Here is a 72,089-nt window from a genome sequence, read left to right as displayed (position 1 = left end):
TGAGAGAGAGAGAGAGAGAGAGAGAGAGAGAGAGAGAGAGAGAGAGAGAGAGAGAGAGAGAGAGAGAGAGAGAGAGAGAGAGAGAGAGAGAGAGAGAGAGAGAGAGAGAGAGAGAGAGAGAGAGAGAGAGAGAGAGAGAGAGAGAGAGAGAGAGAGAGAGAGAGAGAGAGAGAGAGAGAGAGAGAGAGAGAGAGAGAGAGAGAGAGAGAGAGAGAGAGAGAGAGAGAGAGAGAGAGAGAGAGAGAGAGAGAGAGAGAGAGAGAGAGAGAGAGAGAGAGAGAGAGAGAGAGAGAGAGAGAGAGAGGGTCCATATATACAGTTATAACTATAAGTGCATATGTGTATGAAGAATTGAAGTTAGATTCAAAACTTTAATCTCCTCTGATATGATATATGGGATGTGTGGTCCAATGTACTATATATGTGTAAGAACTAAGAAGATAGACATATAATTAAAATATGTTTTATCTTTTTATATTTTTGACATATTTTCTAATTTTTGATATATATAAAACAAATAATGTTGTGACAACACTATGATGCACGGAAACTTCTGTACAAATGTGTTATTTGCGCTTTGGACACGTTTCGGGGCCGTTTTTCTAATTACTTAGAAGTTTTGAGGGCGTTTCTGATAGTAATGGAAAAAAATGTATTCGAAACGCAAAAACATGTTTGTATAATAATGAAAAAATATAATTGCATTTCCACCCAAAAGAAAATCTAGAACCTCTTTCACAAAAAAGAGTTGGAATTGTGCTTGAAAATCTTATTTCTCTTTAATTCTCACTTCTAGTGGTGTTCTAATATTTTTTATAAATGCCAATTCTACAGTGAAACAAATTTATCTGCACCAGCTATAATTTGTTGAATGATAATACGCATTGAAACTTGTAAATTATTAATAATTTGTAGATACAATGTAATTGACGTTAAGCATAAATGTAAGGTTATATCATCTTTTAGAATTTATGGACACGCCCCTATATTTTTAATATTTTTATGCTTTCCCATGTTTTCATATCCATTTTTTCACAAAAATAGGATTTTTCCCGTGTTCGTTTCCCCATTTCGCCATGTCCGCGTCCCAATGTCATTTTTTTGTACCTTACTATTGACGGAGAAAACTCGAAAACTTACCAACACACTCAAATAAGACATCGTCCGAGATTGAGAATATTCGAAAGCTGGAGATAAGTCATAGATATTTTTTTCCTGAAAAAGAAAATTCAAAACCCAACCATTTCGATGTATACGAAAACAATTCGATATTCTAAACATTTCAAATCCGAAATTCAAAACTTTTACAAACTAACATAATATAATTTATGAATTATTTATTAAGTTCTCGACTAAACAATATATAAATATACTTGAAAATATTAATCCCTAAGGTAAATGGTATTAATCTCTCCCCCACAATATGGGGAGCATGGGGTTCGAACTTTGCTCGAACCTCCCCGTTACATCACATATACCAACAACAACATGTTGTCACAAACTTCAGAAAGAAAAAAAAGTCCCGAAAACGAAAAAACGTAAACCCTAACTACTAGTTCCTAAAGCACTACCTCAATTCCAAACCACTATTATATCGAGCTTTTTTCCTCGGATGATAATCAGTGTTGTAAGTTGTCGAACCAACCCCCGGCGGGGGAACAAAGTTGTTGCCCCTGCTGCTTGAGTGACCATGTTGAATATTTTTCCCCTCTACGTTTTCTCCGTAAATATTCGGCAACTGAGGGGCGAAATTCCCCGTATTCTGCGCATGCATGCCAAAGTTATGGCCCTGATGTTGTCGAAAATGGTAAGTAGCAGAAACCGCCCGATGATCGTTTGGCATGTAATATGGATTTTGCTTGCTGCCCGGATTCCGGATATTTTGCATGCTGCCTGGATTCGGAATATTTTGCATGCTGCCCGGATTCGGAATATTTTGCATGCTGCCCAGATTCGGAATATTTTGCATGCTGCCCGGATTCCAATTATTTTGCATGCTGCCCGGAATTCCATTGTTTTGCATGATGCCCGGAATTCCCATTGTTTTGCATGCTGCCCGGATTCCAATTATTTTGCATGATGCCCGGATTTCCATTGTTTTGCATGCTCTCCGGAATTCCATTGTTTTGCATGCTGTCAAAATTCCGCTTATTTGGCATGCTCCGATTAAAAGTAGAGCTCAAATCACCGCCAAAAGAATAAAAACGAGACCCGCCGTAAATATCGTGACAAGGCACCTGCTGAGAATTAAAATCAGGGCTGTTGGGAAATTGCAGCCAATCAAGGTACAAGTCAACGGCATCTGAAAATACTAGTTCGAATTCCGGAAATTGATATTCTTCGGAAGACACATCGAACTTGGCAATGAATAGTTTGGGATCGAAACGATCGTCCTCGTTTAGAGGTGCCGCCACATCACCGCTAGTATTATCACCGCGCAAATCCAAGGCAGCTACTTCTTCGGGTTGTGGCTGCTCGTCTTTTTTATCGTTAGCTTCTTCAACAACAACAACTTCTTGCACAACAGCTTCCTTATTCGCACGACGAGCTTTACTCTTTTCCTTGACCGGATTGTCGGCCGGTTCACCCGTTTTTTCGTACACACGGCACAGCACAAAATCGTCCAACTGCAAACGAAAAAAAAACAAAATTAAATAAATAATTTTAAACATATCTAGTGAAGAAAATTAAATAAAATAAAAAATGAAATAAAACCCTCATGTCAAGTTTGTCGGTCCTAGGTCGAGCTCGAGAGGGTTCGTTAGATCGGTACTCGTGCATGATCCAATTAGTCTTGGTGCCAGCTGGCGGTTTTCCTTCGAAGAAGACTAGCGATTTCTTGTAACCAACAATTTCGCCGTTGGAAGAACAAATAGATTTATCGGAACCAGTTGCTTTCCAATAACCGGTGCCTGCAGATCGACTAGGGCGGGACCCGTTTTTGTACTTTCGGTCCCTCGGCGTAAAATAATACCACTCATTTTCTCCAAGTTTAGGATAGATAGCTATCCAAAAATAAAAAAATAAAAAGAAGGGAAAAAAATAGATATAATTAAATTTGCATGTGTTAAGTTAAATTCTTTAAGAATATTTCAGATATGTTCTTCACACATATAAAGTATCTATACAAGATATTATGTGAATGAATGAACTCAATACCCACAGAATCTAAAATCTCAACTAAATAATACAAAATAATAATAATAAAAATAATAATAATAACTCAACACATGCTAAATTTTCAATGATATATTGACTGTATTTATAAATCTCCATTTAAAAAAAAATCAAATTTGTTGAATCTAAAATCTAAATCCTCAACCAAAAAAAATAAAAAATAAAAAATAAATATGAATTTTAACATGTGTTAAATCTTCATCTTCAATGACAAATCCGACTCTATTTTTACACACGTGTGAAACCTTAGTAACTCATCATGTAGAATCCACACAAAGAAAAAAAAAACAAGACTCTAAATTTTGAATTTAAAAAAAACAAAAAAAAAAAAAAAGAAAACAGTAGAACATTTCAACATGTATTAAATATATCAAGAGTATATCGATTCTGCACATCGACGGATACTACGAAAAACAGTTGAAAAACCCTAAAAAAAAACACATCTAAATTTTCAACTTAAAAAAAAAAAGAAAAAAAGGAAAACAGTAAGTACATTTCAGCACGTGTTAAATATTATCGATTTTTGCAATTCGTCACACAAACGGATACTACAAAAAACAGTTGAAAACCCCTAAAAAAAAACCCTAAAAACAAAAAACACTAAAAAAGAGAGAAACAAACCTCCCAGTGTCTGATGATTGGCCTGGTAAAGATTGACGTTGCTGATTTCCGGTACGGGGATATACTCGTCTCGGATCCGCTTCAGCAGATAATCGACAATCAGCTCTGTGTCTTTCGGCGCGAACCGGTATCCAGGCGGGTAGGGTTTCGTTGCGTAATTACCATGCGGCCGCATCGGAATCACTACTTGAGTACTGTTAGTTTCAGCTGGGGATAATTCCGCCGCTGGAATATTCTGCTGCTGGTCATTCTCCATTGTTGTTGTATATATATGGAGCTGAGGGTTTAGTAGTTAAGAGCCGTGGTGGAGTTGAAAATAGTCCTATTAGGGTTTTATAGAGAGAGAATGAGTTAGAGAGAGAGAGTTAGAGAGCGAGATGTATTTGAATTAGTTTGAATCTCTTTGATTGTTATCTGATAGAGGGAGTTTGTTGTGATTCAGAATTCTATTTGGATTTGGATGAGGTTTCTACGTAAATTGAAATATCGTTTACTTTTATAAATAAATTATTAAATAAATACTTGAAAAGTTTATAACATCTTAGATGCACTATTACGATGCCGATACGCATCTCAAATATGTCTATATTGTGACACTTATAATCGTCTCCATAGGTCTTATTTATATGACAATTAATGTCGTCTGTAAATGTAGATATAATGACCGCTTTGTTTGCCTCAATAAACTTAATTAGGTGACAAGCTAATATTCAATTTAATAATAGTTTTACAATTCACATATCCTTTACAGCTCAATATTATAAAATTATCAGATTATTAGTTTGGATAATAAATATCATAAATAACAACATAAATAATGTATTCACATCATATAAGAAACAATTGTTGTACATGTAGACGCATAAAATTAATTAATTGGTTAATTAAATTAGCCAATTAAATTGTGTCTAAATTAAATTATACCTTGTCTTGCAAGGCAAGCCATGGGGATAATTATTAATTAATTATTGACCAATAGGATAATTTCTACTCTTCCAAGTTATAAGAGATAAATATCAATTTAAAGAGAGCCAATCAAATCGCGCTACGTCATCAATGTAGACCTTTTAAACTCGTGTCTACAGGGGGGTGAATGCGACCTTTTTAACCAAGTTCGATGTGTCTACAGGGGGGTGAATGCGACCTTTTTGATAGTACAGGGGTGCAAACTGTATTTTACCCAATAATTAAAATAGAGAATTTATGCGAAGTATGATACCACTAAATATAACATACAACGGATTAATCGTAAAAACATCGAATTTAATATCCACAATCAAATACTTGCGAACTCCCTTCATAAATGTGAAATATACTTATATAAACAATATTATAAGGAAAAAAAAGAAAAAAAAAAGTAAATGATCTTCCCTATTATGATTGTATCTTACACAGATCCTTCGTACAATCAAGTCTAGCCTTCAACACAAACTAATTACATGTTTTAAAAGTTATGTACTCGAGATGAGTTAATACAACAGACTCTACAAGAGATATTGAAATAACTCTAGTATATCTTTCTTTTCTCTCAACATGCTCTCATTTTCTCTTTTAAAATCCGTGAAAAAAACTTGCTTTGTGGACATGCATGTATTTATAGACTTCAGAACACATCAACTACCTGCATGTATATGTTAAGCGCATAAACAAGCACTAAGATAATAGGTTAGTAAGTTCGGTGGTGTTTGCAAATGCTTTTATAAATAGATTATGAACTTTTTTCTGCATATAATTTGTTTTTAGGTGTTTGCAAAACAAGCTTTTGCTTTTGCTTCTCTTAAAATAAGTTGCTTTAAACTATAATTTAAAAAGCACCCATGTACCTGCGTTTTCTTAACCATAAGAAAATAATTGTTATTACTCAAATTATAGTGTCTAATCATATTATTGTTTTTCTTATGTTTTACAGGAGTAGTTAATCGTTTGAGCTAAAATTTCATTGAAACCTTACATATATATTTAGGAGTTGTTTGATTTGATTTTTATTTCTTCTGCTTGGTTTGCATACATAGATTTGTTCATCCTATGTTATGAAATGTTATTGTTGAATTCAATTTAAAAATGGCTTTGATAACTAGGGCGGTAAATAAAAGATTATTATAATCAATTTCATCATATTACATGTTATTGGCATGAATATAAGATATAAATATAATCTATGTACACCATATGTATGTGTTATCAGAGCTTGTACTTAATATTTTATTTATAATCAATTCTCATAGATGTAAAAACTTTGTTATGCACACAAGCAGTGCCAGAATTTTAAGTTCTCGAGGGTCTAATGCATTAAATTTTTTATAACGATGATAAAATGTTAATTATACACATTTTTTTTAAATCTCTACATAAAAAATAGAATTTCGAGAATTGTTGGAGGCCATGGCCCCTTCTGTCCATATGCTGGCTCTGCCACTAGTTATGCTTATTAGGATTGTAATTTATTGCGATGGCCGATTATAATTAAGTTAGTGTTCCGGTTGTAAACGTAATATTAACACTTGCTAAATTGGAAATTTACGATCTTTGAGATGCTACACCTGTTGAAATATACCTGGTAATTATTAATCATTGATATGGTGAAATAAATTCCCACTAACCTTACATACGAGTGTGTGTGATTGTGTGCAGATCAACGGTTAATAATCACCCGGTATATTTAACCTGATGTAGTATCAAACAAACCGGAATTTACTTCTTACAACATATAGGTGGAAGATGATGAAAATACAAATCAACTTTTTCTTTTTTTTTTCTTCTATTTTTTTTTTCTGATAATAATCTCCCAACCAATTTTTATCTCTGACATTTTTTTCTTTACATGCAATAAATTAATCATGTATCTATATTTATGAAATTCTATTCTTGTGTAGTAAACTCAACAAACATGCTTTGTGAAAAGAAAAACATTTGACTTATGGTTAAAACATAATTTATTTCAATTTGATCGGTAGTTTTACTCTTCCATAGTGTTAATATGTTTTACATTAATTATCCATAAATCTACATAATTAAATTGAGATTTTTAGGCAAGGAAAATAGAAATACAACATTGACAAAATTAATTACAGATAAAAAAAAACAGTTGAAATAAAAATATAATATTACATATCTCCTTGTTCATGTAATTAATTCATTCTAAATCTCTAATTGATATTATATTCAATGTATATACTTAGTCCATTTGTCACAACTCTAAACATGGCTTTATACTTTGGTCAATTCTTTAACCCTATTCTTAACTATAAATATTGGCTTCAATTATTTGAGAAAATGTGCCAATTTTAGCTTCAATATATCAATATGAAGAAGTTTTATGGGATAATTGTGTTACTCATATTGGCGGTTTTCCTTCGTAGAAGACTAGCGATTTCTTGTAACCAGCAAATTTGCCGTCGGAAGAACAAATAGATTTATCGGAACCGGTTGCTTTCCAATAACCGGTGCCTGCAGATCGACTAGGGCGGGACCCGTTTTTGTACTTTCGGTCTCTCGGTGTAAAATAATACCACTCATTTTGTTTAGGATAGATAGCTATCCAAAAATCAAAAAAATAAAAAGAAGGGAAAAAAAATAGATATAATTAAATTTGCATGTGTTAAGTTCAATCTTCAAGAATATTTCAGATGTGTTCTTCACACATATAAAGTATCTATACAAGATATTATGTGAATGAATGAACTCAATGCCCACATAATCTAAAATCTCAACCAAATAATACCAAATAATAATAATAATAAAATAATAATAACTCAACACATGTTAAATCTTCAATGATAGACTGTATTTTCAAATCTCAATTTAAAAAAAAAAATTCAAATTTGTTGAATCTAAAATCTAAAATCTCAACCAAAAAAATAAAAAATAAAAAATAAATATGAATTTTAACACGTGTTAAATCTTCATCTTCAATGATAAATCCGACTCTATTTTTACACACGTGTGAAACCATAGTAACTCATCATGTAGAATCCAGGTAAAGAAAAAAAAAACAAGACTCTAAATTTTTAATTTAAAAAAAAAGAAAAAAAAAGAAAACAGTAGAACATTTTAGCAAGTATTAAATATATCAAGAATTTATCGATTTTGCGTTTCGTTACACTGACGGATACTACGAAAAACAGTTGAAAAACCCTAAAAAAAAACATATCTAAATTTTCAACTTTAAAAAAGTAAAAGAAAAAAAGGAAACAAGTAAGTACATTTATGCACGTGTTAAATATATCAAGAATATATCGATTTTTGCGTTTCGTCACACAGACGGATACTACAAAAAACAGTTGAAAAACCTTAAAAAAAAATCCTAAAAAAAAAAACACTAAAAAATAGAGAAACAAACCTCCCAATGTCTGAGGATTGGCCTGGTAAAGATTGACGTCGCTGATTTCCGGTACGGGTATATGCTCGTCTCGAATCCGCTTCCTCAGATAATCGACAATCAGTTCTATGTCTTTCGGCGCGAACCGGTATCCAGGCGGGTAGGGTTTCGTTGCGTAGTTACCATGCGGCCGCATCGGAATCACTACATGAGTACTGTTAGTTTTAGCTGGGGATAATTCCGCCGCCGGAATATTCTTAATTGTTGTTGTAAACGTACTCTTAAAAACCACAATGTTTGTAAAAACCACAATTAACTTCATTCCATGTTTGTGAACTCTGTAAACATTGATTCATACATTCAAAACAATAAATGAACGATAAAAGATAGCATAACCACGAAACCAAACCAACAATCGAATCCGAAAACTTCAAACATGAAAATTACTGTAAAATAAAATCAAACTAAACCCTAACAACAAGCTTATTCTCTCCAGTTTCCTAAACAATAGAGTTTGTTCTGATTCGGAATTCTATTTGGATGAGACTTCTACGGTTAAATTGAAATATCGTTTACTTTTATAAATAAATAATTAAATAAATACTTGAAAAGTTTAAAAACTAAATAAAATGTGTAGAATTAAATATCTCTTTATATATAAAAGAAAGGTTTTGCCCCGAAACCCTAATCCTATTTTTGTGAAATATTTGCAACCTTAGGGTTATTTTTGTCCGTTTACTTGCAAGTCAATATATTTTGTTTTGTTTTTCTCCCGTCAGTTTTCTATATATTCCCAGTTGATTCTTCCATAAATATTTGTGAAATTCTTCCCACAACTCCGTGCTTCATCGATCATCTGTCTCTGCTCTAATATAATGGCCATAGAGATTTCCCTTCCGTTTGTTGATAATTTTTTTTTTGCATAATAACCCACCCCATATGTGGAAATCGTGTTATTTGATTGGTTTTTCCATAAGCACTATTGTTTCATATGGTTTTGCAGATTTTGATCTTATCCAGCCTTAAGCACGATGACTTTGTTCAGCTACCAGGTCTCTCTCTCTCTCTCTCTCTCTCTCTCTCTCTCTCTCTCTCTCTCTCTCTCTCTATATATATATATATATATATATATATATATATATATATATATATACTACTTACATATAATGATATATGTAAGTGGTTGTCAAGTAATTATATTTGCCTTTTCATGTGTTATGCTTCAGTACTTAACCAAATGATTATAATTCATTCGTTTTTATGTGAAAAGAAATTTGGAGTATCTTTATTTATTCTTTAAGATGTATAAGCATTTAATTGTGGAAAAATTAATCTGTTTCTTTTGGGTGCAGTAAATAATTGCGATGAAGAAGACATACGACATATATTATGAAGAGAGTACGTAGAACCGCAGTGAGTAGTTCTTTACTACATCCATATATTAATCAGGAATTGTCCTGGGAGGTGAAAGTACTCCAATTTTATGTCACTTTTTTTTTATAGATTTGTATTCCTTGATAAATTAATTATATCTGCAGATAGATACTATGCATAGAGTGGGTTAATCAAAGTTATTTGGAATTGCTAGGTATTTGACATGAATATTCTTAAGCAGCTGTGTTTTCATTCTTTCCCCAAAATAAAATTACCTTTTTGAAATATTTTCAAAAACTTTCCCCAAAAAGAATTCAAAATTTTCTCTCTCTAACAGACATGAGTTGACTGCTATAGTGAAAACTGTTTTCACTAAATTACAAACTAAAATCACTTCATCCTTCAAAATTTTCTTTCAAAATACCCTTTTCCAACACCCTTTAGACATGATTTGACTTGCTACAGTATAAATTGTCTCCTCTCAAAACACAAACAAACTTTATTTTATTTTCAAATTCTTCTCCCAAAACATCTTTCTCCAGAATAAAATTGAAATGGAAGCCCAAAAGCTTACCAAACACAGCCAATGAGTTTTATGTTCTGTATAACATATCTACATCACTTATCCCTGGGGTGGTTTTATTTTCCATGATTATTTTATTATTGAGTTATGAATATTCTTTCTAATATTTATTTTCTAACATAAGTTTCCTCAATATGGACTCATACAGTCATTTATTTTTTGTGTTATTTATCTTACGCAGTTTTATTTTGTGTTAAGTGCATATGATTCATACACTACGTTTTGTTACTATGAAAGATTGTGTAGAAGTTTGGACTGTGCTCGATAGTAACCAGGATTACGTTATGATCGATGTCCGAATAACTATTTGTTTATATAAGATTTGATGTGTTTTTCTTACTCTCATACAATGGTCTCAAATTCTATAGGTTTTACATTTTAATTGTTTTATGATTTTAATTGTCAGAAATGCAACTGAATCAGTTTGTTATTTCTACAATAATTGAAAGATTTCGGCAGTGAAAAAAATATTAAAAAATCTCGCACACAGTAAGATTTGCCAAAACAATACGCAATAGCACTTTACTTTGCTAATTTATTGTTTAATTTGCTAACTTATTGCCTTTTTTTTTTTTCCTAATAGTTTAAACGTGTTAACGATTTGTTAGACGACCCATACAATTTTGCCACAAAGAACATTTCAAGCACTTAGTCTATGAATCTTGCCGTTCTCCTCAGGTGTCTCTACACCTTTCAAGTTTTTGTGTTTTCACTAATACTCGATTTTCAGTACTTTTTCATGTTTTTATTTCCGAATTTCTTTATTACCGCAGTTTACACATTCTTTATTTTTGAATTTTCAAAATTTTCTGTTTCTTTATTTTTTATTTTTTTTAAACATTCTTTGTTATTCAATTGTGTAATTTTTATTTCTCTTACATCTTTGAAACTATTTTTTTTAATTATTAATTTTTCTTAACTCTATTTGTTATTCCCCTTTTTTTGTCAATGACGTCATTGTAAAAAAAAAATTAAACTTTTTATGTTTCTACGAAATCGGTGATGATATTTTTATAACTTTGTTTTCCTCTTCAAATCATACATGACTTTTCGCTTAATATTTTCTTCAAATATACTCATTTTAATGTCACGTGTTGAAGTTATTATTGTTTTTACTCTTTGCAATATCACCCCGTGCATCGCACAGGGATAAATACTAGTGGTTAGTAACAACTTAGATTCCACGGTATCTGGACCAAGAATCGGAGATTGTTTATAATATGTTAATAAGCGAATGCTTTATATACATTGGAAAAACGAGAGATTACAATTAAATCTCTACAAATTAATACAGTCGGGATTAACAAAATTCTATTTATTTAGGGAAATATTTTATTATCGAATTAATGATTTAGTAGGTTTTTACCGAGTCGGTATTAGAAGAAACTGTTATTTTAACGAGGTTATTAATTTATCGAGTATTAATATATCGAGTCGAGACTGGAAGAAACTGTTATTTTAACAAGGTTATCAATTTATCGAGTATTAATATATCGAACTTCTACTCTATTTAAATTTCATAACAATTTTCTTTGAGTTGGTTGTTTTCGGTTTGCCACTAAACAAATTCATTTCAAAATAAGGTCATATTAAATTCAACAGAAAATGTTAATGTTGAAATAGAACATACAAGTCAAATACAAACAAAAATGTATTGATTGCAAGAAATGTAAGAAAACAAAATTGAAAAAAATAATTAAAAGAATTTAGAAAATTTATAAAAATGAAAAATACGTAGGCATCTTATAAGAAATAATTTTTTAAACTTACACAATTTAGAAAAAAAAAATTGATAAAAACGTACAAAGTCATAGTAATACATGGATTTTTGTTCATCCTTCGCCGAGATAATATCTCGGGGTTTGTAGCGATAACTTGGTATATCTACTGTACGCCCATTCACTAAAATATGTCTATGGTTGATTAATTGACGGGTTGCGGGAATAGTCGAAGCCATACCCAACCGAAAAAGGTTGTTATCCAAACGCATTTCAAGTAATTGTAGTAAAACTTGACCTGTTGACCCCTTAGCTTCTACGGCGATATGAACGTATTAAGTAATTGTCGTTTTGTAAGACCATAGAAGATAAATAAATGATATATAAAAAGAGGAATAATCAATAGCCCCGAGTTCTTAGTAAATAATTAAAATAGAGAATTTATGCGAAGTATGATACCACTAAATATAACATACAACGGATTAATCGTAAAAAACATCGAATTTAATATCCACAAGTAAATACTTGCAAACTCCCTTCATAAATGTGAAATATACTTATATAAACAATATTATAAGGAAAAAAAAGAAAAAAAAAGTAAATGATCTTCCCTATTATGAATGTATCTTACACAGATCCTTCGTACAATCAAGTCTAGCCTTCAACACAAACTATTACAGGTTTTAAAAGTTATGTACTCGAGATGAGTTAATACATCAGACTCTACAAGAGATATTGAATTAACTCTAGTACATCTTTCTTTTCTCTCAACATGCTCTCATTTTCTCTTTTAAAATCCGTGAAGAAAACTTGCTTTGTGGACATGCATGTATTTATAGACTTCAGAACACATCAACTACCTGCATGTATATGTTAAGCGCATAAACAAGCACTAAGATAATAGGTTAGTGAGTTCGGTGGTGTTTGCAAATGCTTTTATAAATAGATTATGAACTTTTTTCTGCATATAATTTGTTTTTAGCTGTTTGCAAAATAAGCTTTTGCTTTTGCTTCTCTTAAAATAAGTTGCTTTAAACTATAATTTAAAAAGCACCCATGTACCTGCGTTTTCTTAACCATATGAAAATAATTGTTATTACTCAAATTATAGTGTCTAATCATATTATAGTTTTTCTTATGTTTTACAGGAGTAGTTAATCGTTTGAGCTAAAATTTCATTGAAACCTTACATATATATTTAGGAGTTGTTGGATTTGATTTTTATTTCTTCTGCTTGGTTTGCATACATATATTTGTTCATCCTATGTTATGAAATGTTATTGTTGAATTCAATTGAAAAATGGCTTTGATAACTAGGGCGGTAAATAAAAGATTATTATAATCAATTTCATCATATTACATGTCATTGGCATGAATATAAGATATAAATATAATCTATGTACACCATATGTATGCGTTATCAGAGCTTGTGCTTAATATTTTGTTTATAATCAATTCTCATAGATGTAAAAACTTTGTTATGCACACAAGCAGAGCCAGAATTTTAAGTTCTCAAGGGTTTAATGCATTAAATTTTTTATAAGGATGATAAAATGTTAATTATACACAATTTTTTAAAATCTCTACATAAAAAAATAGAATTTCGAGAATTGTTGGAGGCCATGGCCCCTTCTGTCCATATGTTGGCTCTGCCACTAGTTATGCTTATTAGGATCGTAATTTATTGCGATGGCCGATTATAATTAAGTTAGTGTTCCGGTTGTAAACGTAATATTAACACTTGCTAAATTGGAAATTTACGATCTTTGAGATGCTACACCTGTTGAAATATTCCGGGTAATTATTAATCATTGATATGGTGAAATAAATTCCCACTAACCTTACATACGAGTGTGTGTGTGATTGTGTGCAGATCAACGGTTAATAATCACCCGGTATATTTCACCGGATGTAGTATCAAACAAACCGGAATTTACTTCTTACAACATATAGGTGGAAGATGATGAAAATACAAATCAACTTTTTTTTTTTCTATTTTTTTTTCTGATAATAATCTCCCAACAAATTTTTATCTCTGACATTTTTTTCTTTACATGCAATAAATTAAACATGTATCTATATTTATGAAATTCTAATCTTCTGTAGTAAACTCAACAAACATGCTTTGTGAAAAGAAAAACATTTGACTTATGGTTAAAACATAATTTATTACAATTTGATCGGTAGTTTTACTCTTCCATAGTGTTAATATGTTTTACATTAATTATCCATAAATCTACATAATTAAATTGAGATTTTTAGACAAGGAAATTAGAAATACAACATTGACAAAATTAATTATAGATAAAAACAAACAGTTGAAATAAAAATATAATATTACATATCTCCTTGTTCATGTAATTAATTCATTCTAAATATCTAATTGATATTATATTCAATGTATATACTTAGTCCATTTGTCACAACTCTAAACATGGCTTTATACTTTGGTCAATTCTTTAACCCTATTCTTAACTATAAATATTGGCTTCAATTATTTGAGAAAATGTGCCAATTTTAGCTGCAATATATCAATATGAAGAAGTTTTATGGGATAGTTGTGTTAGTCGTATTGGCGGTTTTCCTTCGTAGAAGACTAGCGATTAATTCTTGTAACCAGCAATTTTGCCGTCGGAAGAACAAATAGATTTATCGGAACCGGTTGCTTTCCAATAACCGATGCTTGTAGATCGACTAGGGCGGGACCCGTTTTTGTACTTTCGGTCCCTCGGTGTAAAATAATACCACTCATTTTCTCCAAGTTTAGGTTAGATAGCTATCCAAAAATAAAAAAAATAAAAAGAAGGGAAAAAAATAGATATAATTAAATTTGCATGTGTTAAGTTAAATCTTCAAGAATATTTCAGATGTGTTCTTCACACATATAAAGTATCTATACAAGATATTATGTGAATGAATGAACTCAATACCCACATAATCTAAAATCTCAACCAAATAATACAAAATAATAATAATAATAAAATAATAATAACTCAACACATGTTAAATCTTCAATGATAGACTGTATTTTCAAATCTCAATTTTAAAAAAAAAATCAAATTTGTTGAATCTAAAATCTAAAATCTCAACCAAAAAAAAAATGAAAAATAAATATGAATTTTAACACGTGTTAAATCTTCATCTTCAATGATAAATTCGACTCTATTTTTACACACGTGTGAAACCATAGTAACTCATCATGTAGAATCCACGTTAAGAAAAACAACCAAGACTCTAAATTTTTAATTTTAAAAAAAAAAAAAAAAAACAGTAGAACATTTTAGCAAGTATTAAATATATCAAGAATATATCGATTCTGCGTTTCGTCACACTGACGGATACTACGAAAAACAGTTGAAATACCCTAAAAAAAAACACATCTAAATTTTCAACTTCAAAAAAGTAAAAGAAAAAAAGGAAAACAGTAAGTACATTTCAGCACGTGTTAAATATATCAAGAATATATCGATTTCTGCGTTTCGTCACACAGACGGATACTACAAAAAACAGTTGAAAAACCCTAAAAAAATCCTAAAGAAAAAACACTAAAAAAGAGAGAAACAAACCTCCCAGTGTCTGAGGATTGGCCTGGTAAAGATTGACGTCGCTGATTTTCGGTACGGGTTTATGCTCGTCTCGGATCCGCTTCCTCAGATAATCGACAATCAGCTCTATGTCTTTCGGCGCGAACCGGTATCCAGGCGGGTAGGGTTTCGTTGCGTAATTACCATGCGGCCGCATCGGAATCACTACTTGAGTACTGTTAGTTTCAGCTGGGGATAATTCCGCCGCCGGAATATTCTCAATTGTTGTTGTAAACGTACTCATAAAAACCACAATGTTTGTAAAAACCACAATTAACTTCATTCCATGTTTGTGAACTCTGTAAACATTGATTCATACATTCAAAACAATAAAGGAACGATAAAAGATAGCATAACCACGAAACCAAACCAACAATCGAATCCGAAAACTTCAAACATGAAAATTACTGTAAAATAAAATCAAACTAAACCCTTACAACAAGCTTATTCTCTCCAGTTTCCTAAACATTGGAGTTTGTTGTGATTCGGAATTCTATTTGGATGAGGCTTCTACGGTTAAATTGAAATATCGTTTACTTTTATAAATAAATAATTAAATAAATACTTGAAAAGTTTAAAAACTAAATAAAATGTGTAGAATTAAATACCTCTTTATATATAAAAGAAAGGTTTTGCCCCCGAAACCCTAATCCTATTTTTGTGAAATATTTGCAACCCTAGGGTTATTTTTGTCCGTTTACTTGCAAGTCAATATATTTTGTTTTGTTTTTCTCCCGTCAGTTTTCTATATATTCCCAGTTGATTCTTCCATAAATATTTGTGAAATTCTTCCCACAACTCCGTGCTTCATCGATCATCTGTCTCTGCTCTAATATAATGGCCATAGAGATTTCCCTTCCGTTTGTTGATAATTTTTTTTTTTGCATAATAACCCACCCCATATGTGGAAATCGTGTTATATGATTGGTTTGTCCATAAGCACTATTGTTTCATATGGTTTTGCACATTTTGATCTTATCCAGCCTTAAGCACGATGACTTTGTTTAGCTACCAGGTTTCTTGGCTGATGTTTTGTATATATATATATATATATATATATATATATATATATATATATATATATATATATATATATATATATATATACACACACACATATATACTACTTACATATAATGATATATGTAAGTAGTTGTTAAGTAATTATATTTGCCTTTTCATGTGTTATGCTTCAGTACTTAACCAAATGATTATAATTCATTCGTTTTTATGTGAAAAGAAATTTGGAGTATCTTTATTTATTCTTTAAGATGTATAAGCATTTAATTGTGGAGTTATTAATCTGTTTCTTTTGGGTGCATGAAATAATTGCGATGAAGAAGACATACGACATATATTATGAAGAGAGTACGTAGAACCGCAGTGAGTAGTTCTTTACTACATCCATATATTAATCAGGAATTGTCCTGGGAGGTGAAAGTTCTCCAATTTTATGTCACTTTTTTTTTTATAGATTTGTATTCCTTGATAAATTAATTATATCTTCAGATAGATACTATGCATAGAGTGGGTTCATCAAAGTTATTTGGAATTGCTAGGTATTTGACAGGAATATTCTTAAGCAGTTGTGTTTTCATTCTTTCCCTAAAATAAAATTACCTTTCTGAAATATTTTCAAAAACTTTCCCCAAAAAGAATTCAAAATTTTCTCTCTCTAACAGACATGATTTGACTGCTACAGTGAAAACTGTCTTCACTAAATTACAAACTAAAATCACTTTATCCTTCAAATTTTTCTTTCAAAATACCCTTTTCCAACACCCTTTAGACATGATTTGACTTGCTACAGTATAAATTGTCTCCTGTCAAAACATAAACAAACTTTCTTTTATTTTCAAATTCTTCTACCAAAACATCTTTCTCCAGAATAAAATGGAAATGGAAGCCCAAAAGCTTACCAAACACAGCCAAAGAGTTTTATGTTCTGTATAACATATCTACATCACTTATCCCTGGGGTGGTTTTATTTTCCATGATTATTTTATTATGAGTTATGAATATTCTTTATAATAATTATTTTCTAACATAAGTTTCCTCAATATGGTCTCATACAGTCATTTATTTTTTGTGTTATTTATCTTACGCAGTTTTATTTTGTGTTAAGTGCATATGATTCATACACTACGTTTTGTTACTATGAAAGATTGTGTAGAAGTTTAGAATGTGCTCGATAGAAACCAGGATTACGTTATGATCGATGTCCGAATAACTATTTGTTTATATAAGATTTGATGTGTTTTTCTTACTCTCATACAATGGTCTCAAATTCTATAGGTTTTACATTTTAATTGTTTTATGATTTTAATTGTCAGACATGCAACTGAATCAGTTTGTTATTTCTACAATAATTGAAAGATTTCGGCAGTGAAAAAAGTATTAAAAAATCTCGCACACAGTAAGATTTGCCCAAACAATACTCAATAGCACTTTACTTTGCTAATTTATTGTTTAATTTGCTAACTTATTGCCTTTTTTTTCCCTAATAGTTTAAACGTGTTAACGATTTGTCAGACGACCCATACAATTTTGCCACAAAGAACATTTCAAGCACTTAGTCTATGAATCTTGCCGTTCTCCTCAGGTGTCTCTACACCTTTCAAGTTTTCGTGTTTTCACTAATACTCGATTTTCAGTACTTTTTCATGTTTTCATTTCCGAATTTCTTTATTGCCGCAGTTTACACATTCTTTATTTTTTAATTTTCAAATTTCTCTATTTCTTTATTTTTAATTTTTTTTTCAACATTTTTTGATATTCAATTGTGTAATTTTTATTTCTCTTACATCTTTGTAACTAATTTTTTTTTAATTATTAATTTTTCATAACTCTATTTGTTATTCCTCTTTTTTTGTCAATGACGTCATTGTTAAAAAAAATTAAACTTTTTATGTTTCTACGAAATCGGTGATGATATTTTTGTAACTTTGTTTTCCTCTTCAAATCATACATGACTTTTCGCTTAATATTTTCTTCAAATATACTCATTTTAATGTCACGTGTTGAAGTTATTATTGTTTTTACTCTTTGCAATATCACCCCGTGCATCGCACGGGGAATACTAGTGGTTAGTAACAACTTAGATTCCACGGTATCTAGACCAAGAATCGGAGATTGTTTATAATATGTTAATAAGCGAATGCTTTATATACATTGGAAAAACGAGAGATTACAATTAAATCTCTACAAATTAATACAGTCGGGATTAACAGAATTCTATTTATTTAGTGAAATATTTAATTATCGAATTAATGATTTTGTAGGTTTTTACCGAGTCGGTATCAGAAGAAACTGTTATTTTAATGAGGTTATTAATTTATCGAGTATTAATATATCGAGTCGAGATTGGAAGAAACTGTTATTTTAACAAGATTATTAATTTATCGAGTATTAATATATCGAACTTCTACTGTATTTAAATTTCATAACAATGTTCTTTGAGTTGGTTGTTTTCGGTTTGCCACGAAACAAATTCATTTCAAAATAAGGTCATATTAAATTCAACAGAAAATGTTAATGGTGAAATAGAACATACAAGTCAAATACAAACAAAAATGTATTGATTGCAAGAAATCTAAGAAAACAAAATTGAAAACAATAATTAAAAGAATTTAGAAAATTTATAAAAATGAAAAATACGTAGGCATCTTATAAGAAATAATTTTTTAAACTTACACAATTTAGAAAAAAATAATTGATAAAAACGTACAAAGTCATAGTAATACATGGATTTTTGTTCATCCTTCGCCGAGATAATATCTCGGGGTTTGTAGCGATAACTTGGTATATCTACTGTACGCCCATTCACTAAAATATGTCTATGGTTGATTAATTGACGGGTTGCGGGAATAGTCGAAGCCATACCCAACCGAAAAAGGTTGTTATCCAAACGCATTTCAAGTAATTGTAGTAAAACTTGACCTGTTGACCCCTTAGCTTCTCCGGCGATATGAACGTATTAAGTAATTGTCGTTTTGTAAGACCATAGAAGATAAATAAATGATATATAAAAAGGGAATAACCAATAGCCCCGAGTTCTTAGTAAATAATTAAAATAGAGAATTTTTGCGAAGTATGATACCACTAAATATAACATACAACAGATTAATCGTAAAAACATCGAATTTAATATCCACAAGTAAATACTTGCGAACTCCCTTCATAAATGTGAAATATAATTATATAAACAATATTATAAGGAAAAAAAGAAAAAAAAAGTAAATGATCTTCCCTATTATGAATGTATCTTACACAGATCCTTCGTACAATCAAGTCTAGCCTTCAACACAAACTAATTACAGGTTTTAAAACTTATGTACTCGAGATGAGTTAATACAACAGACTCTACAAGAGATATTGAAATAACTCTAGTATATCTTTCTTTTCTCTCATCATGCTCTCATTTTCTCTTTTAAAATCCGTGAAAAAAACTTGCTTTGTGGACATGCATGTATTTATAGACTTCAGAACACATCAACTAACTGCATGTATATGTTAAGTGCATAAACAAGCACTAAGATAATAGGTTAGTGAGTTCGGTGGTGTTTTGCAAATGCTTTTATAAATAGATTATGAACTTTTTTCTGCATATAATCTGTTTTTAGGTGTTTGCAAAATAAGCTTTTGCTTTTGCTTCTCTTAAAATAAGTTGCTTTAAACTATAATTTAAAAAGCACCCAGGTACCTGCGTTTTCTTAACCATATGAAAATAATTGTTATTACTCAAATTATGGTGTCTAATCATATTATAGTTTTTCTTATGTTTTACAAGAGTAGTTAATCGTTTGAGCTAAAATTTCATTGAAACCTTACATATATATTTAGGAGTTGTTGGATTTGATTTTTATTTCTTCTGCTTGGTTTGCACACATAGATTTGTTCATCCTATGTTATGAAATGTTATTGTTGAATTCAATTGAAAAATGGCTTTGATAACTAGGGCGGTAAATAAAAGATTATTATAATCAATTTCATCATATTACATGTTATTGGCTTGAATATAAGATATAAATATAATCTATGTACACCATATGTATGCGTTATCAGAGCTTGTGCTTAATATTTTATTTATAATCAATTCTCATAGATGTAAAAACTTTGTTATGCACACAAGCAGAGCCAGAATTTTAAGTTCTCGAGGGTTTAATGCATTAAATTTTTTATAAGGATGATAAAATGTTAATTATACACAATTTTTTTAAATCTCTACTGTTGGGTGCTAAATACCAACACGCAAGTGTACGTATCGCAAACAAGTACCAACTCGTGAGAGACGGATGTCGATCCCACAGGGAATACGCAATTTACCTAATCCTAAGTACCAAATCTTAACAATTATGATTTTTATCCAGCCTACGCAGGGTTGTCAAATTAATTAACTAAATAAATTAAACTAATTAAGAAAGCAATTAAACACGAGAAAATATCAATATAAAACGGATCTAGGATTTTATCTTCCCCTATGCGATAATTCTTCACCCAATTAATCTCCTATCATGCAAGTTACGATTCCCGATTATTAACCCAAGACACGAAATTACTCATAACCAGCTGTCGCTGTATTATAAGCCTATTATTCATAAAAGATTCACTATATGTCTATGCAAACCTAGTATAAATAAAGCATTAAATAACAAGTCTCGTATACGGCTACCTAAGGTATTATCTGTATGTCTACGATAATACATGCAATTAACACACTCATCCGGTGAAAACTACTCGAAGGCTCTTCTATCCCTGTTCTAATTATTAAAACGATCTGTCAATCAATTTTAACAATAACTAATAGCAACATAAATTAGCTACGTTCATGCGCTAAATAAGATCAAGATAGAAGAAATAATCGAAGAATTAAACTTGCATAAAAGTAGAAAAATAGGTTCGAATTACCACATAGGGTTCCAATAAAATCCTAGAATAAAAACTTAGCTACTCATGTTCGCTACGGAAAACATAATAAAAATACGAAAGTTCATGAAAATCGAAAAATAAAAATAAAGGGAGAACTATGAAGAAGATTCGTCAAGTCTTCGTCTTCGTTGCTCCGTTCCTAAATTGCGTGTAGAAAGATGAAAGATAAAAACTAAAGATCAAAGATAAATCTAATTGTGTGCTTTTGGCCTTTAAATAGGGTGCAAAAATATAATAGGGCGGGTTTCCTTGTGTAATTAAACTTCCTTCACTGCGCCACCTCGACCACCCGGACGGCCGTGCGAGAATAAGCTTTAAAATCCGGACGGCCGTCCGGTCTTCAATTCTTCAGAGTTTCGATATTTTCACTTTTGGCCCACTTTTTCTCCGAATTTGCAGTTTTCACCCCATAAGTTGCCAATTCTTCAATTTGCACCTAAAATACAAATAATAACCATTTTAAGCACCAATTATCGTCAAAACACACCAAAAGCTCCAATTAAAAGGTACAATTAAGTGTAAAAATATACACTTAACACACCCCCAAACTTGAACTTTTGCTTGTCCTCAAGTAAAATCAATTAATGAGCACAAAAACGACTATACATCTCATTACATAGATCGATTGGTCAACTTCGCGTTTTCAGAACTTGCAATTGTGATGATAATTCCTAAGTATTCGCAAGCTTAACATTCAACGGCACTTAGTCACTCACTATTACAAAAAACCACAAATCATACAATTGCTTCAAGTATCCAATATTTGCAAGTTAAAGATAGAAAGAATTTATACTTACATGCATATATTTGACTCCAAATACTCACCAAATTATTCTACTCAACTAATATTGAATATTAAGCTATTGGGATCATTGGGACTTTGTGGCTTTCAATTGTTAGGCTCTTTGGTCCGAGGTAGGTAATATGGGTATGTGTGGCTAATTTTCTTGAATTGAGGTGATTACGCCAAAATTTGAAAGATAGGCGTTTGAAACACTGAATTCACCTCTAAGGACTTAAATAAACTCGATTCTCAACATTTCAAACATCTACACTTTTGCCTTTTTTTTCTTCTTTTTATCGAAGGATTTAGATATATATATAAAGATGCACATATATATCTATATCTTTTTTTTTTTTTTTTTTTTTTATCGAAGAAGAAGAAAGATCTTATAAGAATTTTCGATCGACCTCCAAGGGATAATTATTCAAAAATCTCCACTTTTCTACCTTCTACATATTGGCTAAAAGAAAGAACACCTTTTCTCCGAGGCTCAAATCAAGGTTCTAAGGATAAATTCGACAAAAAGGGTAGGCTTGAAAGGCTCAAACGGTTCAAAGAAGGCCCAAATCATATCCTAAATCACTTACTACCCAACACTTCGTATCATAAATGTCCTAAGGTGAGATTTAAAACCGAACAAAACATGATTTAGCACAAATAAACTCCAAATTTAAAATGCAAAATCTTCAACCAAAGCAATGCATAAGGTGTGATTCCTAGCAATAATTCACTTCTACGTTCCGTTGAATCGAAAGCTAAACAAATATCTATTCCTTATCAACATAAAACAAGTAATCTCATCATCAAACATTGACCATCTCCCATCATCATAATTCATCGATGCATCGAACAATATTTTTTTTTTTTTTTCCGAAGCAAATAATAAAACGGAAATAATAAAACGGCAACTAAAACAAAAACTAAAGCATGCGAACTAAAAAAAAATAAAACACAAAAAGTAGGCGCACATAAAAGAAAACAAATAGTTAACCACCCCCAAACTTAAAATTCACATTGCCCTCAATGTGATTCGCCCGAAGTTTAAGGATAGAAAACACCTGTTTTTAAGCGTCGGGACCATCGTCGGGTTGCTCACCAACTCCACCTTGCGCATGAGCATCACCATCCTCCTCGTCATCCGAAAGCTCGGGTACCGGCTCATGAATCGGTGCGGGCAACGGAGCCGGTTTGGCGCACTCGGGATTGCCGCATGCCAAATGGCGCACAATGGCTTGGAGCATCTTTCCTGACCACCGTTGGAGGGATTCGATCGTGCTCACCTTGTGCTCCACCGTGGCAAGCCGATTTCTCATGATCACCAACTCTCGCTCCATTCTTCTTTGAAAAAGGCGGTCCGAACTTGTGCTTGGACCCTCGGGTGGAGCTATTGGTTGGTTATCGACGGGTTGCTCGCCATCTTGGATGGGTGCTTTGTATTGTCGGGCCGCAAGGTTACTCATCGGCTTCCGAATCGGTGTGAGAATGTCCGTCGTTTTGATTGGGACCTTCGCCTTTTTGCATAAGCCGGTAACTAGGCAAGGGAAATAAAACCCCTTGGAGTTGTTGACCATGGAGGTCCAAAATCGGTTGGATATGATTTCGCCTATGTTGATCGGTGTGCCCTTGAGAATGTAGTAGGCAAGAGCGCACCGTTCGGGATCCACGTGAGTCCACGAGCGGGTGGGAATGAGGTTGGCACAAATGAACGTAAGGCACGCCTTGCCTATTTGGTGGATGCATTTCCACTCCAACTCGTATGCCTCTTCGGTTGAGAGGTCGGACCAAATTGGGGGTCCATTGCACAACACCTCGGCGATTTGATCTCTTGTAACCGCGAGTTGCATTTGCTCCCAATTGAATGGTGCTGGCGGAGGTGATAGAAGGAGTTGATTGCTTGGGCACACCAATCGACCCGCTTGCCTCGAACCGTGCTCGATTTCCGATCCGTTGTTAGGAGGATACGGGTGTTGGCGTAGAACTCGCGGACTAACGATAAGTTGATCGACCCTTCCGTTTCCAATAATGCTTGCCACCCTCGTCGTAGGAATTCTTGGTGCAACGGTGCAAATTGTGGAAGGGTGATCTCATAGGCACGCTCCGTCACAAGTTTCTTCACTTTTTGCTTCTCAAAACGAGCACTGGCCCCATTCGACACAAAAAGCATCGTCGTCGGGTGTTGGAATTTGATCGGTTTTCTTGCCCTTCCCCTTGCTCTTTGAAGTGCTTTTGCCTTGTGAGGTGCCCTCCCCGTCACGTCCTCGTTTCTGTTGGGTTTCGGGCACGCGTACGCAGCGGAAAACAAAAATTTATGCGATTTAAACGACTTTAAAAACACATAAGAACATGCCCGATAAATTAAATTCAATTAATTGCGTACCTTTGCGCTTCCAGCGAAAATAAAACAACATACATGCTAATAAATTTAACCGTACTTAAATCAATTAACATGCTCGCAATTTAAACCAAATAACATGCTTGCAATGATTTAAAACCGATTACACATAATCACATAAAATCATACAAACACAAGCATGAAATCATAGTTTAAACTAAACCCTAAACGAAACTAGGGTTTCGTATATTTACCTCTTGACGCGTGAGGTAGGAGCGATTAGCACTTCGTGATTACTACGGAAACCAATCCGTAGAATCGGGGCAGCAGCGGTGCAACGGCAGCAGCGGCGCGTGAGGTCACGGCGGCGCGTGTAGTGTACGCGCGGCTTCGGGACGGCGCGTGGGGCAGCGTGCGGCTTCGGCTCGTGCGTTGCTCCTCGATTTTTCGATCTACAGTCTTCCTCCTCTCGGATTTCACCTCGTATACTTCGATCTACTAAATCGTGGCACTAGACACGAAGTAGTTAGAATAAAACGGAAGAAAAAGAAAGGAGAAAGAATACCGAACAAGGAACGGCCGACGAACGGCCGGTTCCGGCGACGGAGCGGCGACGGTGGTGCGGTGGTGGCCGCGCGGGAGAGAGGGCGAGAGAGAGAGGGTCGGCCGCTTTAGGGTTAGGGTTTCATGTGTGTGTGCAAGGCCTATAAATCATGTATTTATAGTCCCTTGCATAAAACCCTAGCGGGCTTAAGTTGGACTGAGCCCAACAGCTTAAGCTCGTTAGTTCCTTTACTTGCTCGCATCTCTCAATTCGATGACCGAAAAATTGCAACGAGTACATTTTCGGAATCATTATAACTTCCTCGTCATTACGAGTGCCATCTCTTATTTTCCAACTTTCCAAAAGTGGAAACCCTAGTTCAGTGGACTTTCTAAATTTGGAAACTTCCCGATTTAGAAAGTTCACTAACATGTTCGCCTATTCTTTTCCTTTTCTTATTCTCATTCATAATTCCAAATTACGAATGTTGGACTCAATCATATTGACTTCCAATCATGCAAAGATAAACTATTTTATCTCTGACCGTTTATTCAAAGATCTCATGTGCACGAGCAGTGTGACCCTCGATGGTTCAGGTGTAAGCTAGCCGTGGGCCCACAACTCTTTGTGGTCAAAACTCGTCCCTTAGAGTTACGATTAAGGTGAAGCTCGTTTCATTTCAATCACCCAACGAATCAAGATTGGCGTCTAGCAACTACGCGTCATGATTCCCTAGATACAAATGAAGTGCCTGCAAGAACCTTCAGATATAGTTAACGTACAGTACGGTCCCTTCGATTCATATGTCCCGATCGAACTAGAGGCATTGGTTCATCGAGACCTCTTTATATGTTCGATGACGGTGCGATCGTTCTAAGTGTTGTAATCCTTACGTGCATGACTTAGAGAATCGAATTCTCTAATCATCACTTAGTCAGCTCTGGCCAGAGACTTAGAATGATTACAAACTTTCAGAACACACAGGACATCCAAGACTATTCTAGCGATCGAATCCCCGACTACAATGCACATACCTCCCACTAGATTTCGGACTGCACGAACACTGGCCCTTGGGATGGTCCTCGGTGGAACTCAGGGACAGGTCACGATACAGCTGGTCCTCCAGTGAAGTCACGGTGATGTCTAGGTCATAAGGACTAATGGTGTACAACTATACCATAGATATCTCTACTCGATTATTGGGAACCACTTAGAGATTTCTAGGGTGAGGGAGTTCAGTGAACTCGTCAACTTACGAGCACCCACTTATGCATGCCGATATCACAATACCGTTTACTGATGAGATGCAGTACACATACACTAAGTGCTAGTCTTAATGGGAAAGGCCGATATCCTCATTAGTGGCGTAACCCTTCGACTAGGAACAGGTTTAACAGTTATAATACTTAAGTAAATATCTCACGATCCTAACGATCAATTACTAATACTTGTAATAACTGTAAGGACTATATCTATGCTTGTGACAAAGGGACAAAGATATAGAATGCCAAGGTGTTTTATCATTAATACGAATAAAGGTTCGTTTATTACAATAATAAATACGAAAACCACAGCCACAAGTTGGCTTGTTGGTCACCTACTCTAACAATCTCCCACTTGACCTAAAGCCAACTACCCATAAATCGCATTCCCATCGACTCTCGATGTTTCTCATGGACCGATCTCGGTAAAGGCTTCGTGAAGTGGTCTGCAACGTTCTCTTCCGAGGTGACTCGTTCTACCTTGACTTCACCTCTATCAATGATCTCTCGGATCACGTGATACTTCCTCAGAATATGCTTCGACTTCTGATGAGATCTCGGCTCCTTAGCTTGCGCCACGGCTCCGGTGTTATCACAGTACAACGGTACTGGATCACTAGCATCAGGAATGACACCCAACTCTTGGATGAATTTCCTTATCCAAGTCCCTTCTTTTGCAGCTTCGGACGCTGCAATGTATTCCGCTTCGGTAGTGGAATCGGCCGTCGTGCTTTGCTTGGAACTCTTCCAACACACGGCACCACCATTAAGCGTGAATAAAAATCCAGAATTCGACTTTGAGTCGTCCACATCTGATTGAAAACTAGAGTCGGTGAAACCCTCTAATTTCAACTCGGCACCCCCATAGACCAAAAATATATCCTTAGTCCTTCGCAAGTACTTGAGGATATCTTTCACGGCTTTCCAATGAGCCGGGCCGGGGTTAGACTGATATCTGCTTGTGACACTCACAGCATACGCAATATCGGGTCTTGTACACAGCATGCCATACATTATGCTTCCTATAGCAGAAGCATAAGGCGTCCTTTTCATCTCCTCGATTTCACTAGGTGTTTGCGGACACATAGATTTCGAGAGACGAATCCCATGGGACATTGGCAAGAATCCCTTCTTGGATTCTTCCATGCTAAACCGTTTCATAACGGTGTCTATGTACAGGCTTTGGGATAATCCAAGCATCTTTCTTGCTCTATCTCTATAGATGCGTATTCCCAATACGTAAGATGCTTCTCCCAAATCCTTCATTGAGAAACGAGTGGACAACCATGCTTTCGTTTGCTGCAACATTCCTACGTCATTCCCAATGAGTAGAATGTCATCAACGTAAAGCACTAAAAATATCACTGCCCTCCCACTAACCTTCTTGTATACACAAGGTTCCTCCGGATTCTTCTCAAAATCAAACTCTTTGATGGTTGAGTCGAACCTAATGTTCCAACTACGGGATGCTTGTTTCAATCCATAAATGGATCGCTGGAGCTTACAAACCTTTTGCTCACTTCCAGAAGATATGAAGCCTTCCGGCTGCGCCATGTAAATTTCTTCCTCAATATCTCCATTAAGGAAGGCGGTCTTCACATCCATTTGCCATATCTCGTAGTCGTACCACGCAGCTATGGCCAGCAAAATCCTAATGGACTTCAGCATCGCGACTGGCGAAAAGGTTTCCTCATAGTCAACACCTTGCCTTTGAGTGTATCCTTTCGCTACCAATCTAGCTTTATAGGTCGACACCTTTCCATCCACTCCAATTTTCTTCTTATAGATCCACTTGCAGCCTATAGGAACAATTCCCTTAGGTGGATCTACCAAGGTCCACACCTTGTTGGAGTACATGGAGTCCATTTCGGATTTCATGGCAGTTAGCCAATGTCCCATGTCCGTATCCGATACGGCCTCATTGTATGTTCTTGGATCTCGTCCAAGATCAACATGATCTTCATCATTTTCGAGGAGGAATAACCTATCCGGCATTTTCCGAACTCTTTCGGATCTACGTACCGTAGGTTCAGGAGGTATATTAGTGGTTTGTTGTATTGGTTCGATTACTTGTTCTTGCGTTTGAACTTCACTTTGTGGTTCTTGAACTACTTCAAGTTCTATCATGCTGCCCTTTCTATCGGATAGAAACTCCCTTTCCAAAAAGGTGGCATTTCTCGAAACAAACGTCTTTGCTTCTTTGACATAGTAGAACTCGTATCCCATCGAGTCTTCGGGATATCCCACAAAATAGCACAAGTCGGATTTACTATCCAACTTATCTCCCACTAACCGCTTCACATAAGCGGGACAACCCCATATCCTAATATGTTTGTAGTTGGGTTTTCGGGAATGCCAAAGTTCATAAGGTGTGGATTTAACTGCTTTGGTATTAACTCTATTCAGCAAATACGCGGCGGTACGGAGTGCATGACCCCACAAGTATGCCGGTAAGTTTGTGAACCCCATCATGGATCGAACCATATCTAATAGAGTTCGATTCCGACGTTCGGATACTCCATTAAGTTGAGGAGTTCCCGGTGGAGTCCATTGGGACTGTATCCCGTTCTCTTTTAGATAGTCAATGAACTCGATGCTCAAGTATTCTCCACCACGATCGGATCGCAGCTTCTTAATACTTCGTCCGAGTTGCTTTTCTACTTCGTGTCTAAAATCTTTGAACCTTTCAAATGTTTCAGACTTGTACTTCATCAAGTATACATACCCATACCTAGAATAATCATCGGTAAAGGTAGCGAAGTAGTTATATCCACCCTTCGCACTAACACTTAGTGGGCCACATACGTCTGTATGGATCAAATCCAAAAGACCCTCGGCTCGTTCCATTTTCCCTTTGTAGGGTGACTTGGTCATTTTCCCTTTAAGGCAAGATTCACAAGTTTGTAGTGATTTCACGTCCTCCAAAGAGAACAATCCTTCACTAACAAAATCGTTCATCCTTCTTAAAGAGACATGACCTAATCTAGCGTGCCAAAGTTGTGCGGGGTTTTGATCTATCTCCTTACGTTTTGCTGATATAACGTTAATAGGTATTTCACTTGGATTTAGTTCATATAAGTTGTTTAATAGTCGTCCTTTGCAAATTAAATTCTCATTCTTTTGTATAATGCAAATCGAATTTCCAAAAACAAAAGTAAAACCTTCAATATCTAATACAGGAATAGAAATAAGGTTTCTAATGAGCGACGGAACAAATAAACAATCGTTCAAAACAATAGGAAAACTAGAATCCAAAACATTTAAGTAAATTGTGCCAATGGCTTCAGCAGCAACTCTTGCTCCATTCCCCATCCTTAGGTAGGTCTCACCCGCTCTAAGTCTTCGACTTCTTGTCATTAGCTGCAAATCATTGCACAAATGTGAGCCACAGCCCGTATCCAATACCCAAGAAGAAGAGTTGACAGACAAATTTACGTCAATGAAATACGTACCCTTTTCAGAACCTTTCTGCTTCAGGTAAGCCTTGCAGTTGCGGCGCCAATGTCCTTTCTTTCCACAGTGATGGCAAGCATCATCAACTTGTTTGCTAACCTTTGCTTTGGGGCCCCCACTACCTTCACCCACTTCGAACTTGCTGTTAGGGAAAAGAACTCTTTCCTTTCTCTTCTTTTGGAAAGAACTCTTCTTTCCAGAAGTAGCAGCAACGAGAACAGACTTCTCTTTCTTAATGGTGGACTCGAAGCTGACCAACATGTTCATTAACTCATCCAAGGGAGGATCTAGTTTGTTCATGTTGAAGTTCACTATGAACGATTCATAGGAACTAGGAAGAGACAACAGGATCAAATCCAACGAGAGCTCGGCCGGGAGGGTGACATCAAGATTCACTAGCTTTTCAAGGAGAGTGATCATTTTGAGACAGTGCTCGTGGACCGAAGTCCCTTCACGCAGTCTCGCTGTGATCAACTCCTTTGTAGCAGCGTATCTCGATGCCCTAATATTCTCACTATACATGCTATCGAGATGAGCCTTTATATCGAAAGCATGCAAGTGAGACTCATATTTCCTCGCAAGCGCGGGCTCCATGGCGGCTATCATATAGCACCTAGCATGAGTGTCATCTTTCTTCCAAACTTCATAAGTTTCCTTTTCAGCATCAGTCGCTGTGGCAGGTAAAGTGGCGGGAAGCCTCTCGTTCAAAACGTAGAGACGCCCCTCAACAGTTAGCACAAGCTTAAGACTACGCAACCAATCTAGGTAATTAGGACCATTGAGTTTATTGTCGAGGATTGACATTATGGGATTCTTAGACATGATTATCTGAGACATATAGAGAAGAGGATTATTAGAGATTCGCGTTAAATGATTGTTACAATTAAATGTTTGGACTTGTGTTATTTAATTGTTCTCCCACTAATTTTATCGAATTCCACTTCCCTCTAGTAGACAAACGAGAAAACTGATTTTTCTTAATGGGCTTTAGGTCCAATAGACAAATATAACCCGTAGTTAATCTAGCCCGATTATATTTGCCCAAAGGTAGATCACAATCAATCATATCCACAATATGACCCTAAATTAATTTTCCTCACACTTGATAATGACCTAAGTTAATCTCGCGAATATCAAAATCGTCGTGTGTCAAGTCTAACCTACCAATCAAAGATGCTCATAGAACTTGATTATGCCAAACTAATGCAGTCCCTAGTTAATCTAGCCGACCACGTTAATTCAACATAACCCTTTTCTACGACTACCTTCATCATTATGTCAATTGAATTACAGCTTACTCTACCATAGCACTCCCCGCTAACACGGCTTACTGCACTATAGTAAAGGGCTACACATAATCCAACCGTTGGCAGAAGGAAAGAAATAACTCAACAGATTGGGTTTTCCTTTATAGCTTGAAATGATTCTTAATTAAAAGAATGAGGGATTTTAATTAAAATGTTTTATCTCATCAGAAGGTTTTGGATTGGTCTATGTGATTCCTACATCTATGTTCTCTAAAGGTATATGGAAGCGCATATTGTCCTAAGAGGAACATACGACCTAATTTCATAATTAATTACATTAATTAATTATCGGATTTTCAAAATAATTATAGAACCTCAACTAGCATAAATCATTCAAGTAATATTGAGGTACTACTAATTAAGTTGAAGTATAATCAATATTATACGTGTGTTCTATTAATTGAAATCAATTTAACAATTTAAATTAATTAATTAATCTAACACCTATTTACTAAAATAGATGATTGTCGATCCAATTATCTAATTGGGATTAATTGAAAATAATTTTCCAAAAATTAAAATCAATTTGTTTTAAGTTTAATTTTAGAAATCTGAAATAAATTTTTTTTTTTTTTTTTTTTTATTTTCAGTGAACCGGTTCGGCCGACCGGTCTGACCGGTTCGGACCGAAACGGTCCGGTTCTGCCCGGTCCAGCTGACCCAAATCAGTGGGCCGGGTCAGTCGGACCGGGAACCGGTCTGACCGACCCGAATCCACGTGGATTCGGTCAACTAAAGCGCACACAACCATCGAACCGGCCGGTTCGACCGGTTCGATCCGAACAATTTAAAAACCGACGTTTTAAAAATAATTTCAGATCCGATTTTCCAATTTTAAACAATTTTAAAGCTGGAAAAATTCTAAACAATATTTCAAAAATATTTTAAACTTACGAAAACTCCCAATTACATAATACGACAAACACTACTTTAATAAATCGAACATGCATAAAATCATAGCATACAAACACGAACGCAATTAATTGCGCAACGAGCTCTGATACCACTGTTGGGTTTCGGGCACGCGTACGCAGCGGAAAACAAAAATTTATGCGATTTAAACGACTTTAAAAACACATAAGAACATGCCCGATAAATTAAATTCAATTAATTGCGTACCTTTGCGCTTCCAGCGAAAATAAAACAACATACATGCTAATAAATTTAACCGTACTTAAATCAATTAACATGCTCGCAATTTAAACCAAATAACATGCTTGCAATGATTTAAAACCGATTACACATAATCACATAAAATCATACAAACACAAGCATGAAATCATAGTTTAAACTAAACCCTAAACGAAACTAGGGTTTCGTATATTTACCTCTTGACGCGTGAGGTAGGAGCGATTAGCACTTCGTGATTACTACGGAAACCAATCCGTAGAATCGGGGCAGCAGCGGTGCAACGGCAGCAGCGGCGCGTGAGGTCACGGCGGCGCGTGTAGTGTACGCGCGGCTTCGGGACGGCGCGTGGGGCAGCGTGCGGCTTCGGCTCGTGCGTTGCTCCTCGATTTTTCGATCTACAGTCTTCCTCCTCTCGGATTTCACCTCGTATACTTCGATCTACTAAATCGTGGCACTAGACACGAAGTAGTTAGAATAAAACGGAAGAAAAAGAAAGGAGAAAGAATACCGAACAAGGAACGGCCGACGAACGGCCGGTTCCGGCGACGGAGCGGCGACGGTGGTGCGGTGGTGGCCGCGCGGGAGAGAGGGCGAGAGAGAGAGGGTCGGCCGCTTTAGGGTTAGGGTTTCATGTGTGTGTGCAAGGCCTATAAATCATGTATTTATAGTCCCTTGCATAAAACCCTAGCGGGCTTAAGTTGGACTGAGCCCAACAGCTTAAGCTCGTTAGTTCCTTTACTTGCTCGCATCTCTCAATTCGATGACCGAAAAATTGCAACGAGTACATTTTCGGAATCATTATAACTTCCTCGTCATTACGAGTGCCATCTCTTATTTTCCAACTTTCCAAAAGTGGAAACCCTAGTTCAGTGGACTTTCTAAATTTGGAAACTTCCCGATTTAGAAAGTTCACTAACATGTTCGCCTATTCTTTTCCTTTTATTATTCTCATTCATAATTCCAAATTACGAATGTTGGACTCAATCATATTGACTTCCAATCATGCAAAGATAAACTATTTTATCTCTGACCGTTTATTCAAAGATCTCATGTGCACGAGCAGTGTGACCCTCGATGGTTCAGGTGTAAGCTAGCCGTGGGCCCACAACTCTTTGTGGTCAAAACTCGTCCCTTAGAGTTACGATTAAGGTGAAGCTCGTTTCATCTCAATCACCCAACGAATCAAGATTGGCGTCTAGCAACTACGCGTCATGATTCCCTAGATACAAATGAAGTGCCTGCAAGAACCTTCAGATATAGTTAACGTACAGTACGGTCCCTTCGATTCATATGTCCCGATCGAACTAGAGGCATTGGTTCATCGAGACCTCTTTATATGTTCGATGACGGTGCGATCGTTCTAAGTGTTGTAATCCTTACGTGCATGACTTAGAGAATCGAATTCTCTAATCATCACTTAGTAAGCTCTGGCCAGAGACTTAGAATGATTACAAACTTTCAGAACACACAGGACATCCAAGACTATTCTAGCGATCGAATCCCCGACTACAATGCACAGACCTCCCACTAGATTTCGGACTGCACGAACACTGGCCCTTGGGATGGTCCTCGGTGGAACTCAGGGACAGGTCACGATACAGCTGGTCCTCCAGTGAAGTCACGGTGATGTCTAGGTCATAAGGACTAATGGTGTACAACTATACCATAGATATCTCTACTCGATTATTGGGAACCACTTAGAGATTTCTAGGGTGAGGGAGTTCAGTGAACTCGTCAACTTACGAGCACCCACTTATGCATGCCGATATCACAATACCGTTTACTGATGAGATGCAGTACACATACACTAAGTGCTAGTCTTAATGGGAAAGGCCGATATCCTCATTAGTGGCGTAACCCTTCGACTAGGAACAGGTTTAACAGTTATAATACTTAAGTAAATATCTCACGATCCTAACGATCAATTACTAGTACTTGTAATAACTGTAAGGACTATATCTATGCTTGTGACAAAGGGACAAAGATATAGAATGCCAAGGTGTTTTATCATTAATACGAATAAAGGTTCGTTTATTACAATAATAAATACGAAAACCACAGCCACAAGTTGGCTTGTTGGTCACCTACTCTAACAGTTTCCCCATGATTTGAGAATGCGTGTGGAAGGGATTAGATGTGAATTGATGTGCAAAATTCCCCCCAAACTTGACTTGGGCAATTCGTCGAACACCTTGTGGGCGTTCGTGGTGGAGTGGGTTTGTGGAGAAATTTGCACCTTTCTTGAATCCTCCCTGCGCAAATCAACAACAAACCACCAAGATTAAGTATTATGTGTGTGTAGTTGGTGAATTTCTGGTGAAATTTGTCAAAGAAAATCGAAAATTTTGAAAAGAGAGAGCTAGGGTTCGAAGTATGAGAGAGAGGGGTTTTGGATTCGTGAAGATTGGGGTGTGAAAAATTCTATTTAAAGCTGCCCCTTTTTTTTTCGGACGGCCGTGCGGGATTTAAGCCTGAAATCCGCACGGCCGCGCCAATTACCGGTTTTGGGCAGTAGCCCTTTGGACTCTCGGACGGCCGTGCGAGATTTAAGCCTTAAATCCGCACGGCCGCGCCAAATTGCGATTTTGGGCAGTAGCTTCCCCGAAATCTCACACGGCCGTGTGAGATTCCTGCCTTTTTCTTGCACGGCCGTGTGCATAATTGCAATTAGGCCCCTAAAAAATAAAAACTTCTTATTAGTGCCCCTGAAACTTTTTTTTTTTTTTTTTTTTTTTTTTTTTTTTTTATGAAAAAAAACAAAAACTAAAAAAAATTAAAATAACATAAAAAAATAAAACAAGAAAAAAGAAATCTTGGGTTGCCTCCCGAGAAGCGCTAAGTTTACAATCTTCAGCCGGACTTTGTCTGCTTCTTTGTTCAAGCTAACGTGACCGAAGTCACTTGGCGATTCAATTCCCCTCCATGATAATGCTTGAGGCGTTATCCATTGACCTTGAACGATTTTTCGCTCTCGGGATCCAATAATTCGACTGCGCCGTGCGGAAATACTTCGAGTATGGTAAACGGTCCGGACCATCTTGACTTGAGTTTTCCCGGAAACAACTTTAGACGGGAGTTGTAGAGGAGAACCAATTGCCCCTTTTGAAATTCTCGATGCAATATCTTATTATCGTGCCAACGCTTGGTTTTCTCTTTGTATACACGATTGCTTTCATACGCATTCAATCTCAATTCATCGAGCTCGTTGAGTTGCAGCATTTGTTTCTCCTTGCACGCTTCAATATCGAAATTCAGCTTCTTAATTGCCCAAAACGCATTGTGCTCCAATTCAACTGGTAGATGACACGCCTTGCCATAAATCAATCGAAACGGTGTCATCCCAAGTGGGGTTTTGTAAGCTGTACGATATGCCCAAAGTGCATCATCTAATTTTCTCGACCAATCCTTCCGGGTAGGACTCACAACCTTTTCGAGGATGTTTTTGATTTCACGATTTGTGACCTCGGCTTGCCCGTTCGTCTGAGGGTGGTAGGCCAATGCGACTTTGTGCTTTACACCATACTTGGCCAAGAGTGCTTCGAATTGTTTATTACAAAAGTGAGTGCCTCCATCACTAATAATTGCTCGTGGCATTCCAAAGCGAGTGAAAATCTATCTTTTTAAGAAAGCACAAACCACTGCAAAATCATTAGTAGGAAAGGCGGCCGCCTCAACCCATTTAGATATATAATCGACGGCCACTAAGATGTATAGGTTATTGAATGATGGGACAAAGGGCCCCATAAAACTATTCCCCATACATCGAAAGGCTCTACTTCGATCATTGTATTTAATGGGAGTTCGTGCCTCCTAGAAATATTACCATCTCGCTAGCATCTATCACAACTTGAAACAAAATTATAGCAATCTTTAAACAAAGTTGGCCAAAAGAAACCTGATTGAAGCACCTTTCTCGCCGTGCGCTCACCTCCATAATGCCCCGCATAATCCGAGCCATGGCAGTGAAAAAGTATATCTCCTTGCTCGCTTTCCGGTACACATCTTTGAATGACTAAATCGCTGCATTGTCTAAACAAAAAGGGTTCTTCCCAAAAGTAGAAATTCACATCGTGTAAAAACTTTTTTCGTTGATGAAAAGTAAGCTCGGGTGGAAGTACATGGTTAACTAAATAATTCACAAAATCCGCATACCATGGCACTTCTTGATTATTAATAACAAGCAATTGTTCATCCGGAAAATTTTCATTAATGCAAATTGGATCTTTGAATTCCGTTTCTAGCCTAGATAAATGATCGGCTACTTGGTTCTCGCTACCCTTACGATCACGAATTTCCAAATCGAACTCTTGCAACAATAACAACCACCTAATAAGTCTAGGTTTTGCCTCTTTCTTTTCTATCAAATATTTTAAAGCCGTGTGATCCGTGAAGACAATGACTTTGGTGCCTATAAGATATGATCTAAATTTTTCGAATGCAAAAACAACTGCTAGCAACTCTTTTTCAGTCGTGGTATAATTCAACTGTGCATCGTTTAGGGTTTTACTAGCATAGTAAATTGAATGAAAAATTTTATTCTTTCTTTGACCCAACACGGCACCTACCGCAAAATCGCTGGCATCACACATAAGCTCAAAAGGTTCATTCCAATCGGGCACAACAATAATAGGAGAAGTTACTAACCTTGTTTTCAAGTCGTCGAAGGCTTTGAGGCATTCGTCATTGAAGTCAAATTTGACGTCCTTCTCCAACAAATTGCACAATGGTTTTGCAACCTTGGAAAAATCCTTGATGAACCGCCTATAGAATCCCGCATGTCCTAAGAAACTTCGAATCCCCTTTACGGAAATTGGTGGCGGTAATTTCTCGATTGTCTCGATTTTTGCTCGATCGACTTCTAACCCCTTCTTTGACACCTTGTGTCCTAGCACGATCCCCTCTTGCACCATAAAGTGGCACTTTTCCCAGTTGAGCACCAAATTTGTCTCTTCACACCTGCGAAGAACCTTAGCCAGTATTTCGAGACAAGTGTCATACGTATCACCGAACACAGAAAAATCATCCATAAAAATTTCAAGACCACATTCAACCATGTCCGTAAAAATAGCCATCATACAACGTTGAAAAGTAGCAGGAGCATTGCATAAACCAAAAGGCATACGTCTAAAAGCAAAAGTACCAAAAGGACAAGTAAAAGTGATTTTGTCTTGATCCTCGGGAGCTATGGCAATTTGGTTATAACCGGAATACCCATCTAAAAAGCAATAAAATTCTTGACAAGCTAGCCTATCAAGCATTTGATCAATAAAGGGCAACGGGAAGTGATCTTTTCGAGTGGCTTTATTCAATTTTCTATAATCCATGAAAATTCGCCAACCCGTTACTGTCCTAGAAGGGATTAATTCATTTTTTTCGTTTTTTATAACAGTCATTCCCCCCTTCTTGGGTACACATTGTACCGGACTAACCCACGCACTATCGGAAATAGGAAAAATAATACCTGCGTCTAACCACTTGATGATTTCTTTCTTCACAACTTCCTTCATGATGGGGTTCAATCGCCTCTGTTATTCCACCGAAGATTTATGGCTCTCCTCCAATATGATATTGTGCATGCAAAAAGTTGGACTTATGCCCTTGATATCGGCAATTGTCCATCCTAGTGCTAGCTTGTGTTCTCGCAAGACCTCCAAAAGTCTCTTTTCCTGTAGACCTGTCAAAGATGAAGAAATAATAACATGTAAGGTCTCATGAGCTCCAAGATACATATATTTTAAATGAGATGGTAAAACTTTAAGCTCAAGTTTCGGAGGTTCGATCACTGAAGGCTTAAAAGTGACAGATAACGGGATCTCCGTTTCCAAACTCTCAAAGCGTGGTCTTGACAGCGGCTTTGCCGAATCCAACCAACATAATTGTTCCGTCACTGCTTCTTCCTCAACTGATGTTCCTACACTCAAAGATGCTTCCAACGGATCCGCAATTAAAGGTTCAACAAAATCAAAATTCAATTGATCTAACACATCAAAAGCAAAGCATTCATCACCCTCTTGAGGGTGTTTCATTGTACGGAAAACATCAAATTTAATCGTTTCATCCCCCAAAGACATAGATAAAATTCCATTATACACATCAATTATAGTTCTACCCGTTCTCAAAAAAGGTCTTCCCAAAATCAAGGGAATTTCTTTATCTTCTTCCATATCAAGAACTACAAAATCTGCAGGAAAGATGAATTTATCTACTTTAACTAAAACATCCTCTACTATTCCTTTTGGGTATATGAGCGATCTATCGGCTAACTGTAAAGTCACAGATACCAATTTTATATCTCCTAATCCCAAATCTTGAAAAACCGAGAAAGGCATGAGATTAATGCTCGCACCTAAATCTATGAGAGATCTTGCAAAGAACTTACCTCCGATAGCGACTGGAATCGTAAAGTTACCCGGGTCTCCAAGCTTTGGTGGAATTGGGCGAGTAAGAATGGCACTGCATTGCTCGGTTAAGGCTATCATCTCATGTTCACCGAATTTCCGTTTCTTTCATACCATGTCTTTCAAAAATTTCACCCAATGAGGCATTAGTTCAAGTGCTCGAGTAAAAGGAATATTAATATGTAGTTCATTCAATTGCTCAAGAAAACTTTTGTAATAAGACTCATTTTTCGCTTTTATCTGGCGTTGAGGATAAGGTACCTGAGGGGTCGGCTTAGGCGCAACGACCCTTTTCTCACCTGGTGGATCTGTCAGAGTCTCCACTTATTTTTCTTGTTGCTCCCCCCCATCTTTGCTTGTTGCCTTCTTAGTCACTTCTTCCAGTTGTCTTCCATTCCTCAAACTGACGGCTTTGCATTGCTCGTTGGTGCCCCTTCGAGGGTCTTCCGTATTTGACGGTAACGTACCGGTTGGCCTCGCGTTCAATTGGGTTGCAAATTGGCCCATATGTGTTTCCAAATTTCGAATGGATGCTTGGGTGGTCATCATAAATTGGGCCAAGATATTTGCGAGGTCTCCGCCTTGAGGTGGTGCTTGAGGCGGATTTTGGAATCCGGGAGCTGGTCGTGAATAATTAGGCGGTTGACCTTAAGGTGGTGCTTGCCTTTGCCCTTGCTGATTTCCTCCCCACCCAAAGTTAGGGTGATCCTTCCATCCCGGATTATATGTGTTGGAGTACGGGTTCCTCTGTTGTCGGTTGGTGTCATGCACATAATTCAGAGACTCCGTTTCTTCTACGCACTGGTCAGGAATTTGGACTGCATGGACTTGTTGTGTTTGCAATGCTGCAACATGTTTTGATAGCTTCTCTAATTGCGCAGTGATTGCGGTGACCCCGTCCACTTCCAAAATTCCTCCCGTCTTGACTGCTCCGCTGTTCGACCGGTCCGATGCCCGCATGTATTTATTTCTAGCAATTCGATCCAAGAGTTCGTATGCTTCGTCGTAGGTCAAACTCATGAACATACCTCCAGCTGCAGAGTCGAGCACGGTTCTCGAGTTGTCTTGCAATCCATCATAAAATATTTGCAGTTGGCGCCACTCTTGCAGTCCGTGATTCGGGCACCTGCTTACTAACTGTTTGAACCGCTCCCACGTCTTGAATAATGCTTCACCGACTTCTTGTATGAAATTTTGAATTTCTCTCCGGATTCTCTCAGTTTTTGTTGGGGAGATGTATGTGTTCATGAAAACTTGTGCTAGCTATGCCCAAGACGAGATGGAGTGCGGTGCACGAGTTTGCAACCATTCTCGGGCTGCTCCTTGTAGGGAGTGCTTGAACAGGCGGAGTTGCAGTGCTTCGGGTGCTACTCCGTTCATCTTGTGCGAGTCACACGTTTCGAGGAAATTGACCAAGTGGAGATGTGGGTCTTCATGAGCCAATCCGCTGAATAACCCATTGTTTTGGAGCATCGTGAGGAGTCCCGCTCGAATCTCGAAATTGTTGGCTTCAATGGGGGGCTGCTAGATACTTGATTGAAACCCATTAAGCGTTGGAACGGTGTCTCATGCAGTGCTCGTTGATGCGGTGGTGGATTAATTAGCTGGCGTTGCTCTTGCTCATTGACGACTTCCCCAACCGCAATCGGTATGCGCCCTTGGTCATCTTCCCTACGATTGATCTCTTCTTCCATCATTGCGGGAGCGTTTTGAGCCAACCGTTGATTTCTTCTGGCTTGCCTAAACGTTCGCTCAATTTCGGGATCGAGAGGTAGAAAGTCTGTGTCGTGTCCTCTTTGCATAAAAAGTACCTCAAACAAAATAATAAAATAATAAAATAAAATAAATAAAATGGCTGAAGTAAGAAAAATTGCTCAAATTTAATATTAGGATAAATAAATAATTTAGCCGTATTCCCCGGCAACGGCGCCAAAAACTTGTTGGGTGCTAAATACCAACATGCAAGTGTACGTATCGCAAACAAGTAGTAAAGTAGACTCGTGAGAGTCGGATGTCGATCCCACAGGGAATACGCAAATTACCTAATCCTAAGTACCAAATCTTAACAATTATGATTTTTATCCAGCCTACGCAGGGTTGTCAAATTAATTAACTAAATAAATTAAACTAATTAAGAAAGCAATTAAACACGAGAAAATATCAATATAGCATTAAATAACAAGTCTCGTAAACAGCTACCTAAGGTATTATCTGTATGTCTACGATAATACATGCAATTAACACACTCATCCGGTGAAAACTACTCGAAGGCTCTTCTATCCCTGTTCTAATTATTAAAACGATCTGTCAATCAATTCTAACAATAACTAATAGCAACATAAATTAGCTACGTTCATGCACTAAATAAGATCAAGATAGAAGAAATAATCGAAGAATTAAACTTGCATAAAAGTAGAAAAATAGGTTCGAATTACCACATAGGGTTCCAATAAAATCCTAAAATAAAAACTTAACTACTCATGTTAGCTACGAAAAACATAATAAAAATACGAAAGTTCATGAAAATCGAAAAATAAAAATAAAGGGAGAACTATGAAGAAGATTCGTCAAGTCTTCGTCTTCGTTGCTCCGTTCCTAAATTGCGTGTAGAAATATGAAAGATAAAAACTAAAGATCAAAGATAAATCTAATTGTGTGCTTTTGGCCTTTAAATAGGGTGCAGAAATATAATAGGGCGGGTTTCCTTGTGTAATTAAACTTCCTTCACTGCGCCACCTCGACCACCCGGACAGCCGTGCGAGAATAAGCTTTAAAATCCGGACGGCCGTCCGGTCTTCAATTCTTCAGAGTTTCGATATTTTCACTTTTGGCCCACTTTTTCTCCGAATTTGCAGTTTTCACCCCATAAGTTGCCAATTCTTCAATTTGCACCTAAAATACAAATAATAACCATTTTAAGCACCAATTATCGTCAAAACACACCAAAAGCTCCAATTAAAAGGTACAATTAAGTGTAAAAATATACACTTAACATCTACATAAAAAAATAGAATTTCGAGAATTGTTGGAGGCCATGGCCCCTTCTGTCCATATGCTAGCTCTGCCACTAGTTATGCTTATTAGGATTGTAATTTATTGCAATGGCCGATTATAATTAAGTTAGTGTTCCGGTTGTAAACGTAATATTAACACTTGCTAAATTGGAAATTTACGATCTTTGAGATGCTACACCTGTTGAAATATACCGGGTAATTATTAATCATTGATATGGTGAAATAAATTCCCACTAACCTTACATACGAGTGTGTGTGTGATTGTGTGCAGATTAACGGTTAATAATCACCCGGTATATTTCACTGGATGTAGTATCAAACAAACCGGAATTTACTTCTTACAACATATAGGTGGAAGATGATGAAAATACAAATCAACTTTTTTTTTTTTCTATTTTTTTTTCTGATAATAATCTCCCAACAAATTTTTATTTCTGACATTTTTTTCTTTACGTGCAATAAATTAAACATGTATCTATATTTATGAAATTCTAATCTTGTGTAGTAAACTCAACAAACATGCTTTGTGAAAAGAAAAACATTTGACTTATGGTTAAAACATAATTTATTTCAATTTGATCGGTAGTTTTACTCTTCCATAGTGTTAATATGTTTTACATTAATTATCCATAAATCTACATAATTAAATTGAGATTTTTAGGCAAGGAAAATAGAAATACAACATTGACAAAATTAATTATAGATAAAAAAAAAACAGTTGAAATTATCAACAAACGGAAGGGAAATCTCTATGGCCATTATATTATAGCAGAGACAGATGATCGATGAAGCACGGAGTTGTGGGAAGAATTTCACAAATATTTATGGAAGAATCAACTGGGAATATATAGAAAACTGACGGGAGAAAAACAAAACAAAATATATTGACTTGCAGGTAAACGGACAAAAATAACCCTAGGGTTGCAAATATTTCACAAAAATAGGATTAGGGTTTCGGGGCAAAACCTTTCTTTTGTATATAAAGAGATATTTAATTCTACACATTTTATTTAGTTTTTAAACTTTTCAAGTATTTATTTAATTATTTATTTATAAAAGTAAACGATATTTCAATTTAACCGTAGAAGCCTCATCCAAATAGAATTCCGAATCACAACAAACTCCAATGTTTAGGAAACTGGAGAGAATAAGCTTGTTGTTAGGGTTTAGTTTGATTTTATTTTACAGTAATTTTCATGTTTGAAGTTTTCGGATTCGATTGTTGGTTTGGTTTCGTGGTTATGCTATCTTTTATCGTTCCTTTATTGTTTTGAATGTATTAATCAATGTTTACAGAGTTCACAAACATGGAATGAAGTTAATTGTGGTTTTTACAAACATTGTGGTTTTTAAGAGTACGTTTACAACAACAATTGAGAATATTCCGGCGGCGGAATTATCCCCAGCTGAAACTAACAGTACTCAAGTAGTGATTCCGATGCGGCCGCATGGTAATTACGCAACGAAACCCTACCCGCCTGGATACCGGTTCGCGCCGAAAGACATAGAGCTGATTGTCGATTATTTGAGGAAGCGGATCCGAGACGAGCATATACCCATACCGGAAATCAGCGACGTCAATCTTTACCAGGCCAATCCTCAGACACTGGGAGGTTTGTTTCTCTCTTTTTTAGTGTTTTTCTTTTTAGGATTTTTTTTTAGGGTTTTTCAACTGTTTTTTGTAGTATCCGTCTGTGTGACGAAACGCAGAAATCGATATATTCTTGATATATTTAACACGTTCTGAAATGTACTTACTGTTTTTTTTTTTTTAAATTGAAAATTTAGAGTCTTGGTTTTTTTTCTTTACGTGGATTCTACATGATGAGTTACTATGGTTTCACACGTGTGTAAAAATAGAGTCGGATTTATCATTGAAGATGAAGATTTAACACGTGTTAAAATTCATATTTATTTTTCATTTTTTATTTTTTTTGGTTGAGATTTTAGATTTTAGATTCAACAAATTTTAATTTTTTTTTAAATTGAGATTTGAAAATACAGTCTATCATTGAAGATTTAACATGTGTTGAGTTATTATTATTTTATTATTATTATTATTTTGTATTATTTGGTTGAGATTTTAGATTATGTGGGTATTGAGTTCATTCATTCACATAATATCGTGTATAGATACTTTATATGTGTGAAGAACACATCTGAAATATTCTTGAAGATTTAACTTAACACATGCAAATTTAATTATATCTATTTTTTTCCCTTCTTTTTATTTTTTTATTTTTGGATAGCTATCTATCCTAAACTTGGAGAAAATGAATGGTATTATTTTACACCGAGGGACCGAAAGTACAAAAACGGGTCCCGCCCTAGTCGATCTGCAGGCATCGGTTATTGGAAAGCAACCGGTTCCGATAAATCTATTTGTTCATCCGACGGCAAAATTGCTGGTTACAAGAAATCGCTAGTCTTCTACGAAGGAAAACCGCCAATATGAGTAACACAACTATCCCATAAAACTTCTTCATATTGATATATTGAAGCTAAAATTGGCACATTTTCTCGAATAATTGAAGCCAATATTTATAGTTAAGAATAGGGTTAAAGAATTGACCAAAGTATAAAACCATGTTTTGAGTTGTGACAAATGGACTAAGTATATACATTGAATATGATATCAATTAGAGATTTAGAATGAATTAATTACATGAACAAGGAGATATGTAATATTATATTTTTATTTCAACTGTTTTTTTTATCTATAATTAATTTTGTCAATGTTGTATGTCTATTTTCCTTGCCTAAAAATCTCAATTTAATTATGTAGATTTATGGATAATTAATGTAAAACATATTAACACTATGGAAGAGTAAAACTACCGATCAAATTGAAATAAATTATGTTTTAACCATAAGTCAAATGTTTTTCTTTTCACAAAGCATGTTTGTTGAGTTTACTACACAAGATTAGAATTTCATAAATATAGATACATGTTTAATTTATTGCATGTAAAGAAAAAAATGTCAGAGATAAAAATTGGTTGGGAGATTATTATCAGAAAGAAAATAGAAAAAAAAAAGAAAATTTGCATAATAACCCACCCCATATGTGGAAATCGTGTTATTTGATTGGTTTGTCCATAAGCACTATTGTTTCATATGGTTTTGCAGATTTTGATCTTATCCAGCCTTAAGCACGATGACTTTGTTTAGCTACCAGGTTTCTTGGCTGATGTTTTGTATATATATATATATATATATATATATATATATATATATATATATATATATACTACTTACATATAATGATATATGTAAGTAGTTGTCAAGTAATTATATTTGCCTTTTCATGTGTTATGCTTCAGTACTTAACCAAATGATTATAATTCATTCGTTTTTATGTGAAAAGAAATTTGGAGTATCTTTATTTATTCTTTAAGATGTATAAGCATTTAATTGTGGAGTTATTAATCTGTTTCTTTTGGGTGCATTAAATAATTGCGATGAAGAAGACATACGACATATATTTTGAAGAGAGTACGTAGAACCGCAGTGAGTAGTTCTTTACTACATCCATATATTAATCAGGAATTGTCCTGGGAGGTGAAAGTTCTCCAATTTTATGTCACTTTGTTTTTATAGATTTGTATTCCTTGATAAATTAATTATATCTGCAGATAGATACTATGCATAGAGTGGGTTCATCAAAGTTATTTGGAATTGCTAGGTATTTGACAGAAATATTTTTAAGCAGCTGTGTTTTCATTATTTCCCCAAAATAAAATTACCTTTCTGAAATATTTTCAAAAAATTTCCCCAAAAAGAATTCAAAATTTTCTGTCTCTAACACACATGATTTGACTTCACAACTTCACTAAATTACAAACTAAAATCACTTTATCCTTCAAATTTTTCTTTCAAAATACCCTTTTCCAACACCTTTTGGACATGATTTGACTTGCTACAGTATAAATTGTCTCCTCTCAAAACACAAACAGACTTTATTTTATTTTCAAATTCTTCTCCCAAAACATCTTTCTCCAGAATAAAATGGAAATGGAAGCCCAAAAGCTTACCAAACACAACCAATGAGTTTTATGTTCTGTATAACATATCTACATCATTTATCCCTGGGGTGGTTCTATTTTCCATGATTATTTTATTATTGAGTTATGAATATTCTTTCTAATATTTATTTTCTAACATAAGTTTCCTCAATATGGTCTCATACAATCATTTATTTTTTGTGTTATTTATCTTACGCAGTTTTATTTTGAGTTAAGTGCATATGATTCATACACTACGTTTTGTTACTATGAAAGATTGTGTAGAAGTTTAGACTGTGCTCGATAGAAACCAGGATTACGTTATGATCGATGTCCGAATAACTATTTGTTTATATAAGATTTGATGTGTTTTTCTTACTCTCGTACAATGGTCTCAAATTCTATAGGTTTTACATTTTAATTGTTGTATGATTTTAATTGTCAGACATGCAACTGAATCAGTTTGTTATTTCTACAATAATTGAAAGATTTCGGCAGTGAAAAAAGCATTAAAAAATCTCGCACACAGTAAGATTTGCCCAAACAATACGCAATAGCACTTTACTTTGCTAATTTATTGTTTAATTTGCTAACTTATTGCCTTTTTTTTTCCTAATAGTTTAAACGTGTTAACGATTTGTTAGACGACCCATACAATTTTGCCACAAAGAACATTTCAAGCACTTAGTCTATGAATCTTGTCGTTCTCCTCAGGTGTCTCTACACCTTTTAAGTTTTCGTGTGTTCACTAATACTCGATTTTCAGTACTTTTTCATGTTTTCATTTCCGAATTTCTTAATTACCGCAGTTTACACATTCTTTATTTTTGAATTTTCAAATTTCTCTATTTCTTTATTTTTAATTTTGGTTTTAAACATTCTTTGTTATTCAATTGTGTAATTTTTATTTCTCTTACATCTTTGTAACTATTTTTTTTAAACTATTAATTTTTCTTAACTCTATTTGTTATTCCCCTTTTTTTGTCAATGACGTCATTGTAAAAAAAAAATTAAACTTTTTATGTTTCTACGAAATCGGAGATGATATTTTTGTTACTTTGTTTTCCTCTTCAAATCATACATGAATTTTCGCTTAATATTTTCTTCAAATATACTCATTTTAATGTCACGTGTTGAAGTTATTATTGTTTTTACTCTTTCCAATATCACCCCGTGCATCGCACGGGGAGAAATACTAGTGGTTAGTAACAACTTAGATTCCACGGTATCTAGACCAAGAATCGGAGATTGCTTATAATATGTTAATAAGCGAATGCTTTATATACATTGGAAAAACGAGAGATTACAGTTAAATCTCTACAAATTAATACAGTCGGGGTTAACAGAATTCTATTTATTTAGCGAAATATTTAATTATCGAATTAATAATTTAGTAGGTTTTTACCGAGTCGGTATCAGAAGAAACTGTTATTTTAACGAGGTTATTAATTTATCGAGTCGAGACTGGAAGAAACTGTTATTTTAACAAGGTTATTAATTTATCGAGTATTAATATATCGAACTTCTACTGTATTTAAATTTCATAACAATTTTCTTTGAGTTGGTTGTTTTCCGTTTGCCACTAAACAAATTCATTTCAAAATAAGGTCATATTAAATTCAACAGAAAATGTTAATGTTGAAATAGAACATACAAGTCAAATACAAACAAAAATGTATTGATTGCAAGAAATGTAAGAAAACAAAATTGAAAATAATAATTAAAAGAATCTAGAAAATTTATAAAAATGAAAAATATGTAGGCATCTTATAAGAAATAATTTTTTAAACTTACACAATTTAGAAAAAAAATTTGATAAAAACGTACAAAGTCATAGTAATACATGGATTTTTGTTCATCCTTCGCCGAGATAATATCTCGGGGTTTGTAGCGATAACTTGGTATATCTACTCTACGCCCCTTCACTAAAATATGTCTATGGTTGATTAATTGACGGGTTGCGGGAATAGTCGAAGCCATACCCAACCGAAAAAGGTTGTTATCCAAACGCATTTCAAGTAATTGTAGTAAAACTTGACCTGTTGACCCCTTAGCTTCTCCGGCGATATGAACGTATTAAGAAATTGTCGTTTTGTAAGACCATAGAAGATAAATAAAAAAATGATATATAAAAAGAGGAATAATCAATAGCCCCGAGTTCTTAGTAAATAATTAAAATAGAGAATTTATGTGAAGTATGATACCACTAAATATAACATACACCGGATTAATCATAAAAACATCGAATTCAATATCCACAAGTAAATACTTGCGAACTCCCGTCATAAATGTGAAATATACTTATATAAATAATATTATAAGGAAAAAAAAAGTAAATGATCTTCCCTATTATGAATGTATCTTACACAGATCCTTCGTACAATCAAGTCTAGCCTTCAACACAAACTAATTACAGGTTTTAAAACTTATGTACTCGAGATGAGTTAATACAACAGACTCTACAAGAGATATTGAAATAACTCTAGTATATCTTTCTTTTCTCTCAACATGCTCTCATTTTCTCTTTTAAAATCCGTGAAAAAAACTTGCTTTGTGGACATGCATGTATTTATAGACTTCAGAACACATCAACTACCTGCATGTATATGTTAAGCGCATAAACAAGCACTAAGATAATAGGTTAGTGAGTTCGGTGGTGTTTGCAAATGTTTTTATAAATAGATTATGAACTTTTTTCTGCATATAATCTGTTTTTAGGTGTTTGCAAAACAAGCTTTTGCTTTTGCTTCTCCTAAAATAAGTTGCTTTAAACTATAATTTAAAAAGCACCCATGTACCTGCGATTTCTTAACCATATGAAAATAATTTTTATTACTCAAATTATAGTGTCTAATCATATTATAGTTTTTCTTATGTTTTACAGGAGTAGTTAATCGTTTGAGCTAAAATTTCATTGAAACCTTACATATATATTTAGGAGTTGTTGGATTTGATTTTTATTTCTTCTGCTTGGTTTGCATACATAGATTTGTTCATCCTATGTTATGAAATGTTATTGTTGAATTCAATTGAAAAATGGCTTTGATAACTAGGGCGGTAAATAAAAGATTATTATAATCAATTTCATCATATTACATGTTATTGGCATGAATATAAGATATAAATATAATCTATGTACACCATATGTATGCGTTATCAGAGCTTGTGCTTAATATTTTATTTATAATCAATTCTCATAGATGTAAAAACTTTGTTATGCACACAAGCAGAGCCAGAATTGTAAGTTCTCGAGGGTTTAATGCATTAATTTTTTTATAAGGATGATAAAATGTTAATTATACACAATTTTTTTTAAATCTCTACATAAAAAATAGAATTTCGAGAATTGTTGGAGGCCATGGCCCCTTCTGTCCATATGCTGGCTCTGCCACTAGTTATGCTTATTAGGATTGTAATTTATTGCGATGGCCGATTATAATTAAGTTAGTGTTCCGGTTGTAAACGTAATATTAACACTTGCTAAATTGGAAATTTACGATCTTTGAGATGCTACACCTGTTGAAATATACCGGGTAATTATTAATCATTGATATGGTGAAATAAATTCCCACTAACCTTACATACGAGTGTGTGTGTGTGTGATTGTGTGCAGATCAACGGTTACTAATCACCCGGTATATTTCACCGGATGTAGTATCAAACAAACCGGGATTTACTTCTTACAACATATAGGTGGAAGATGATGAAAATACAAATCAACTTTTTCTTTTTTTTTTCTATTTTTTTTCTGATAATAATCTCCCAACCAATTTTTATCTCTGACATTTTTTTCTTTACATGCAATAAATTAAACATGTATCTATATTTATGAAATTCTAATCTTGTGTGGTAAACTCAACAAACATGCTTTGTGAAAAGAAAAACATTTGACTTATGGTTAAAACATAATTTATTTCAATTTGATCGGTAGTTTTACTCTTCCATAGTGTTAATATGTTTTACATTAATTATCCATAAATCTACATAATTAAATTGAGATTTTTAGGCAAGGAAAATAGAAATACAACATTGACAAAATTAATTATAGATAAAAAAAACAGTTGAAATAAAAATATAATATTACATATCTCCTTGTTCATGTAATTAATTCATTCTAAATCCCTAATTGATATTATATTCAATCTATATACTTAGTCCATTTGTCACAATTTTAAACCTGACTTTACACTTTGGTCAATTCTTTAACCCCTCTTGACTATAAATATTGGCTTCAATTATTTGAGAAAATGTGCCAATTTTAGCTTCAATATATCAATATGAAGAAGTTTTATGGGATAGTTGTGTTACTCATATTACTCTTGACTCGTAAGCGCCTCCTTCCAATATATATATATATATATATATATATATATATATATATATATATATATATATATATATATATATATATATATATATATATATATATATATATATATATATATATATATATATATATATTGCTTTTGACCTTCCAATTTTTTGATTTTTTTCTCGATTTCCTCATTGTATAGCTCTTTCTTATGTAAATTTATACTCATTCCTAAATTTTATTGATAGACCAACACAATGAAATTTTTCCGACCCTGTCAATTGATTCCGATCCGAAATTTTCCGATTTTTGAACAAGTTTTTTCATTCCAATTTCCAAAATTTTGATTCCATTTTTTTTCCGGTATTGTTTTTGGAACATAATTGAAACTTGTTTTTCACTTCTGAAAAAAACGATTTAATTCCGAAAATACTAATTTCAATCCGATCTGTCTGATTTACACCCCTAATTATAGAGTATAAATATTGCTTTTCACCATCCAATTTCTTACTTTTTATTTTCTCCATTCCCTCATTGTATAGCTCTTCCTTATGTAAATTTTTACTTAATCCTCAATGTAATTTAAATAGTTTTAATTTATATATACTTATTTATTATGGCCCTTTTTTTGGCATTTTTTTTTTGGCATTTTTAATCTAATCTTATTTTGTTATATACACATAAAATAAATAAATGCAGATGAACTGATGGTGCACACTGAAGCAAGAAACTGCTACTCAAGGAGTAGGGTTTACCATGGGAGATGTTTCTTTAGAAACCACAGAATCAATTGCAAAGCAATGTGCAAGGAAGAACAATTCACAGCTGGCAGATGCATACGTGGAACTTGTTATTGTAGCAAAGCATGTGGCATCGGAGGTGGTGTCCCCACCCATCAGTCTCATCCTCATCCTCATCCTCATCCTCCTCCACCAGCTAACACCGGCGGCGGCGGCGGCGACGGCGGCGGCGGAGAAGATACTGGCGGAAATGAGGGACCTCCGGCCAATGATGGAAGTAATGACACTGGGGCTGATGGTGGAGATGCACCTCCGTCTCTCTAGAATTAAAACATACTAGCCTTTATGTTGCAACCATATATATGAATTAAATTAACTTTAATAATTAAGTTGTTAATTATGGAATTTGAATATTGTAATAGTTTGTTATCTATGAATTACAAGCATATGATAATGGCTTATATTTAAATCAATTTGGAATTGTTATTCATCATTTATTAATTCATCCGAAGTGTTAACAAAACTTATATCCACTAATTGGGAGTACGAGGCAAATTCACGAAAAAAATGTAATTAATGCATTATTGAAACTCAAACGTGACAATTAATTTGAAGCATATGAAGTACAACATTTTCTGAAAACTATAGCACTATATATCTACTACATTAAAGCTAGATGTCGGGATTAATACGCACAGTAACAGGCTCGATCCGTACGAGTTATATATATCATTGTATTTTATTCTACTGTATTAATACATGTTTTATCCTTATATATTCACATGTATATATGTGTGTGATTGGGTTTAAAACAAATATAAAAGGAAAAAAAATAGTACATTACATAGCATATAAGACTCTAATTGCAAAGAGATATAGTACATTACATAGCATATAAGACTCTAATTGCAAAGAGATTATTGAGCAACGAATTTTCTCGTTTATTAAAATAGATATGAATAGATTTATACATAAAATTCTCAGGGGTTATAAATGCATGCATATATCTAATTTACTGTCAAATTGTGTTTCAACACAAATCTTAAAATCTCCAAAAACAATTCCGAATTGTCAATAAAATTTTGCAAATATAATATAAAAAAATGTATATGCTGAAATTATTATAGTATTTTTAACGATTCAACAATTATCAATATGGACGAACACAATGTTGAATACTTCTCCAAGTTAAAATTACATTTTTTAAATGCTTATGTTTTGGTGCATGTTTTCCTTAACACAAGGGTTGTTTTATGTTCTTTACCATTATTTCAACATTCTCTTTTTTTTTTCTTCCCGTTAAACATAATTAATTGTGGATGATATAGTCCTTTATATATATGATATTTCAGCATTTGATAACAGTCATTTAAAAAATAATTTTATACTAGTGTTGGTTGTTGGATATTTTGCGGAAGTATATGAAAATAATAAATATAGATTAATTTTTTTTTTAAGAGTTGTTAATGCAGAGCTCTTAACAAAATAGATAACAAATTGTGATATATTGCAGAGTTGTTATTTCTAGTGATCTATTGCATTTCTAGGGTTCAAATACAACGGTAAATATCCTTTAAATAGATAATAAAACGACTCTTGAAACTCTTGCCTAGATAAATAAAATGAACTTTCAAACTACCAAGTGCATGAATAGTAAAATACACGAATACTAAAGTGCATTAATTCCAGCACTGCTCCTTAATGCGCTTTCTTCGATAGCTACGATCTTCTTTCAGAATAAGTAATCTTCTTCCCCGTTAGGAATATGACTAGCAAATAACAAACGAGAGTAATTTGCTTGATGTTGCTTTCCTTTGAAACGATAATACTTCTCCAAATGTCCAAAATTTTACAGTTTGTACATTGAGGTTTGTCTTTGCGACAATGTGATTTGTCATTTTACAAATGCTATAGAGGGGATAAATCTCGTTACTTCGCTTGATGGAAGTTTGTTCATGACTTTTGCCTTCATTTTGTGATCACTCGATTTACTCAAGTTGGTTTTGGAGTAAAGGCACTTTCCAAAGGCTCATCACTATTGCGATTCATCCTTTGTTCATATGCTTTAAAGATCCCTCAAGTTCGATGAGGATTACAGTTGATAGATTTCTAGATTCTTCAATTGTTGTGACTACATGCTCGTACTTTTTCGTCAAAGTAATCAAGAATTTTTGAACAATTCTTTCTTCTTCAATGATTTCTCCATATATTCTCATTTGATTGACGAGATCGATCAATTCTGGTGTTATATTGCATAGCATTCTCCGAAATTTTCATTTTTAAATTTTCTGTCTCTCTTCTCAAATTTTGAAGTTTTATAGTTTTGACTTTGGAATCCCTTTGGAATTCCTTTTGCAAGATTCCCACGCCTGCTTGGACGAAGTTGCTCCCATGATCCTCGAGAACATGGCATCACTCACTGCTTGTTGAAGATAAAATAACGTCTTCGCACCATTTTGTTGTTCCTTTTATTTGCAGCAGAGCTTCCTTCCGTCCGGTTTGATAATCTATTTTCTATTAGATCCTATAGATCCAATGCAAGAAAAATAGTTTTCATTTTGATACTTAAAAAATCATAACTTTTCGCCATCAAATATTTGAAGAGATTGAGAGATTCCAGAACATTCCATAGAATCTCCTTCTTGATCCAGGATAGGTATTTCCTTCGAAATTTCTTATTGTTTTATTTATCATTTTTACATAGTGTAATATGTTTTACATTAATTACCCTTAAATCTAGATAATTAAATTAATTAAGTTTTTCAGGGAAGGAAATATAAATAAAATATTGACAAATTAATTATAGATAACAAAAAAAATTGAAATAAAGAGATATATAGTATTGATATATATTCATTCTATATACTTAATCCATTTGTCATAATTCTAAACGTGGCTTTACACTTTGGTCAATTCTTCAACCCTATTCTTAACTATAAATATTGGCTTCAATTATTGGAGAAAATGTGTATCAATTTTAGCTTAATTCATTATAAACATGAAGAAGTTCTATGGGATAGTTATGTTACTTCTACTGCTCTTGACTCGTAAGAGCTCTCTTTCCTTCTCTTTGTGTGTGTGGGTTTACTAGAAAAATTTCGGAGTAATATTTTTCGATCAAAAAATTCCAATTTCGGAGTAATATTTTTCGATTCAAATTTCGGGTTCAGATTTTTCCAAAATTATTTGCATCAGAATTGGAATGTATATGAGATTCCGATTTCCTATCCAATTTAATGTTCCGGAAATAATCCGGAAATTCCGAATTCTTGTGGTGAATGTTACACTTAGAATACAATATTATTAAGTACTTTATATCTTAGGTCACCAAATTAGTAAAAAAAAATCCGAATTCCGTCAATTAAGATTCGAAAATTTCCGATTTTGGAACAAGTTTTTTCATTCCAACTTATGAAATTCCGAATCTGATTTTTTTTCCAGTTTTGTTTTTGGAACGGAATTGAAACTAGTTTTTCACTTCTGAAAAAAATTTGGAACTTTTATGAAAAGAGCTAATTACGATCCGATTAGTCCGATTTTCATTCCAATTTCTTATTTTCTGCTTTTTAGATTCCCTCATTGTATAGCTCTTCCTTATGTAATTTATACTTAATCCTTTTTTGTTTTTGAGAAATTATTCCTAAATGTTATTTATATAGTTTTAATTAAATCTATAAATAATTATTTATTATAGCCCTTTTTTTTTTGCATTTTTTTATATCTAATATGATTTTGTTTTATATACATAAAATAAATAAATGCAGATGAATTGATGGTACACACTGAAGCAAGAAATTGCTACTCAAGGAGCAGGGCTTATCATGGGAGATGCTTCTTTAGAAGCCATAGAATTAATTGCAAAGCATTGTGCAAGGAGGAAAAATTCACAGCTGGCAGATGCATACGTGGCACTTGCTATTGTACCAAGACTTGTGGCGGCGGAGGTGGTGGCCCCACCGCCCATCAGTCTCATCCTCCTCCTCATCCTCCGCCACCAGCTAATGGCGGCGGCGGTGGCGGCGGAGAAGATGGTGGAAATGAAGGACCTCCAGCCAATGATGGAGGTAATGACGGCGGAGATGCACCGACGTCTCTCAAGAATTAAAACATACTAGCCCTTAATTAATTTGCAACCATATATATATATATGAATTAAATTAACTTTAATATATAATTAAGTTATCTCAAGTTTTTTTTTTAACTATGGATTTGGAATTGTAATAGTTTATTATCTATGAAGCATATGATAATGGCTTATAATTTACATCATTGGGATCTTCTTTAGGAATTATTCTCTTTGTTTAATTAGTATTTAACTACCATTTATTATTTCACCACAAGTTAAAAAATATTATGCATGAATGAATTTTTAGAAAAATGCACTTCATGGACTTAATACCCTTCTTTAATTACTATTTTTCTCCATTAATTAGGAGTATGAGCGCAAATTGAGAAAAAAAAAATGTAATTAATGCATATTATTGAAATTCCGTGACATATAGTATGAAATAATTTTTTGTTTCTTAGTCGACAATTAATTTGAAGGGTAAATTACAAACACCCCTGAGGTATGATCAAATTACAAAAACCCCCCTCTTGTTTGGATAATTACATCTACCCCTTAACTATGATTTTTTCTTAGACCTCCACCTGTATGGTGCCAAATTCAACATAGTCATCTAGATTCCGTGAAATGTGCTCTAGTTTGTACTCATTTTGCGTAAAAAATACAGTTTTCGATGCACCACAAACTGATATATACAAGCTAAAAATCACATATTATGATCATCTTGCTTCATAATGTAGAGTTTGAATGGGATAAAACGGGTACAAAAGTGATAATATTACATATAATCTCGAAAATTCCACTAAATTTGAGGAGTTGAGGGGGGTGGATGTAATTATCCAAACAAGAGGGGTGTTTTTGTAATTTGACCATACCTCAGGGGGTTTTGTAATTTACCCCTTAATTTGAAACATATGAAGTGCAACATTTTCTGAAAATTATAGCACTATTAAACTAAAGCTATGTGTCTGGATTACGCATTGTAACAAACATTGTACGAGTTATATATATTATTATATTTTTGTATATTCTACAGTATTAATACATATTTTATCTTCATTCACATGTATATATACGTGTGGTCGTTGATGATGCTAAAAATAGATCACCTTAAGTAGTTGAGATCGAGGGAGTTGGGAGAGCAAAGTGAATCACTGCTCACGTGCTAGATGATCCTGAGATACCTGCGAACAAAGAACACGTGAACTAGGCCGGGGGTTGATCCGGCGGAAACCCCTCCGACGCTCAAGTCAGACGTGCGGATAGTCGGTAATTGTAGAGAGAATTCGAATAGAACAATTGATTGAACAATAATAGCGTACTTTCATTAAGCGAACTTAAGTTGTATTTATACTTTATTGATTGGGTCGAGATCAATTTATCGGGCTCAACCTTATTCGGATGTGATTGGACTTCCGTAGAAATAGCTATTAAATTGGGCATGTGGCCCAGTAAATATGGGTCTATTGGGCTGGGCCAATAGACATATCAGTCGTGTTTAAAGCAAATACGAAAGGAAAAAAAAAGAGTGCATTTCATTGTACGTAGCATCTACAAACAAAATTTCTCAATTATTAAAATAGATGTGAATAGAGTTACAACATCTTATATATAAAAGAAAGAAACGCTAGGGCAACCCTAAGAAACCCTAATGTCATTTTTGTATTTTTTTTTTTATTATTTTTGATTTTTATCAAATTTTTATCTCTTAAATATTATTTTAAATGTTATTTTTGAATTTTATCAAATTTATATCTCCTAAATATTATTTTTGATTTTATCATATTTTTATCTCCTATATATTATTTTCGATTTTTATCAAATTTTTATCTTTAAAATATTATTTTTGATTTTTTATCAAATTTTTATCTCCTAAAAATTATTTTAAATATTCTTTTCGAATTTTATCAAATTTATATCTCCTAAATATAATTTAAATATATTTTTTTTTATTTTTAGCAGATTTTTATTTCCTAAATATTATTTTCAAATTTTATCAAATTTTTATCTTCTAAATGTTATTTTGAATACTATTTTTGATTTGTATCAAATTTTTATGTCCTGAATACTATTTTAGAATTTTATCAAATTTATATCTCCTAAATATTATTTTAAATATTTTTTTCCAGTTTTATCTCCGAAATATTATTTTCGATTTTTATCATATTTTTGTCTCCTGAATTTTATTTTCGATTTTTATCAAATTTTTTATTTCATAAATATTCTTTTAAAATCATCTTATATATATATATATAAGAAAGAAACGCTGGGCAACCCTAATGGTTTTTCTGTAATTATTTATTTTTAATATTTTTTCTCTACTAAATTTTAACTATAATTTTAACAATTATCAATCTCCGATTTTTCAACAATATATCTCAAATTTTAAGAGATAAAGATAATATATGATTTTTTAAATCTTACTCTATATATTTGGATTATAAACCTCAATATGTAAGACTCAAAAAAAAATCAATGTTATTTAAAATATGAATGATACTACATTATTAAATTTTACTATGTTAGTGTACGATATTTTCTTATTATATATTAAATTGATTATTTTTTTCACTTTTGAAATAATATCCCGTGCATCGCACGGGAAGAAAATGCTAGTATAATATAATTCTCAGGGCTTATATCTATTTTACTGTCACAAATTGTTTTTCATATCAAAATCTCCAAAAAATTATTATTAATGTAAAAAATGTATGTGTCGAAGTTATTCTGATAGTATTCTTAACGATTAATTCAACAATTATCGACATGGACGAACACAATTTTTGAATATGATGGAGGTAAAGTTATATATATATATTCTTTGTTAGTTTTATGTTTTTTACCATTATTTCAGCATTCTCGGTTTTCTTATTTTCCTTTACATTGGACGATATAGCCCTTTATATATATGATTAAGAATTTGATCGCAAAGCAATTATTTGGGCGGAAAGACGGAAAAATGTGTTGAACGATTGTATCGATTATTTGGATGCAAGACCGATCTTTGGCTATCGATGTAATGTCGACTTTGGCAATCCCACGTCATCTAGGCCCCTCAAAAGTTTGATTTTTACTATTTGTAGTCCTCATTAAGAAATTAGTATATTTTTGTAGAAAAAAAATGGACTCTATACACCGTAACTATTATTTGAAAAAAATTGTGATTTTTTTTTAGTATTTTTCAATTTAAATTAGTATTTTCACTTTTAAGAGTTTTGGTCTATCTTTCGTGTGTGTGTGTATATATATATATTACCATCTCTGTTCCATAATAACTGTTTCTTTAAAAAAAATGGTTCAATATTATCTTTCACTTTAGATTTCCAATACTGCATTAATTACTTAATTTTCAGTTTATATCCTTACTGACTATCTCTAATACTCTTTTTTAATTCATTTCTCTATCTTATTAATTATAAGATAAAGTCAATTAGTCTAAAAACATGCATTTCACAACAAGACAAATTTAATGAAATTCTTAATCCGGGCGCAAAGCTAAAAACGACTATTAAAAGGGAACGGAGGGAGTAGTATTAACAAGTTCTTAATAACTAGAATTTGCAAAATTTTCATTAAAAGAGAGTTTCTTGTAAATCACAAAGTTTGTAGTTCTTTGGATTATTAATTCATAGTAAATATTAAATTTCATGTATTTTGTAGTGCATGACGTATATATATATATATATATATATATATATATATATATATATATATATATATATATATATATATATATATATGTATATAGAGACTAATACATAAATATAAAAGTTAAACTAGAACGAGAGTTACATTATTTAATTTCATACACTCAAAAGCTACTACTGTAAAAAACATTTGTAAGTTATTCAGATTTATTGACCGCCATCTTGATCAGCAGGTGGTCCATTTTCCGGCGGGGATTCATTTTCCGGTGGGTTTTCAACTGCAGGCGGGGTTTTCACAGCAGGCGGCGGTTTGACAGCAGGCGGTTTCACAACAGGACCACCACCACCACAAGATTTCGCACAATAGCAACGGCCCATCCTACAAACGCCGTACTGAAAATCTTCATGCATGCAAACTATGTTGCAATTCCTTTGAGTTAATCGAATACATCTCCCTCCAAACTCGCGACTTCTTGATTTGCACGTTCTTATTACCGCCTCGATCTCCTCTGTAAGTAAAATAATTACAAAGAATTGATGAAAATGCATCACAATAATGTAAAACAAAATATACAGCGGCCGAGCCAGGATATAGAGCCCCGGATTTTTTTAAGAGTTCTTTTTCGAAAATATAGAGCAAAATAAATAAAAATTTATATATTTTAATTAAATTATATAAATTAAATTGTATATTGCCCAAAATATAATTGTTAGAGCTCTTTAAACTATATTACAAATCTATTGGATGGGCTAATTAAATTGAATTCGGATTAAATAGTATATAAATATACTAACTAAACATAATTAGTATTAAAATATTCTATAAAAAAAACCAGATGGGCTTAGACTTCAACATAGCTCCGCCAGTATATATATATATATATATATATATATATATATATATATATATATATGATGCATGCAGAGAGAGAAACGTACGAGTAGAGAGGATAATGAAGAAGACAACTACCAACAACTTCTTGTCCATTTTTTTTTTTCTGTTTTGAGTATTTGTTTATGAGTTTGAGCACAAATAACATTTCTTTTATAGGGGAGTAGCTATGTTAAAGAGATATTGATTGGGCATAAGTCAACCAACAATGTGTAACACGTGTTAATTATATATATAAATATGTATATTTGCATTTATTAAAGAATTGTCTAACCCCTTCTCCTTCTAGATTAAATGAGTTTCTATCTGAAAAAATCTGGGGTTTTCCATCTCTTTAATGCTTGTTATTGGGGGTTTGCACGGGTCTTGCTTCTGGTATAAATTATGCTACACTGGTTAGATCTTTACCATTCATATACACATAAACACACACACCAACATTGGTGTGTGTAGATCAATAGTAAAAAATCACCCGGTGTAGTCTTCGAGGTGTACGTAGCATTGAAATAATCATTGATTCTAAAGAACCAAACTACTCCCTAATAAATGCTGATTTAGAAAATGAAGATTTATGACGGGTTTAGAGTCGGCCCCAATTACCATGCATGCCGGGTCGAAACACATTACTTATTTACAAAATTTTCTCGAGATTATTAGAGTGTTAAGGTAAAATAAACTGCTATGTCCAAAATATCTATGTCACGCCCATACAAATATATCATCACTTAGTTTATAGATATTGAATTAGCATCAATAATAGGTTTGTAATAATAAATTAAAACTAAATTTATGAATATAACCACATTCAAATCAACTAATTAAGGGTAAACAAGTTGGATGTGACCAAGTCCAAATCAAAGTAAAATTTTAATTTTGTTTGATAAAAATCTAAAATCATATATAGTCCATACAAGTCATTAAGTTTAGATTTTAAAGTTGGATTTCACTTTTTTTAAGGTTTCATCTAATGTTATTTTATAATTTTGGCTAAATCCCATGTACTTAGCACCCTTAAAATATGGTATTTTGACATTTCGCATTTTTGGAAAAAAAAAATTAATAGTATTTTCAAATTTGCACCCTCGAAACATATATAACAAATCATCGCACCCTGAAATTTAATATTTAAAATATAACGAGGGTAATTTATTATTTTATTGGTTTTTTTTTCCATGGGGAAAAATAACAAATTAAATTGTTATTTTCTTCTACCTCCAACATAATTTTTAGCCAACAAACTATATTTTCTTATAAAGAAAGAAAAAAAATAAAACTCTCACGAAATTATTCAATTGATGGATCTTTTATTGTAATTGGTGAAAATATTTAATAGTAATCTTTGGAAGAAAATATAAATTTTCAATTAACTTGATGACAAAATAGCTGGAGATTTTTTTCTTTTTTTTTTTAAATATTTTTTTGTGATACAAGTATAATTTTTAGGGCAAATGGCAAAAAGGCCCATCACATGGGACTTAAATGCATTTTAGTCCACAAAAAAAACAGTCTCTCAATTAAGCCCATCCCCATGTCTTTAGTCTAAAATACCCTCAATAATATAATTCTTAACAATTCCACCCATTATGCTCTAACTTCCTTAATATTACACATTGACCCCGGATTTAAACAAATATATCACATTAACCCCCAAAACTTTTTTTTTTCAGAAAATAATTTTTTTTCTGAACTGTTTTTTTTTTTCGGCCAGATTCCGGCGTTGACCGCCGGAGACCGCCGGTCTCCGGCGTTGACTTTCTTTTTTTTTTTTTTTTTTTTTTTTTTTTTTTTTTTTTTTTGAAATTTTTTTTCCTGCTTTTTTTTTTCCGGCCGGTCAACCACCGTTGACCGCCGGTCTCCGGCGTTGACTTTTTTTTTTTTTTTTTTTTTTTTTTTTTTGAATTGTTTTTTCTTAGAAAAAAAATATTTTAATTAATATTACTGTCTTGACTACTAAATTACTGTCTCAGACAGTAATATTACTGTTTGAGACAGTAATATTATGAATATTATTTTTCCGAACAGTAATATTATTAATATTATTATCTAAGACAGTTAAATTACTGTTGGAGACAGTAATTTAACATCCAAGACAGTAATATTAATTTAAATAAATTTTTTTTAAGGAAAAAAATTAAAAAAAAAAAAAAAAAAGTCAATTAACAGTTAAGTTACTGTCTCCGACAGTTAAATAACTGCTGGAGACAGTAATTTAGCAACGAATACAGTAATATTAATTAAAAATATTTTTTTTAAGAATAAAAAAGTCAATTAACAGTTAAATTACTGTCTCCGACAGTTAAATAACTGCTGGAGACAGTAATTTAGCAACGAATACAGTAATATTAATTAAAAATATTTTTTTTAAGAATAAAAAAGTCAATTAACAGTTAAATTACTGTCTCCGACGGTTAAATAACTGCTGGAGACAGTAATTTAGCAACGAATACAGTAATATTAATTAAAATATTTTTGAAGAAAAAAAAAAAAAAAAAACAGTCGATTAACAGTTAAATTACTGTCTCCGACAGTTAAATAGCTGCCGGAGACAGTAATTTAACAGCCAAGACAGTAAAATTAATTAAAATATTTTTTTTAAGAAAAAAAAAAAAAAAAAAAGTCAACGCCGGAAACCCGGCGGTCAACGGCCGTTGACCGACCGGAAAAAAATTTCAGGAAAACAAAATTCAAAAAAAAAAAAAAAAAAAAAAAAAAAAAAAAAAAAGTCAACGCCGGAGACCGGAGGTCTCCGGCGGTCAACGCCGGAATCTGGCCGGAAAAAAAATATTTCAGAAAAAAAATTATTTTCTGAAAAAAAAAAGTTTTGGGGGTTAATGTGATATATTTGTTAAAATCCGGGGTCAATGTGTAATATTAAAGAAGTTAGAGCATAATGGGTGGAATTGATACGAATTAGGGTTAAAATTGGGGTCAAAATTGAAATTTGGGTTAAAATTGGTTAATTGATGAAATTGGGCTAAATTGGGGTGTAAATCATGAAATTGGAGTTAAATTGGGTTTCAAATGAATTGGGGGTAATTTTGGTATATATAAAGGGATTTTCCTTATTTGCAAATAAGTTTGAATGGGGTGGATTTATTTGAAAGACAAAAAAGTTGGATGTCCCTATTTTAATTAAGTGCCCTTGTCATGGGCCTATTTGCCATTACCCCCTTCTAAATATGTTGATGAGATGTATTTTTAGCCGGTTGTTTCTAATTTTGAAAGAATTGATGAATATAAAACCTTCGATTTAATGTTTTGCTGTATGTTTGCAACCATATAAATTTAAGTAGCTATAATTGTTAAGTTATCTCAAGTTTTGTTTATGGAATTTGATTAATTGTAATAGTTTATTGTCGATTGAAAGAATTCAATGCCACTGAATACATATTTCATGTAAACTCAGACGACCATTTGAAAACTTCAATATTAACGTATGTTCAAACTGTTACGAAGTCAGATCCATCTTCAATGGGGAGAAACGACAAACAAGTTCCCCATTGATATGTTTAGGAGGTTTCGAAACAAGAGAAACATCTAACGGTTTAAACCACGAGGGAGGTGGTATTGGTAATTATAGATATGTAACCTAATGATCGCAAAAGTGCGACGAATAGTAGATGGCAAAGGACAAGGTTTGAAGATCTCTTTGTCCGGTGCACTAGCCACTGGAGGTGGCTCCTCCATCGACGGTGGTGATTAGGGTTCAAAAATTAGGGTTATGCAGAGAGAATTAGGGTGACGCGCGACAAGAAACCTTGAATTCTAATTCGGTAAATTGGATGATCATAGTTGGATTTGAGTTATCAGGCTAATGTTTTACCATTTTTATTTATTTATGATTTTTCGTATTTTTTAATTTAAATTATTATTTTCAATTTTAAGAGTTTTTTGGCTCTCAGTTCTCATATTAATATAATACAGTTCTTGATAGCTAAAAATTGCAAAATTTGCATTAAATTAACAAAATATTATTCACATATTTTTCTTGTAGATTACATTAATGTTTGTAGTTTCTTTGCATTAATTCATAGTAAATATTCATTTTCATGTATTTTGTACTGCATGATATATATTGATTAATCATCCTTAAAAACATGTACCAACTTTAAACTTTTTTCAAATAGATATTATGATATATAGTAATGTATAAACATATATATATAAAAGTTAAACTCTACAACGAGAGATACATTATTTAATTTCATACACGCAAGCTACGTACTACTTGAGAATCGATCAATTATAATTTATTCGGAGTTTAGAAGAAGCTAGCTTTGTGTGTCTTCGAAAAGAAATTGACCACCGCCATTACCATCTTGATCAGGTGGTCCGTTTTCCGGTGGGTTTTCAACTGCAGGAGGCGTTTTTGTATTAGTACTACCACAAGGTTTCGCACAATAACATCGGGCCAGCTTAGTACAAACACCGTACTGAAACCCTTCATACTGGCAAACTATATTGCAATTCTTTTGATTTAATCGAACACATCTCCCCGCAAACTCTCGGCTTCTCGATTTGCACATTCTTGTAACCGCTCCGATCTCCTCTGCAAGTTATAAATAATTACACCGAATTAATTAAAATGCATCACAATAATAATGTAAAACAAATTGATATATGTATGCATTATATACATATATGCATCATGCATGCATGATGCATGAAGAGAGAGAAACATACGAGTAGAGAGGATAATGAAGAAGACAACTACCAACAACTTCTTGTCCATGTTTTTTTTTTTGTTTTTTTTTTTTTTTTTTATGTTTGAGTTTTTGTTAATGATTTTGAACACAAATAACACATTTCTTTTATAGGGGAGCAATTATGTTAAAGAGATATCATTGAGCAAAAGTCAGCCAGTAATAGTGTAACACGTGTTAATTACATATATACTTGCATTTATTAAATAGTAGTCCATAATAACCCCTTCTCCATCAAAATTAAATGATTTTTTTATCTGAAAAAATCTAGGGCTTTCCATCTCTTTATTAATGCTTGTTATGGGGGTTTTGCATTTCGGGTTCTTAACCCGCCCGTTCAAGTATAACGGGTCTTGATTCTAAAGAACCAAACTACTCTAATCGAACCGAATTTAAAATAGCTAGGCCGATTTAGAAAATGCAAATTTATGAGGGTTTAGAGTCATCGGGCCAATTACCATGCATGACGAGTCGAAAGGCATTAGTGCTTTGATTAATATATTAAATATAGTTTTATGATAATTTACGACATTTTCTCGAGACTACTGTTAATTAAAAATAAACCGCCGTGTCCAAATCATATACAAATCACTTAGTTTAAATGTTGAATTTGGACCAATAACAAGTTTTAATAAGGAATTAAAACTAAATTTATGAATATAACCATAGTCTAAAATCAACAACGTACGTACTTAGAGTACACAAGTTTGATGTATTTTTGATAAAAAAATGTGAATTTAACCATATTCTAAATTTTAACGTATTTTTGATAAAAATCTACGATCTTATATAGTCCATACAAAAATCATCACTAAGTTTAAAGTTTAAATTTTCACTTTCTTCTAGATTTCATCTGATTTTAAATTAACACAGTAATATTATTACTGTCATTTTTTTTTTGTGAGTAATCTTATTATGTAACAAAGTAATATATATTTTTTTAATTTTACTTTGTTGACCGGTCAACACAGTAATTTTAAATATGTGTTATTACATTGAGGAATAATATAACTATAAAAATATCATTCCATGTAGGGGTGAAAGTCGGATGAATCGGATCGGATCGGATCGGAATTAGCCTTTTCGGAAAATTTCCAAAAAAATTCGGAAGTACAAAATCAATTCCAACTCCAATTCCAAAATTTTCGGAATATAAAAATTCATTCCAATTCCAAAAGTCCCGGAATTTTCGGAATTTCGGAAAAAAATCGGAAATCACATGAGCTTAAAAATTTCAAAACTTAGCGGAATTTTTCTAAAATGTTCATAATTTTCCAAAAATAAGAACATCCACGTCGATAAAAGTAAAACTAATAACTACTAAATTTCAGTTCAAAAAATAACTAAACATAAACACAACATGATATCTAATAAAACTTCTAACAACAATTCATTATGTCAAAATCCTAAAACAAAACTTAAAGGTGTATTTCTTAGAAAGATAAGTATTATATAATATTTATTATTTATAGGTGTATTTTTTGGAAGAACATCGGAATTTTTCGGAATTAATTTCGGAATCAAATCGGATCGGAAATCGGAAATTCCAAATTTATTTTACATAATTCCAATTTCAATCCAAAAAAATCGGAAAAATTTGGAAATCGGAACTTTTCGCATCAGAACCGGCGGAAATTGGAATTTTCGTTCCAATTACTTGCACCCCTAATTCCATGCAACCACAATTTTTTTAAGAAGTCAAAGCCGGTTAACTGCAGATGTCAAAATTGATTAATTGATAGAATCGAGATTAAAATAGAGTTTGAAGGATGAAATTAGAGTAAATTAGAATTTGATGAATGTCTTTGTTATATATGATAGGTTTTTCGACAAAAGAGAATATTGTCCATGTTTTCTATGTCCGATAAAATTGTACTTTTCTGACCATAAACGATTGAATCTGGTGTGTGAAATAATTACATAAGCTTTTGACAATTAGAGCACGAACCTAACAAATACACATTGTAAACCTATCGTACTATGTCTAATTAGTTAGTTTAAATTACTTTTGTGAACTTATATGAGTAATAAAATATTTTTACTCTGATTCGTATGATACATTATATTTTATTTATCTTTCGAATAAATAATAGTTAGATGAAAAATATGATTAGAGAGTTTTCAACACAAGTAAACATAAAATAAAAATGAGCAAAAACCACCGAAGGAAAAATGAATATAAATTACAAATACTAAAAAATGTTTATTATAAAATTGAAAGTATTACAGTTTGTAAAATAATGAAAGATGGAGATCTTTCTTAAAAAAATAAAAAAAAAATGGTATAGTTGGTATAACATGTAAGCTAGGGGGATGGATATTTAGGGAAGGTAAATGAAGGCTTTTATTTAGTAAGGGGTTAAGTGAAATTAAACCTTTATTTAATTATCAATTACTAGTTAGTCCATCTGTTCCACAATTATCCGTCATTTTTAACATTTTTTTTTTCCCACAATTATTTGTCTCTTTTAACAATTTTTTTTATTCCATACTATTTGTCTCTTCAAAATTTCCAACACCGCATGCATTAATTACTTAATTTTCAGTTTATTCCCTTATTAATGACTAATTCAATTTATTTGATTTAATTTTTATTTTTCAGTCGATCGATATCGTATGGTAGAACTGATGGAACTTTATGCGATTCCTGGATGCGGTGGTGATTGCTTTGTCATTTCTCAATGAATTTTACCGCCAAGCTTGACGATGAGACGAATGATGCAATAATTTTCGAAGCACATATGTACGACGGAACCAAAGGAACTATAATACGATCTGTTTGTATTATTGAATTGTCGATGAAGCACAGTATCAACTTCAAATTTAAAATGGGTTGCTCTGTATTTCTTTTCTTGTTGCATGTTTCGTGATTTTATCTAGGGGTGGCAATTTCTCAACTTGGACCGGATCCGATTCGGATCCATGTGGATCGGATTCAAAAGTGATTTAGTCCGTAGGGTTTCTTCTCGCGCTCCTTAGATTCTGGTCCGGATTCCGGTGAAGAGACCTGCAACGCCGGGAGGGGTTCCCGGCTGGAAAACTCCGACGATCAAGTTAGTATAATATTTTTAGAGTAGGTTTATGAAAAGTACGTAAAAGCATGTGTGGAAAAATACAATGCCTTCTCCTATTTATAGATGATGAAGCCTTGGCCTCCAAGGCTTTCCCCTTTTAGGGTTTCTCCTTACCCTCAAGTCATGTATCTTGGGCCTGTATTGCCCTGGGCTCGCTTTACCTCGTTTTGGTATTGGGCTGGCGAGTTAAGGTATTCTCATATAGTCCCCGAGTTTGTACGGTCCAAAGACCTCGCTTATAACTTTGAGCTAAGTCATCATGGGCTTATCATTATGGGTTTATCATTATGGACTTATCATCATGGGCTTACGTTTACTCGGTATTGTCAAATTGGCCCGTATCAACTACTCCCCCCTACTCCTTAATTATCAGACGAGAAGGCTTTGTCCTATCTCGTTGGGTAAATATGGAGTACGAGGTGCGAAGTAATAGTTCGGTTTTTGTTTTTGGTGGGGGCGCGTGGCTCTCGCCCCCTACTTGCTGCCCTGTCAATCAGCGCAGTCGATTCAGGTTCCCTAGGTCATTATGAGGGAATTTCAATCGGTGCTTTTGCGCCGAGTTCGAGGCAATTTACTTCTAATCCTGTCCGTCCGAATAAGCGGCCGAGATCTGATTTTGCCCATTTTCTTCCCCTATAAATATCTGCCTGTTACCAATTTGTAAAATTTTTCCCTTTTCTACCTTCGTGCTTTCTCTCTTATTGCTTCTTCTCCGGTGACTTTGCCTTCCGAAACAGCGTCTTTATCCTTCGTGCTCCCTCTTCTTTCCGACAAAGGTATTGATTTTCTTTTCGATCTTTTATTACCCTTGTCTTGTTCTTCCCTTCGGCCAAAAAATGCCTTCTAACCGCCTTTCCGGGGAGGGGGGTGAATACCCCACTCTTTTTGTTTCTTCCTCGTCGGAAGAGGGGCCTTACTTCTCCCCGTTGGGCAAATTATTGCAACGACCTAAGAAGAGGGGGAGGGGTGAGGCCCCGTCTTCTGCGAGGAGTGGTTCTCCTTCATTATCTGAGGGGCGGGATTTAGATGACCAATGGGGGGCCAGCACTTTGAGTAAAATAGACCTAATTAACTTAGCTCGCGACATAGGCCTACCGATGTTGAGCTAATCCTGCCCTCGCGAAATGAACGCCCATTGAACCCTCCCTTAGGTTTTAGTACCTGGTTTTCTGAGCAATTTTACTTCCGCCTCTCCTTTCCTATATCGCCTTGGTTTTCTGAAATTGCTCAGTTGTGTAATGTATCCCTTAACCAATTCCATCCCCATGCCATAATAATTATGACCGGGTTTCGCATGCTTTGCGCCTGGTCGGGGGTAATTCCCACACCAGCTCGTTTCCGGAGCGTTATGGTGTTGAAGAACTCCAGTCCTTTCCATATTTCTATCTCGGCTCGTCCGGGTTTCAAGATACTCATGCCACCCAACAAGACTGACGGGTGGCAGGGTCACTACTTCTTTGCGAGAGACCCTGTTGATGCTTCTTATTTGTGTCCTTGGTTCGCGACATTGCCTGAAAAGAAGAGGGGTAAACCTTTGGCGATTGACGACTACCTGTTGAAAATGAAATATTATTTTCAGCGGAGCTACGGTATCCCGGATGGCCTCACTAGCTTTCCGCCGATGCTCCGTCACTTCTATTTTCATGACAACGGCACCCATTCCCTAACTCAAGATGACTTAGGTGGGTTTAGTCGTGACACCCTTTTTGCTTTGATTTATCGCTTGATTCTGGGTGGTTATTCTTTGTTTTGTTAATTTCGCACTTGCTCGTTTATTGTCTCATTTTCTTATTATATTTCTTCCACCTTTGTGAACAGATTTAAGGATGAAGAGGATGTTTCGTGGTGACAAGCCGGCCACTCGTCCTTCCGAACCGGAGCCTGGGTTCGAGGCGTCCGAGTTCCAACGTCCTCTTGCTGCTGAATCTGACAAACGTTCTTCGGAGGAAGGGGCTTTAAGGCCCAGACCTTCTAAGAAAAATACCGCGCCTCCACACCCCCGAGGTGGACCTCGCACTGAACAATCTGAGCCTCCTCGGCGGTCCACAACGATAGTTCTGGCCACTTCGCCACCACCCTCTTCGACTGAAGAAGTAGTGGAAAAAGAGCCTGCTCCGAAGAAGCGGAGGGCTGATTTGGCCCTTGGGCCGACTGGGTCATCCCTACCTCCCAATTTTGCACTTCATCTCTGCCAGAACGCAGAGAATGCCATCGCCGCTTGTCGGTCTTTGGCATTTCCCCGGGATGTCGCCCACTTCGGGCAGATGAGTAAAGGCGACCGACTCGAGTTACTCCTTCATAATATTACGCAGGTTAGTCTTATTTCGTACGTGCAAGTCAGTCTTTAGCTTTTTATTTTTTCTTCACGGCTAACTCTATTTGAGCTTTTTGTACATGTAGCAATTCGCCATCGCTTATTCGGGCCCTCTAGGGTGGGACGATGTCTCGCGCGAGGCGTACGACAATAAGAAGAAAGAGGTGACTCAACTTCGGAAGGAAGTTCGGGCCCTGAAAAAGAGTTTGGCGGTGGCGGAGTCATCGAAGGAAGGGTTGTTTACCGAGGTGAGGAGGCTGCAAGAGAGGGAGAAAGTCTTGCAGGCGGAGAAAGATTCTCTAGTATCCCATAATGCCGGTTTGGAGGAAAAAGCGAAAGAGCTCTCTAACGAGTTATTTGCAGCTGGAGTGCAGGCTTCCTCCAATTTTACTGAAGGGATAAAAGAGGGACAGAGGCTGTTCCCGGGGTCGCCTGAAGGTCTTCGATTTATAGAAGAATTTGTTCGCCGCTTCTTCCACCGCTTATGGCGTTCGACGACCTTCACTCGAGAAGCTTCAGGCCTAGCTCGGTTTTTCTTCTCGGCTGCGATCGTGGCTGTACGGAAGCGACTGAGTGCTGCCGGCATCGAGTTCACGTTGGTGGAGAACGAGCTCGCTGAAGATCTTCCCGATGACGAGATCCCGGGCTTCGAAGGAGATGTCAACGAGGACCCCAACTTGGAATGGTGGAGGCCAATTCATCAGGGACTTGTTGCAGATTTTTCCCACCAAGGGGCCTCATCGGTGGTTATTACCGACTTTGTCGGGGATATTGAGACCATCGAGACGAGGACCACTCTTGATGAAGCACAGCCGGACTCCGTTGCATCTCCTCCTCCGGTCGCTGGGGACCAAAACGATGTAGGGGTGGACACTCCCGAAGTGACGGCTGGGACTACATAGTCATTTTGTCTATTTGTATTTTGACTATTTGTATTTTTAAACATTATTCCTTTTGTTCCTTCTCGTTATGTACATTTGACAAACTTTTCTTCTTATCGCATTTCAATCATGTTGGAATTTCTTCTACTTGCTATTCAAGCTTACTTGAGTTTTTTATATCTGTTTTAGCGTTTATGCATTTCGAGAATAGATTTGGGATATAACAAATCCTTTCTCGAACTCGAGTTGAGCCAATCAACTCCAAATGATTTTCGTCGACGATTATTCCTTGAACTTATCAACTGGCTTGATCTTGGGAAGCCATTTTCATTCATTTTAATGATCCACTTTGATTTTGTCTTAATGCCTGGTCCCAATACCTTGTTTACAAATGTGACTTGAACTTCACTGTAGGATGCGATTTAACACCGCGAGGTAATACGCGATTTAATGCCTGCGCTGGGTAATACGCGTTTTAATGTCATAGTATAGTCCGCGATTTAACGCCACAATGAAACATGCGATTTAACGTCATTATGAAATATGTGTTTTAACTTCACAGTGAAATATGTAATTGAACGTCATAATATAATTCGCGATTTAACGCCACAATGAAACACGCGATTTAACGCCACAACGAAACACGCGATTTAACGCCACAATGAGAACACGCGATTTAACGTCACAGTGAAACACGCGATTTAACGCCACAATGAAACACGCGATTTAACGCCACAATGAGAACACGCGGTTTAACGCCACAGTGAAACACGCAATTTAACGCCACAGTGAAACACGCGATTTAACGCCACAATGAAAACACGCGATTTAACGCCACAATGAAACACGCGATTTAACGCCACAGTGAAACACGCGATTTAACGCCACAGTGAAACACGCGATTTAACGCCACAGTGAAACACGCGATTTAACGCCACAGTAAAACACACGATTTAACGCCACAGTAAAACACACGATTTAACGCCACAGTGAAACACGCGATTTAACGCCACAGTTGTAACTTAAATAAATAACACAAGGATTTTTTTAACGTGGAAACCCTCCAAATGAGGAGAGAAAAAACCACGGGGCCTAGCCCAGCTCGGAAAATGGATGTTTATTGATGGTTGTTGTTTGTACAAGGTGTGTCGTTTCTCGCTTTTGCTGGCTAACTTTCTTAACTTTTTCTCGTTTTTTTTTTTTTTTTTTTTTTACGCGAAGAAGCGTTTCAGATGTTTTATGTTCCAAACTCGTGGCAACGGCTCTCCTTCTACGTCTGCCAACTCGTATCCCCCGCCGGCCAAACATTTTGTGACCATGTACGGTCCTTCCCAATTGGCTTCTTACTTTCCTGTGTGTTTTAGTGCGTCAGCTCGCCGTAAGACGAGATCCCCAATCTGGAATGAACGAGACCGCACCCCCTGATCATATCGAGCTTTGATCAAGTTCTTACTTCGTTCCATGTGTAAATACGCTGCTTCTCGCAGATCAAAAATTTCATCCAGCTGTGTTCTCAAAGCATCATCGTTTGTTTTTTCATCAAACGTGGTAATGCGGAGTGTGTCCATTGCTACCTCGACCGGAATAACTGCTTCGGTTCCATAGGTTAATCGAAATGGTGTCTCGCCGGTAGCTGCTTTGGCTGTGGTTCGGTAAGACCAAAGGACTGAAGGCAACTCGTCTACCCAGCTTCCGCCTAGCTCGTCTATCCTCTTCTTCAAGCCATTGACAATGGTCCGGTTTGTGGATTCTACTTGACCATTGGCCTGGGGGTGCGCTACCGCCACAAACTTTTGTGCGATTTTCATTTCCTCGCACCATGCGCGAATTTTTTTGCCGTTGAATTGAGTGCCATTATCCGATACGAGGCTTCGAGGCAGACCAAATCGACAACAGATATTCTTCCAAATAAAATGCATGACCTCGTC

The 72,089-nt window shown here is 34.4% G+C and overlaps 1 long non-coding RNA gene and 1 pseudogene across 1 annotated transcript; both read right to left on the bottom strand.

Annotated features, from left to right (window-relative positions):
- Nucleotides 1-35,056: 35,056 nt before the first annotated feature.
- Nucleotides 35,057-38,595, bottom strand: LOC105964368 (uncharacterized; annotated as a pseudogene).
- A 19,800-nt stretch (nt 38,596-58,395) lies between these two features.
- LOC148767695 (uncharacterized) lies at nt 58,396-59,295 on the bottom strand. Its single transcript, XR_016033883.1, has 2 exons — nt 59,237-59,295; nt 58,396-58,806 (listed from the first exon to the last, which is right to left on the bottom strand). It is a non-coding gene; the product is annotated as an uncharacterized LOC148767695 (long non-coding RNA).
- Between the last annotated feature and the right edge of the window lie 12,794 nt (nt 59,296-72,089).

Source organism: Erythranthe guttata, chromosome 10, assembly GCF_056151865.1.
Source record: "Erythranthe guttata isolate IM_541 chromosome 10, IM_541, whole genome shotgun sequence".
Lineage (NCBI taxonomy): Eukaryota > Viridiplantae > Streptophyta > Magnoliopsida > Lamiales > Phrymaceae > Erythranthe > Erythranthe guttata.
This window is presented reverse-complemented; position numbering and strand designations above follow the sequence as displayed.